Source organism: Xyrauchen texanus, chromosome 25, assembly GCF_025860055.1.
Source record: "Xyrauchen texanus isolate HMW12.3.18 chromosome 25, RBS_HiC_50CHRs, whole genome shotgun sequence".
NCBI classification, from domain to species: domain Eukaryota; kingdom Metazoa; phylum Chordata; class Actinopteri; order Cypriniformes; family Catostomidae; genus Xyrauchen; species Xyrauchen texanus.
Window position 1 is genome coordinate 35,167,781 of NC_068300.1, and position 72,089 is coordinate 35,239,869.

The following is a 72,089-nucleotide window of genomic DNA, read 5'->3' on the forward strand; positions in this document are numbered from 1 at the left end:
CATATAAGAAGTTAGGGCTTACAGTATGTTTTCTTTGTGTAGCTTTGCACTTGATAAAATGTGCTTAGCTACTGATATGTTAGTGTTGTTTTATATGATTAAGTACAATAAAATTCTGTAGGCTCACAAAATACTCTTAACAAAAACTGAATTTCACACATAGTATTTTTTTATTCTCTTTCATGGTAATTTAATGATACATAGCTAAACTGTGTTGCTTAGCAACTGCACAGTGTTTGTCTGCTGTGGGCATGTACTATTGTTTCTTTATGCAAAGCCAGCAAAAACACAGTGAAATCTCACCATAATGGCTTTTATAACAATGTTAAAACTTGCTATTCTGCATGCTGTCCAGAATCCACATTCATTTTCAACTGCTGGATGACTGTACTGATAAGCAGTTTAAAAATGATGCAGATTGTTTTGTTGCTTTTTTCTCTCACAAAGAAATAATAACGCTGTAGCATTAGTTTTGTTATAAAAGGTGCTTGCTTTGATTAGCAGCACCATTGGGTGATTCTCAGGAAAACTGTCAAGAATATGTACTGATCATATTTTAATCCAAAAGCAAACGAAACAAATAAGAAATTATATTTTGCATATTAAAAATGAAGGCAATTTTTAGGACTATTTCGATTTTTTAAATGGCAACTGTATTTTCATGGCAATTACGCACATTTTACCCCCAATTATTATTACAGAAACACAAATAAAGATGTTCATAGTGATATTCTCATTACTGCAACGTGAAAAAATTAAAGTATATTATTTAAAATGTTAAGTATTTGTACATCATAGTATCACTCCATTGGTACTGCGTTTTTTTTTTTTTTGCTGATTTAAAAAAACATATTTTTATAATTGTACAACAGCATTTTTTACTGTAATATTGTACAAAAATTAATGTGTCATGTAATTAGAATCATCGTTAACAACAACAGTAATCAGGGACAAAAAATCTATAATTTTTCCTTTTGGTTCGTTCTGAGAAAAAAAGGTATTTTTTCGTTCCGGTACAGAATTTCTGCAGCCTCCTTTCCAAATGGGTACCGGTTAGAACAATATAAAATAACAGTTAATAACGTTCCTTTTAAATTGACAGTACTTTTCACTAAGGGGTGGGTGAAATACCAAATTGCAGTGTTGCCAGATCTCACAAGAGAAACAAGCGACCTGGTTTGAAAAAACAAGCTCACTTGCCACACCAATATAAGCGAAAATAAGCAATACAAGTATACCGTGTGGTGAATTTATCAGCATTGAAATCATAAGCATACAGTTAATTAACAGTTAAGTATCATTTTTATTACAGAGCTGCTTCTAAGTCAAAATCTGGCAGCATCAAATCTGTATTAACTAAGAAATGTTTTCATTGTATCTGTATTACCAGTGCATGTATATGTGGTATTTATACAGGCATAGGTATGCTATTACTTTACAATCAGATTTACATACAGCAAAATGGGATTCACTGATGAGCCAAAACATTATGACCACTCACAGGTGATGCAAACATCTCCTAACAAGACCACATGTCAAGGTCTGAGTAGATTAGATGGTAAATGAACAATCAGTTCTCATGGTAAATGTGTTGAATGCAGGAAAATGGGCAGGAGTAAAAACCTGAGGGACTTTAATAAGGGCCAAATTGTTAAGGCCAAACGACTAGGTCAGAGCATCTCTGAAATGGCTAGGCTTGTAGGGTGCTCCCGGTCATCAGTGGTGAGTACCTACAGACAGTGAGGAGGGAAAACCACGAACCGGCAACAGGGTGTTGGCTGCCCAAGGCTCATCGATGTGTGAGGGCAACAAAGGCTATCCCATCTGGTCTGAACTGACAGAAGGTCACATGTCATAGAATATTTTAATGAAGGTTACGGGAGGAATGTGTCACAACACACAGTGCATCACACCCTACTGTCCGGTTAGAGCGCCCATGAAGACCCTTTCCACCATCGAAAGTACTTACAATGGGTATGCAAGCGTCAGAACTGGACCTTGGTGCAGTGGAAGAAGGTTGCCTGGTCCGATGAGTCCCGTTTTATTTTACATTGCGTGGACGGCTGTGTACGTGTGTGGAATTTACCTGGGGAAGTGATGGCACCAGGATACACTGTGGAAAGACGACAAGCCGGTGGAGGTAGTGTGATGCTCTGGGCAATGTTCTGCTGGGAAACACAAGGCCTGGCCATTCATGTGCCACCTACCTAAGCATTGTTGTAAACCAGGTACACCCCTTCATGGCAGTGGCCTCTTTCAGCAGGATAATGCTCCCTGCCACACTGCACACCTTGTTTGGGAATGGTTTGAGGAACATGATGAAGGTGTTGCCTTAGCCTCCAAATTCCATAGATCTCAATCCGATTTTGTATCTGTGGGATGTGCTGGGCCAACAAGTCCGATCCATGGAGGCCCCATCTTGCATCATAGAGGATTTGAAGGATCTGCTGCTAATGTCTTGGTGCCAGATACCACAGTACACATTCAGGGGTCTTGTAGAGTCTATGCCTCGGCAGGTCGACGCAGTTTTGGTGGCACAATGAGGACCAACAGCATATTAGGCAATCCCATATACTTACATTTCAGAAGGAGATAGTCAAAGCATATATAGAGACAAAAATATCAGAGAGACTTGGAGGTGGTCTTTTTTTCCTCTAAGCAACCACCTTGCAATGCCCTAGAAATCAACCAGGAAAGCCTAGCAATGCCTTGCAACAACCTTGCAATTCTCTAGCATTATGTAGCGAATTTTAAATGGGTTAAAGCACCACTCATTTCCTTAAGAAAATGTAAAAATATATTCCCACACTACCATTTTACCCTAGAACTACAAATATCGGACAGTTAATCAAGGACCTTCAAAACACAGGAAGATACATAACAGACTGGTAATATTATATTCATGTTTGGAAACGTTATGTTGTCAAATCAGAGCAAAAAGAATTTGAAGATTATAAGGGCTGCTATTTCCTTGCTTGGCAATGACCCAACAAGCAAATTCACCCAAGATGTCATAGTAATCTCTTTTTCCGAATGGTATTTCATTGTTGTTTCATGTTGCATTCATTGTTGAGGAAAGTGTTTCATGTTGTTGTTGATGCTATTCCTTTTCTTGTTGTTATTTATAAATAAGGAAAAACTAAGATCCTAAAGATTGCACTTTAAAAACAATGTCACAGATGGAACCATTTTAGTGCTTACATACTGGAAAATCCCATTTAATTTTGTTCTAAACTTTTGCCAACATTTTCTAAAGTACTTTGTTGGCTTATTTCCCAAATCGCTAAATCAAGACCCAAATTCTGTTAACTCTTACCAGTAATATTCCCTTTGTTAAGGGTTTATAAAGGGGTACATTAATGACTAATATGTCATTTACACATGCATTATAAATCATTTGTAAGCAGTTGTAGCAACATGCATAGAAAGGGAAACTTTCTTCTAACAATTACCATATAGTGAGCATTTTAACTAAACAACAACACATACTGTATACTTATGCATATTTATATTAATCAAAAACAAAAGACTGTTACAGTGAAATGAAAAGGAGCGATTATGTAATTTTTTTACAGCCTGCTTTGTATTTATATTCATCACTTGTGTTGTCACTTTCACTGTCATGTTTATTTCAAAAGAATGATTCTACCTAATCCTATTTACCTAAAGTCCCACTTTTCAAGTCTGCATGCTCATTCACATCATACATCATATAATAAGGCCCGATGACCATTAAACCTTAATTAACTTTTATGTACAGTACATGTTGGTAACTACTTAATAAATGCTTCACTTGTCCACTTTACATTAAGGTACATTTTTATAGGTTACTAATGTTAAATAAGTGTTATTAAGCATTTATAACATGTGAGTTATCATTGCTTACTCTTTGGCAGGTATTGCATGACAGTTACCTGTTTTATGAATGTTGTTATAACATCAATGATTTGTAATGCATCTATCTATCTATCTATCTATCTATCTATCTATCTATCTATCTATCTATCTATCTATCTATCTATCTATCTATCTATATCTATATATATATATATATATATATATATATAAATAAATTGATAGATATCCATCTATCTATCTATCCTTCCATCCATCCAGGTTCGGACTGGGCAGAGGGAGAACAGGGACTTTACCGGTGGGCCAGCCGCAATAACAATCTCTTTGCAATGCTTGCATTAAATGTTAGTGGTCATGTGCTCAAGTGTTTAAATGTATTTGTTTGTCTGACATCAGAAAGTTGTGGTAGTTCAGAGTCAAGCTGTTTTTCAGCTTAGTTTCAATAAATGGCTTTTTTGCACCTGGGATGAAGTTTTGAGTTCTGAAAGTTACAGTATGTTTTCATATTTTCAAATTTTGACACTTTTATCTCAAATTATCAAGGTAAAGGTGAATCCTTGTGATAACGCTGCTTTAAAAGAACATTGTTTCCATAAGGAGAAGATATTAGATAGCGGGTAAATCCATGTTAGCACCACCCACACAATGTGAATGAGAACTCCCTATATGCCCTCCAGGAGTTGTGGGTTGACTAGGCATTTGAGGAATGTACTTAATTGCTGTCACTTTGACTTGGCTTGTCTGTTCTGATGCAGTTAATAATGCAGAAAAATGAATTCTGTATGTGATGCATAGTTTTTCATTTAATAACACAGTAAAAAAAGAGAAAAACGTAAAATTCAACGCAATATGATGCAGTAAGATTTTGGGGTTCTCTCAATGACTATTTAATAATTTTCCTCAGTAACATTGCTTTGTTTAGTCAATGTGAATTTGTTTGATCACTAAATGTAAAAATGCTGAGAGAACTATTCATTTCTAGTTTAGCAACTAACAACTTGCAATATGAAAACTTTAATTTTGCCACCATTTTAATTACTTTTATAAGAAGTTACCAGCAATCTCTGCCTCTGAAGAGAGAGACATATCTTGCAAGGAAGTATGTCAACTAGTTTGACATAGACACACAATAGACCTCAACCCTATAACACACAAACTTTAATAACGGTGAAAATCAACAAACCTTATTAATTTAAAAGATGAGATCCTAACATCACCACACAACTATTAACTTACAGTGGCAACAAAAAACACCAAAAATAGCATAAATAAAGTCAGCACACAGCAACAAATTAGACTATAACACTAACCACATAATGAATTCATGTCGCAGTGCATGCTGGGATCAGTAACACATCAGTAACACTGTTCATTATGAAAGTGTTCATTCAGACAACTCTGTTTGACTACTTGAGACAACATTTGGGGAAATATTATTGGTCCAACATGTGTTTTTATATAGATGCAAAGTCATTTACATTTTGAGTTTCTGTCACTCAAAAACCCCCATAAGCTAGATAAAATGCTATTTCATTTTTACTGAATGATTCACACCTTGTAGGAAACATGAATGTGGGGGTGGGGATTGTGAGGATTTGTAATATTTGTGAAAACACATTACACAGTGCATAATAACAGTTCAAATGAATGCACAGATTAATTGAAAATTATATTCATTGCATACTCTGAAATATATCTACACTTTGTATTATATGAAACATTCAGAAAAAGTATTACATTTAACATTTCAGAAATAAAATGTACTCTTTCAGAGAATGACAATTCTTACCTGCTCATCTGAAATACTTGTCTGCTTTCCTCACCCTGAATAAAGCAACTGATCATTTCTATGCACACCTTCAATCTTCACTGTCTCCACATATGACTTGTGTGATAAATTCTTCCGAAACTTTTGTGTGGGTAGCAGACCTACATACCGAAATTGCACGTGTTGTCAGCCATTTAAGTTTTCTTCCTGCAGGGGGCGCTTGACGCTCTGAAAACCTAATCTCCCATGAATCCGCATTTAAATCTCTGAACGTTTTAGACCTGTTTAGAGACATGTTTCACTGGAAAGTTATTTTTAATAAAACCTGATAATTGCAAGGATTCATACCAAATCCTCCTCTGCCTTATCTACAAAAAGTATATGTAAAAATCCTTATCCAATTATAATACACATCTGTGATTGTCCCATACTAGCCAGCGCTGAGAAAAGTAACAGATGCCACATATCGATACTGTCAACGTGCTGTTTTGCATTTAAATATCAGAACATTTTATATTTCATTGGAGACATTTTTACATTTGCAATACCTAATCATATTTGGTATGTGAGTGACACCACATGTTTTGACCGTTCACTAGATACGAAAACGGAATGCTTCTAATTCATCAGAAATGTAAAAATACCTGATTAGAGTAGATATTTTTGCCTATATGTATTGTCCAGCTTTTAAGTTTTTAAACAACACCCATTTTATGTTGGTCAAGCAAGTAGTTATTAATTCATTTTATGCTTTGTCTTTTTGTTTTTTTTTATTCAGCAGGGAGCATCAAAAGTATGCCAAAATATGGATTTATTATTATTTAAGTGACTTAAGAGCAAGTATACAGTATATTCATTTTCTTTGCATGGCAGGCAACATGTTTAGTAAATAAAATGTAATCTCAATATGTTCACATACATCCACAAATGACATTGCATTTGTTTATTTCAGAAATGAAGGCATTTTCTCTCAATATATTAGCATTTTGGTTGTGTACTTGCAGAACGATGCAGACCCACCAACACAGAGCTAATAATGAAGAACCTACAGTGTAGGTTCAACACAGAAGTATAAACCAGCCTTTAAGGATAGTGTAGTTCTTCACCTGGAATTTTAATATTAAACTTGTTTTCTTAAAAATGAAGTTAAAATTACAACTAGTTTTAACATCAAATAACTTTGAAGCTAATGGTAGGTCTGTCTTATATATGCATTATCATTAATGTATAAATACATTATTTTATCTATGGAGAAAATGGATAGTTTTTTACCTCAATAACTCTTCTAGTGCACTATATTAAAATTATTTCAAATTTTTGGTTTTGTTATTGCTTCATCTTTAATACCACATGGCTCAATCTGCGTGCACTGGATAGCAATGCACATGGAGTACCAAAGCCATGACAAAACACTGCACTAAAGAGATTAACAAACAAATCAAACAATGTTTTCATCAATTTATTATCCAAATATAAATGCATATATTTGTGTTCTTTCGATTAGGCAGATGTCTCTTTGTAGTTGTTTATTTTAATTCATCCTCAGCGTCTGGAGAGCAGACAAAAGTTAAGAGCTGGTTGGGTTGTGTGGAGGGGGCTGTTTGTTCTTTCCAATCTGCCTTGGTGGGACAATAGCAGGCTTCTAAAGCGCAGAGTGGTGGGATGAAGAAGATGAGGAGTCAATGAGTGAAGAGGTGGCAGCGATATGTCAGCTCTTGACCCAGCCATGAGTGTAGGAGGCCTGGCTCAATTACACAATACTGCCCTGAGCTGAAATATGGGATAAATGTCCTGGTAACTGTTAGTTGGTATAAATTAACGTGGTATTGGAGTATTGTGCATTAACTGCTGTGACTTCAGTTTCCTGTTTGGCTATGTTGTCCTTATTTGATTTAAAGCTGAAGTGTGTAGCTTCTTTGGTACTAAAGTACTGTCTTCAATCCCATGGCAACTGCCACCCATTTGTCTGCAAAAAGCCATCCATGTAGCACATCATCATAGAGTAACAACATGAATGGTTGGACGGATGTCGGATAACTGGCAAAAGCCCAGTGGAATGGTGAGTCCCAGGGCTTTGTGGTACCTTAATATGGCCCTGTAGTCAACGTAGATATTGGGTATTGGGAAAGCCCCAGCTTATGGCTGGATATGCTAATAAAATCAGAGACAGCTGTCTAGCGCAAATTCATATAGAAAATAGGACTGGTAATATTTTATTTATTTTAAAGATATAAATTGCATGACATGCAGACTACTTAATTGCAGTTAATCGCATCTATACATTTTTGCAGAGAAAGTACAGTCTGCTCTGATTGGTCAGCTGGCCCAGTCTGTTATGATTGGTCAACCACTTAAAGCCTGTGTCGGAAATGTTACGCCCCTTACCATAATAAAGTTTCAGCTCCCGAGGCTTCCTGAGCAGCACATTCCTGAGTCGGACATTATGCAATTGTGTTACATAGTGACAAAGCTAAGTCTCGGTTCACCTGATGGACATCCCCAAAGTGCGTCGGCCCACTGGTAAAATGCCCGGTATGCCAGATTACAAGTCCAGCCCTGGTTTTGAGTGAGTCATTAAACCAGCGATTAAAAAAAACGAGTTAAAAAAAAAGTCTAATTATACTTTATATTTAAATGTGTGTTTACAAATCTACTAAGAGTCTTCAGCAGTGTTTAAGCATCATAACCATAGCTATCATTTTGTGAACTGCTGTGCATGACTATAAAAATGTCAACAATGTTAGCCTAAAAACAACATTCCTCATTTTCTTGTTCAGTTGGGCAACAGATCCTGATCCTCACTCCCTCATGAACGAGATAACTGAGTCATCCCGCTTAGACTCAAATCACAGTTTGGTTTAGTGAAGGGACGTATTCCTTCAGTGTGTAAAACCAATGATATGTTCGGACACAGCCCACACTTGAATGCTATTGGCTCATGCTATAATTAATCTTAACAGGACAGAAAAGTCACTTAAGCAATCTTGTGGGCTCACAATGGGCAATCACAGATTGGTGTTGATTGTAGAGTCACAGACTGAAGTCCCCCTAAATAGGGTCTAGCAACACCTACTGTATGTGTCAGACTGACGCTTTGGGCGTCTCACTGGATTCAGCATCAGAAACAGATTTCCATATGGGTCAGGAGGCATGATTAACTGTGTTAATTTTTTATTCCTTTTTTTATAACATAACATAATAATCACACTTAATAAATGTATTAAACCAACAGCCCTAATAGAAAAACTATTCCAAAACAGCACAAACAGATGCCATAACGCATCCTGTGTGAACAGACCATCAGCCAGGGCCACATATAATATGTGAATCTGCAGCTTTCGTCTGGGCATTGTTTAAAACTAAAACATTCTTTAGGATGACATCTTTCCATTGTAGTTCATTTATCCATAGAGACATTTCTTTCACACCCAATGAAGGTTCCAGAGTTGACATGAGAGCCAAGAAAGAGCTTCTGGAGATCTGATAGAGCATGAAAGATCCTCAACACGGAATTGTCTTTTCTCAGAATATTCCCTACATCGCCTCCAGCTCTCTGGGCAAGAAGCCAATGCATGGAAGCTATAAACATGAAAATACCTTGGGCCTCTCCCACTGTCCTGCTCCTTGAATCAGAGGGCTTGTGCCTCCACGCCCCATTGACGTTACAAACTGCACCAACCTCAGCCAGTGACTCCACCTTATGGATGCAAAATTATGTGGAGATACTGTATTCGACTACAATTGATGACTTGTAAATCCCCACAAAGAGCTCCAGGGCTGAAAGTAAAGATGATTGGCAGGCTGTCAAATTGGCATGCTTGACTACATAGCAAGAAAAGGGCGCATTAAGGTCTACATACACTAAAGTCTTTAATGTACATCGCCCATATTATTTCAGGCAATCCTGTCCAACCACTTTCTTTCTTTCACGTTCTTTTATATCATGGAACACAACGTGAAGAATGTGAGGGACTGGCTGACAAAACAATTGAACTTTAAAAAAAAAAAAAAAAAAAAAATTTAATCCCTTTTTCCCCAAATGGGCTTGCCCAATTCCATATACTTTCTAGTTTTTCTTGGAGGCCAGTAACTCGCCTCAGTCTGGGTGGCGGAGGAAAAATCTCAATTGCCTCTGCTTCTGAGACCTTCGTGGAAATGTTTCATGTGACTTGCTCAGAAAGTTACCACGTAGCGCATGTGGACACTCACTTATTCATCATGGCAAGCAAGCACAAGTCACCATGTTCCCCGCCAAGAACGAGAGCCAACACATAGTGACCACAAGGAAGGTTACCCATGTGACTGCACCCTCCCTAGCAACCAGGCCAGTTGGTTGCTTAGGAAGCCTGGCTGGAGTCACCCACCACACCCTGGATCTGAACTTGCGGTGGTAGAATATAAAAAAAAACTTTATATAAAAGTATATAAAAAAACTTTACCATCTCTGGTGCATTACCATGGAGATGGACCTCTTTCCGGGAATGTGGATAATGCTGGCAGGGCTTATCAAGATTTAGTACTACTGTATATCATTGCACATGATGTGAAAGCAATCTCACAGTAAAGTCTTCCACCACAGCTGGTGCAATTCACACATTTGTGGTTTTAGCTAAACTAAACTACAGGGACACTTGACCTATAGTGACTCCCCTGTCTAACACCCCCACGAACCAGTGGAAAGTGTCAAGGCGGTTGCACTGCTATGGGGTCACATTCCTACTCAACACCACTAAAACACAGGTCTTGTAAGACACATCCTTTGAGTGCTTTGGTCTATCACCCCCGAACAATAACAGTTCTCCTACATTGCAATGGACAATGCTGAGAGCAAATGGTGCGTGGCTATGCAGCTGCTGTACAATTTGAGTTTAAAAGCTTTTAGCAGTAGTGGGCTTGTATCAAAAGTGCCTGCTTTTGTATATTTGTTGCTAATTAACCCTACAGACCTTTCATTGGTGTCATATTTACATAAGTCTCAGCCTCAGATGGCACATACAAGGACTTCCCACAGACCCTTAAATGAGCATCTAATGGATTTTGCGCACAAAAATGGCAAGAGCTGGCTGAAATCATAGTTTTGTTCAGATTGGCTGCACTGAAAACAGAGTAATGGAGTACTTTCTCCAAGAAAATACTATGTCAGTCTTTCTACTTCAAAATGTAATGCTTAATTCAGTTTGTTACTTGGCTTTTCTCTGTAATTATTTGTTCTCAAATAAATACATACATTTGAATGGAAATGCCAAAGTTATATTTACAATGTGTCATCTTGTCAATTTATGCAACACAAATTAGAAATACAAGTAAAATATAGGCTACACAACCTGGTTAAAGCTGCTCAAGCGCTGTGACATCAGAATTGGTGCACAGAGACGGTTAGGCAGGCAAGTACAAGCTTTTCCAATCGAAAATGTTTCCCATCGACTTTATCTATTCACTTGAGGAAGGAGATTAAACTATGGTAAATAATTGCAAATTTGAGAAAAATACAAATTTGCTTACACAGCTATTTTGTAATGATTACTTATTTAACTTTCTTCAGTCCTGTTGGTACCTGCTGCTGGCTTCCTAGCATTATCCAGTTATTTTAAAGGATAATGTTTGCAAACGTGGTTTCATTTTATGCACATGGACCTTCTGATTAACAATTATGTGCTTTAGCCCACTACGCCACCACCACTCCGCCATTACGCCACCACCACAGAATATAAACAATACAATGTATTTATTGTGTAACTACATGTTCTGAAAAATTCTCACAAGATTCATACATTTTTAATGCTGCAGAGGTTGAGGTATGGGTAGGATTAGGGTCTATATTAGGATTATGGTTTAGGGTAAGGATTGGGTTAGGGGTAAATTTAACAGTGAAACTACAGATGTAATTAAATGCAGGTAATTTAAATGTAAGTACAATGCAACAAATTTGTCAAGTGCATTGTATCAAGTGCTTAAGTACATAGTAGTTAAAGACACCTAGTATAATGTGGGTCCAATTGGTCTAATGTGCTAGCAAAACAGTCAGAATCATTTGTTCAGTTGGCACTAAGGCCAGGGCTGAACTGGTAATTTGGCATTCGGGGCATTTTCCCGTGGGCCGATGCACTTTGGGCCGATCAGGGGCGGTATGGCCATCGGGAGAACCGAGAAGGCTGGTGGGTCAGCCGCATAATGGTCTGAATGAGCCGCGATAAGCTAAAATATGCTCTCTGTTGCTGATACCGAAAAACAAATTCATGTGTTCCTGACCTCAAGACAGGTTATTGTCATGCATTAATGGGAGGATGTCCAGCAAGATCAATAAATAAACTTCAATTGGTTCAATATGCAGCCAGAGTGCTGACGAAAACCAAGAAATATGATCATATTAGCCCCATTTTATCATCGTTACATTGGCTACCTGTAAAATGTTATATTAATTTTAAAATTCTGTTAACTACGTACAAAGATTTGAATGGTCTTGCTTCGCAGTACTCAAGTGACCTTCTACCATCACGTTCAGTATGATCACAAAATTCTGGCCTGTTAATAGTTCCTAGAATAATAATTTAAAATTTTTAAATAAATACTCATAATGATGTAGATCATTTTCCTATGGCTCCTAAACTATGGAATTGTCTCTCTAACACTGTTCGAGATGCAGACACACTCACTCAGTTTAAGTCTAGACCAGAGGTGGGACCAAGTCATTGTTTTCCAAGTCACAAGTAAGTCTCAAGTCATGGCATTAAAGTCCCGAGTCAAGGCAGGCAAGTCCCAAGTCAAGTCCTAAGTCAAGGCAGGCAAGTCCAAGTTAATTTACAAGTCCTCAACTTTTAGCTTCAAGTCTTAAACAAGTCATTAGTGCTCTTTGCCCGAATTAGTGTCAGAGTATTAATTACTATAGTAAATTATACTAATTTTATCTAGAAGTTTCTAATTTATAATCTAATTTTATTGTATTTTTTTATCGATATCTACCTGTAAAGACTAAATAGGGTAATAAAGATGATACATGGATCTTATCTTTGGACACACATTAAGACAAACCAAACTTTTACTCTAAACATGCAGACCTTTCACTGAACATGCTGAACTGGTGAATGAAATCTGAAATATTACCAGGCAGTGGCTAATTGCAGACATTTAAGTTGCATATACGAGTTATATACTTTAAAGGGCTGCGAACAGAGTAAATGATCGGTTTTGTGATTTTTAGAACCATAACCAATATAATTAAATAAATATAGCTAAATGCATGACAGAGGACCAGCACGTCCGCAAAAGAATGAGTGTGTTTACATGCACGTTCTAAGCAGTTATACTCAAAAAGCACCAACGTGTGTGGTCACAATAAATGCCGTTCCTTTATCGAGGTCATACAACAGTGTAATAAAACACTGGGTAGATTTTGTCCCTTACACCAATTGCTATAACATGTTAAATGCTACTGACCACAGTAAAAAAATAGTTTGCGGTTCGATATGCAGACTTTGTTAGTCTGTAAATCTGCTATGTGCTGCCATAGACATGTATGTTACTGAACCATAGCTGACGTAAATTAGTTAACAACTTACCTCTGTCTGTGGATTTTCAGATGCCTCACAAAATTGGACGTTGTCGACGAGGTGTCTAATTTTGGAACCACAGGTTCTACATGTTGCAATCCTTTTGTTGCCTTAAACGCTGTATTCAATATATCCCAATTATATCACCTTTGGTATAATTTTTGCTGTGTCCTTGTCCTTAAATGCGCACCGCAGTCTTCAAACTTGGTCCAGCTTTTGTGGAAGCTGATTGGTTGGTTGTCTGATTGGTTGAATATGGAGCTTTGAAATGCAGATTTGAAAATCAAATGAATCGTTTATTTGGGAAATTAATCGTTGATTTACTGCACATTTTTAATTGTACAACACTTATCTTTGGTTTTAAAAAGTATAAGTATTTCCAAGTCAGGCGGCTGAAGTCCAAGTCAAGTTGCAATTCATTGCTGTCAAAGTCTAAGTCAAATCGCAAGTCTTTTTTGATTCTATCGAGTCGAGTCGCGAGTCATCAAATTAGTGACTCGAGTCCGAGTCAAGTCCAAGTCACGCGACTCGAGTCCACACCTCTGCTAAAGACTCATCTATTTAGCCAGGCATACACCTAATTTATTAACTCACAGTTAGGCTGCTTTATTTAGGTCTGCCGGAACCAGAAACATTTATCAAGTCAAGTCAAGTGGTTTTTATTGTCGTTTCAACCATATACAGTTAGTACAGTACACAGCAAAACGAGACAACGTTCCTCCAGGACCATGGTGCTACATAAAAACAACAAAGGACCAACACAGGACCACATGAGACAACACAACGAAATAAAATACCTATATAAAAAAACCTACATATACCTAGGTTGCAAACATGTGCAAAAAGTACAGGACAGTACAACAAATTTCTGACAATGAACAGGACAACAGACAGTGCAGCGCCGACCAGTACTCAGTAGTGCAAAAAGATGACAGTTTCTAAAAATGTAAACATAACATACTATGAGATAATGTTCTATGCACATAGCAGTTATTGAGGTAGCAGACATCATTATCTATAACTCTGCAAAAGATTTTATGACACCTACGCTAATAGTATTCTATTTCTTTCCCTGTCTCAACCTCGGGAATCATATCCCAAGGTTACCAGAGTCAGCCATATCCAGCTCTGTCAAGGATGAGTTGAGGAGGATAATCACAATTTACCTGGAGCAAACCTTTTTGGGAAAACTGAACTTCTACACTCCAAAATTCCTGGTCACGTATGTGATGAATGGTTGTGAAGGGATTTAAAAAAAAAAAAACAAGGTTAAATGTGATATTTCAAAATGTAAAGTTCACATTTCCTATACACTGAAAAGACATATGAATGTTAGAGCCTGATTTCACTGAAGTCAGAGAACTAAACGAAGACCCCTCTGTTATGATATATGAGTGGATATGCCCAGTTCAAAGCTGGGTGTGTACTGGCTATTAAATTGCATCTTATATGCTTTTAAGATCAACATCCAACAGGGATGTGAATAAAACAATGGAAACAGCAGAAGAACTTTAATTTAAAGAGATGTATATTTGTGTGAGAACATCCAAACCAAAGTTATTAAAGCCAGGTTTTCATTCACTGTGAGAAAGTTTTTCATGTCATATCCACTTAATTCAATCGGTCAACTCACTTCCTGTAAGCATACTTTGTTTTTGAATTCAATGTATCAAGGGGCCTCTGAACTGTAGGGATAGACCCCATATCAAGGCGTTTTTATCTGCTGGGTTTGATTTTCTTTTGTAGCTTTTTTGTCTGTGGAGTAACTAAAAGAGAAAAAAGAAGAAACGTCACCCTCATTTTTGTCACAGATTTTTTCTGCTTCTCATTTTCAACATTTACAATACAACTGCCTAATTTTTTCTTGTGCAAATAACCGAGGAATTTGTATTTCTAGAGCAAAATGGATTGTGAATTAATGACTCAAGAAAGGAGTCTGAAACAACTATTGAGGCTAGTAATTTTGATGACTAACAAGACTAGCGACATGTCAAAATCTGAATGGGTGATATGGGCCAAGCAAATCATGACAGTGAATCATACCCCTCAGAAGTTCCTAAACAAAGCTCCACTTTCCACTGTTAATCTCAGCACCGTCCAAAGGATCGTGCAGCCTATAGATGCAAGGAGGGGCAGGAAGGGAGGGAAAGGGGAGGCACTAGGACCTGTTGGCTCCTGCAGTGGAGGTCAGGGGAGTAGCTGTGGGACTCCAACTTTTACAACAATCAATTTCCCTTAAGAGGGAGTGGGAGCAGAGCTGAAGTGGATGGCATAGGACCTGTATACTAACATTTTTAAACATTGAACAGCACTGGGCTTTGGGGATAAACCTTTGGAGTGTGAGAGCTGGAATACAACCAATGTTTTAGTTTGGGACAATTCACAGACTTGTGAGGAGAACAGCCTTGAGGTAAGTTTGGAATTATGAGTTTCGTGGAATGCTTGTGAATGGTCTCACAACCTGTCAACAAGCAAAAGAGAAGCTTTTTATCTGAAATGAGCCCGTATCCAATGACAGGAAGACTCAAGGTGCTGTTGACAAGAAGAGCAATGCATACTTTGAAAAGAAAAAAACAAACTTGACTGATATACTAGATAGTATCTAGAAGGGAGCGAGACAAACAAAAGTAGGGCTCACTTTATCAGATTGAAAAACTTGAGGGGAATTTGGAAAATTAGTGTTCGAAAAGCCGAAAGATAGAAAAAAAGAGACAAGAAGGGAAAAAATCCAAGTTGATTCTGTAAGTCTACAAATTTTGAGGTTTGGACAAGATTATAATGTGGTATCATGAGAACTCAAGTGTTTTTTGTAGTGGTGTGAGATGATATGTAGTAGAAATGGACAATATGAAGGTCTGCTAGGTGATGTGGATCTTCAGACTTATGAGAACTATTCTTCCCCTACATTTCCCAAGGTAGAGACCCCTAAAACATCAAACTATTTCTTTCCCTCTTTCTCATGACTTAGCTTTCCCCCTTTCTGTTTCTTTCCATCTATCTATCAAGCCACTCATGTTACACATCCAGTGTGGTCTCACTATCTTTGCCTCATTCCTCTTTGAGACATGGAATATGTTACACATTTTTATAATTTTCATCTGGGCAGAATAGGTGGTTAGCCTGTCGCCCGGATTCAGGAATGCAGTTCAAGCCAAAATGTGCAAACAGTAGGGTTAAATAAAAACCAGTGTGCTGCCAAGGGAGAAGGAAATTTACAAATGTATGAATATTTGTCAGAGTGATGTAACAGATTGGGACATATTTTTTTTCATGTGAATATTTAAAATACAGCATGTTTTTTAATACTCAAGGGACTCAAAACCATACCATGCAGAACGGACCAGGCAATTTTAGTCAACATCTACAAAAAATAAAGCTCCACAAGAAGAATGCACAGGGATACAAAACGTAAATCATAGGTGCGATTACATATCCTACATAATGCATCTTTGAAATTCCCCCAGATTTGTGTATATGTGCAAGGGTCTGCTTGTACCCAGGTTAACGGCCCCCTTGAAGTCCTCGGTTTGGATAGAACCCAAACTCTACATGATATTGAGTGAGTGAAGCCTTTCAAATTCCCAGATGCTCTTGTCCTAAAGCAGATGGACTGTGCTATTTTCCATCCATACAATGATGTTGGCTATTATTATTCATGAGCAGGGTCAGGTTACCCATTGAGCCTGAATTAAAGGTTCCTCTCTGTAGATCTGTGCTCACGTAGCGTAGCGTGCCGCTGTGGTAATGAGAGGTAATGAGGTCTTCTAATGAGGCAGGTGGGCCACTGCCAGCAACTCCCATGGGAGTTTAAGTTACCCAAACCGACAACTTAAGCCTATAGTGTTTATTACCTTTAAATGGCATATATAAAATGACTATATGCCCTGATCAGGGTGAGAAAACATTGGCCATCTGGCCAAACAAATTAATGGGGCAAGATGATTTGGATCTAATTATACTCACCCAAAATTCCATGTTCACAAACAGAATACATTTGCAGACCAATAGCTACTCAAGAACACAAGTGCTCAACCTGGAAACCTGAAACAAACATGGACACCAGGGTGCCGTTTCACTCCCCCTGGCACCCATCAGATGATCTGGAATATTTAGTATCATCTGATGGATTTCAGAGGTTGAACAGCTAGAGAGCTCTCGTGTGCACTGCCAAGACAGTTTTATGAGTATTTGAGCTTGATTTGGAGCGCTTCTGTTTAGGATAAACTTTGTTTGTTTGTTCAGAGAAGACCGACCTATGACAGAAGGGATAATTTAATGCCCCCTATGGCCACACAAGAGCTTAAATATCGTTCCCACGGTGATTCATGCAACATTTGAGTAGGGAAGTGAAAGTGATAAATTAATAGAATGCTGTAAAATGAGGTAGTGCTATGGAATCTGTCAATGTCAGTAAAACCCACGCAAAGACATGCTTACGGATAACTAAAACGTGTTTGTAACACATAAATGTTGGTAATCTAATGTTACAGTCTCTATGCTGTTAATGCAGAGTTTGCTGATTATTACCTATTATTGGCAATTGGAACTGTTTCTCAACTGGTGGGTTGCTACACAAAAATTGGTTGCAGTCCTGCTCTGATTGGGTTGTCGACAGCGGGTAAAATATAAATGTTAATGCAAATAGTAAAATGCTACTTACCATCTAATCTTGCATAGTTAGGATAGCAAAAATAAGGCTTGTAAACTAATAATAGAGGAGAAAATGACACAATTTTGACAAATTTACCTGGCACTAGGTAATATCGCTTATCAAATATTTGGATTAGTGTTTATTTCATGAGTTAGTCTGGTAATCACACTTCTGCTGTTGTTTACATAAATGTAAAATGTTTCACTCAGCTAACCATACAATATTTTGCATATTGTTGGGATTATTCAGTTCATGGTAATATTAATACATTTCGATTTTGTTTTCTACATTTTTGTTTACTTTTGTTTAATATATAATTTTGGTATTGTATTAGGGAGTGTACTCTGGATAAATGTGTCAGTTGGAGTAAATTAGATCATTCACTTATATCCATATATTAAAAAATCTGAAACAAATTCATGTCGTCTTGAAGGTAATGATTGTTTACAAACCCAAACAGATGCTTGGATGTATTAATTAATCTTTAAACCATTCGCAACCTTTTAGTCTGTCAACTTTAAATAATGGGGCCAATAAACCTATAAACACGCTCCAAAAATGTGTGTCTCGTTAAAAACCCAAGTGCAATTTCTTTCAAAATGTTTATAGGAAATTATTCCTCTTTTCCAAATGAACATCATAAAATTATGTATTACAACTTCGAATTTCAAAGCCATGAGTTTCAAATTAGACAGTTGAACGTTTGCAATTTTTTTGCAGGAATTACGCAAATCACAATGTTGCAGATTTGTTTTGTATCACATTTATATATTTAAGAAAACACCAAAGGTAAACTGGGTAATTTCTCTGCCACTAGAGCACCAAACGGAATGGCAAAAATATGTCTGTTTTAAGCAGGTTTCCCGAACACTCCCCCATCCACAGTGTTAATCTTGTCAAACAAATTACTGATGAAAAGTTTGTTGACAAATGTTTTTTTTTAGTTGTTGTTTTGGCTAAAATTATTTGGCTAGTACGGAACTTAAGTATATTCTATATAATATATTGTTTCAGGGATATTTTTCTCATTTTGTTTAATCTTACATATTAAACATATTATTCTTATATATGTTTAAACAATGCCGGCCCCCCATTAGTGTGTTCTTAACCCCCTAAATGTTATTTAGACTTTTTAAAAACTATAAACATTTTATAAATTGTATAGTCTATGAACTATAAGATCTAAAACATAAAACAGATACAAGATAATAAACATCTTTACATTCACAATACACGTTGTTTCAGAGCAACTTAACAGAACATTATGCTGTAATATCTGTAATTTCTTGAAGTACTCATTGAACAATTTTACTGAAAAAAACCTCATTGAAAATCATGCCAATTAAAACTGCCTTAAAAGGAGTAGATGGCTTTAATGGAGAGAGAAACAACAACAACCTCATCATGCTACATACTACCGCATATGTGTGTATATATAGGTTTACATAAAAACTTAGAATCATCCCGTTCGTCCCTACACCTATATGTTACATGAAACCCATCAATGTTATTTTATGTTATGTATCAAATTTTGTTCTGTTCACATGTTCTATCTGTACATCCGATGCTCCTACTGTAATCTAACTGTCATACATCAGCACAGTACTATGTGGTTTAAAGAAATGACTGATTAAAACACATGTTTTTATGTCAAAACTAACATTTCTTAGTTGGAATGTCAAAGACATTAACTCACAATTAAAAATAACTAAAGTTATAAATCACTTACATAAACTGAATGCAGATATGCCAACTAAAAGAAACTCATCTATCAGAATCAGAACACAGAAAACTACAGACAAGACAAAATGCCCAAGTATGCTCAGCCTCATATAACTGAAAGAAAAGAGGGGTCGCCATCTTGTTTCATATCTGTCATTGGATAAATCTACCTATTCATCTCATCAGAAAAAATGGCACTCTGTTGAAATCATCAAGCAATATATGTCGGAACTTGGACTGGCGATAACTGGAGACTTACCAATCCCACATCAAGAGAATACACGTTCTTCTCGCCTGTCCATCATTCTTATTCACGGATTGATTTCTTCCTAACTAAAGATATATCCAATACTGAAATTCATCCAATCATTATCTCAGATCATGCACCAATTACCTTTACCATTAATAATAACAATAACGTCAAACCTACTCATAGATTGCGGTTCAATACATCACTGTTGAAAGATAATGACTTTGATTAATATTTAAACAGAGAGTGGGCAACCTTCATGGAAATAAAGGACACACCGGGTATGTCTGCTTCTACACTTTGGGAAACAGACAAAGCTGCAGTAAGAGTGAAAATAATGTAATATTCCACACACAAACATAAGAAAGAACTACATCTACAAAATGACTTGGAATTTTTTTTAAATACTGCAAAATACTCATGCAAATAATGCAAATGAAAATACACTTCAAGAAACTAAATCTAACCTAAATACAACAAAAGACACAACTTTTAAAACAGCAGCTAAGATGTCTACATGTTGACTGCAATAACAAAGCTGAGAACTATTTAACAAACCAACGTAAAGGTAATAATGAAAAATCTCTTATATCATCCATTAGAAATTCAGATAGGGATATGGTTCATACTCCCCAAGCAATAAACAAAACTTTCCTCACATTTTACAAAGAATTATACACTAGCTTTCGCTAAGGTAAAGAGTAATGTAAAGCTCCCCAGATAAAATAAAACCCAAACAGAGACACTAGAAGAGCCACTGACAGCAGATGAATTCAGCAAATTAGTTAATTCATTATCAAATATTAAAGCCCCAGGAATGGAAGGATACCCATCAGAGTTCATCAAACATTTTTGGACAACTATTTCTCCTCTATTTATCAGAATGGCAATAAAATAGAACACACATCTGTTATCCCAAACTGCAGCTATAATTTCAGTCCTTCACAAACAAAATAAAGATCCTACTGAATGTTTCAACTATCGCCCACTATCTCTTCTTAACACAAACTTAAAAATAATTTGTAAAACACTTGCTAACTGATTAGAATCAGTCATCCCACATCTCATTCACCCAGACCAAACCAGCTTCATCAAAGGACGCCACTCTTCCAGTAATACTCAACACTTATTCAATAGTATATATTTGCAGCATCATATGTTGAGAAAGAATTTGACAAAGTAAACTGGAAATTCTTATTTGCAACATTGGAAAAATATGGCATTGGAAAATATTTAATTAATTGTATCAAAACACTACATAATCAACCTATGTTTCACGAATGGTGTGGAAGCAGGACAAGACAGACGAGAGGTGCGGATCCAAACGCGGTTTTATTAAATAATAAGAGGAACACACACTGGAACAAAAATAAATGGTCCACGATGGGAAAAGTAACTCAAACACAAACTAACACACGGGTGAAAAGAACACTAACACTGGAACAAATTAAAGGTCCACGATGGGAAAATGAAATAAACACACGAACACGAAACATCCACGAACGATCAAACAAGGGAACAAGAGCAGGCATAAAACATTGGAAACATGGAACATCACATACAACGGCCGACAAGGGAATGGAGGAACAAACAGGGTTTAAATACACAAGGACACAATAAAGACTAAACGAGACACAGGTAAGAACAATGATGAGTGCAGGCAGTGAGGGAGACCGGGAATTGTGGGAATTGTAGTTTTCTACAAGGACAGTGAGACTCGGGGCGGACAACAAGGAAAACATGACATGGAATGTGATCAGTGAAGGGTGAAACGGAAAACACGGGGCAGACAACAAGGAATTGTGACACTATGGCAGCAAATTTTACACCAAAATTTAGTGTGGAACCAGGCAAGAATACCCACTATCTCCTCTACTATTTGCATTGTTCACCGAACCACTAGCTGCCGCTATCAGACAAAATGAGAACATAACCAATATCTTGATTAATTATTTTTCTGTAGAACCCAAACATATCACTTCAAGAAACCTGCAAGCATATTAACCACTTTTAAAAGATATCTGACTACACTATAAATTGGTCTAAATCTACAGTATTACCCATAAATGTATTGTAATAATATGAAACAACCCCCCACCCCCCTTCAAAATTGGCAACATTACATACCTAGGAATACACAAAATAAAATTGCATACACTCCAAAACAGTAAAGAATAAGGAGGACTAACTGCACCTAACTTTCACTTTTACTATCTAGCCAGCTAAATACAATACCTATGTAAATGGGTCCAGGCCAACCATGACCATAACCCATGGCTTCAAATAGAACAAGTAGAATGCAAAGAAATTTCATTTTCCAATCTATCCATTATCTCCTTTTCTATTAAACATCACACTCTATATGAAAACTCTATAATTAAAACAACACTATTAGTATGGTGGAAAGTTAATAAGTTGGCAGGCCACACAACAACTCCAAACACAAACTCAACTTTATGGAATAATCCCGAATTCACTATTAACAAATTACCTCTCATTAGTTTAAAATGGAAAGAAAATGGTATCACACATTTACACAATCTATTCAGTGACAACACATTCATCAGCTTTTCGGAACTAAGAAATATAATATAGGTAAAGAGCAATATCTTAATCAAAAATTACTTGCAATATCACTAAATACTAAATAAAAAGTGTAATAAATTCCAAAATTAAAATACGGAATCCACCGAACCTACCTCCAATTGTTGCAAACATAAAAACATAAAAGGGTCATCAAAACCATGAATGGGAAAAGGACCTTAACATTAACCGAGACAGTAAATTCTGGGAAAGTATTTGCGAAAACACATTAGAATGACTAGAAACACGAACATACAATTAATCCAGTATAGATTCATAAAAAGATGTCATATCACAGAGCACAACTTGTTCAAAATGGAGTTTTCTAATTTAGACACATGTCCATACTGCACCCATAATACTACGGAAAATATTTCCATGCAGTTTGAGGATGTCCACCAGTTAAGCATTTCTTGGAGGAAGTCACTAAAACATTAAATACAATATTTTTGTTATGAAGTGCCACTCAACTCCACCCTCTGAATACTAGGTGATACATCATAAATAAATGTACCCCCCATCCCCCAAAAAAACAAACAATACTTCTGTCTCTAGCTATCGCCAAACAAAAAACATATTGAAAAATTGTAAAAACAAAAAATAGCTGGCTATTGCAAATTGGCTATCCCTTCTTTTAGACCACATTATGAATGAGAAACATGCGGAAATACTTAGAAAACAAAATAATGTATTTTCAAGAAAAATGTCTCCCCCTACTCAATGCCACTATCCGTAAGGTTGAGTTAATGCCTCACACCATATCATCATGCAACTCAAACTAAGCAACAACTATATAACAAATAATCTTTATATATAGACTATAAATTAAGAAAGAATTTTCTGCTTTTTCAGAACCTCCAAACTTTTTTGTTATTTATATAAAGATCTATGTAGGTACATTACTATTATCATCATTATTATTATTATTACTATTGTTATTATTTTTGTTGTTATTATTTTTCATTCTACAACTTCTCCTCAATATTATTTATCTCTATAATTTTCCATCTTATTATTAATATTAAGACTATGGTATAACTATTACTATAACTATGATTGTTATTGGTTTTATTGTTCTCTCCTCTCTCTCCCTCCACTTCCAGTGGGGGGTGGCACACCTCTGGGTTGGCTGTTGTGGTGGCCACGGGTTACATATTACGCTGTCTAGTTGTAAATGTCTTTGTCCTCATTTGGTTAAATGTTTTCTCTTTTTTTTCTTTTCTTTTTTTTTTTTTTTTTGTATTTGGTTAAATGTTTATTTTGTGAATTGTATTAGTTTTTGGTTAAATGTTATTTTGTGAGTTGTATATAGCAATACAATTACATTCCTTCATGCTCTCTCGTTTCACATTCCTAACACATATTTTTCCTTTATTCAGCTCGTATCAGACAGGTTGCTTCGCTTCAAATATATAGCCATGTCTACTTCTTTGTTATGTATCTTTACCTGGGCTATTTTATCTGGGGAGCATTTAGGCCCCCTGGCTTAGGCATAGGGACCAATCAGGTATGTTACAGTTTGATACATGTTTTTATTAATTTGCACATTATTGTCAACTAACATTTTATTTTGTCAACTAAATTATATGGCATTTTAGTCAGAGTAAAATTTACTAAAATTAATATTAACACTGGTCAGTATGCCGGGCTGTTGGTATGCTTAACAAACTTTTGTGGATTTGACGTAATTGTCCATTTTAATGAAGCTGGTAAAAATATGTCTATGAAATTTGTCTTTTTATATTTTAATATATACTTTAATATTTTACAAACACTGGTATTTTCTGCTAAAGGCCAAATCACACAGTATCTCTCATTAATTTCAACCAGCCAACACACATACTTGTTTCGTGTAATCACAGACCAAAGGCAATTCAGAAAGTCTTAAGTACACAAGTGAGGATGACTAATGACTCATTTTCGGGTCAGTAATCGCCACCGAAATAACAACTGGGAGACGTTTGTTTAGCAGATATTATATGTTCAACTAATTCCAGCTCAACCAAAGAGCATGATGCCATCACAGGTTCCCCACCCACAATATCGGTGCTTTCATTTCGTTGACAGATGACATGTTTTTGCAGTGCTTGTCTCTGCATGAGGTTGTCTCCAAAACATATATACAGAACAGACAGGAGAACAACACATACAATCACCTGACTTTGAACTTGCTGCTTTCCTCTTTTGGGCCCTGACTTTCGTTACTAGCTTGTCTGTTGCTACTGCAGGTGGGTGAGTCGACATGTAATTTCATGTTTGAGATTAACAGATGATTCAGACAGTTCTGAGAATATTTAACTGTTATTGTATGGCTTAATGTATGGCCCATTTGCAACGCAAACATGCAAATATTTCCAGTGATTACCAACATGTTCAAAACAGTTCTAGATGCAAATAATATCTATCTTTGGAACTGGATGAAATAAGATGATATCTATTTCCTATATAAAAACGGCCATTGTTTTTCGATATTGCGTATGACTCAGTTCATTCATAGACTGAAGATTAAGTAGATTTTGTTTTGAAGATTAAGCGTATACTTTCTGTGCTACTAGCATCACAAACCAGAATTGCAAAAATTATGTTTACTATAGCACGGCCATTGGTCTGACAAACAGATAGTCCCTCCACAAACTCACACCATTTTACGTGCCAACCGGGATGCTCAAACAAGCATAGGAATGCTTTGATAGCACTGACTACAAAGGTCTTATCTAGGCTTGTTAATCTTGGATAGAAGAAAGTATTTTAAAATCTAAAACTTTACCCACATACCATTAACAAACAATACTCAAAACATAAAGATTAACGTGACTGCTGACTAGAGCACTATTCATAAATGGGAACAATAGGGAAATAATTTATCAGTTAAAAGGCAGAAAACATTTTAGTTTGTACTGACGTAGCATGACTATGAAACCAGCAATAGCAGCCATTTTGATAAATGGAAACCGTGTGTCTGTCCATGCGCTGATATAAAACAATACGAGCGACATCTTAGAAACTTCTCAGAGAATAAATTCGACATAGGATTTACGACATTGTGATCTATGGGATCTGCTCCAACCCCCTCACATTTCCTCTGTGTGTGGCATCACGAGAATTATCACGCACCTTTAAAGAGTATGTCTGGCCAATCGTGTCTGCTTGAACCACATAGCCTGAGTCATGTTAATGGCACTCACAGCTGCTCAGCATGAATGGTTGTATGGCTATAGAGCCAATTTCCTGCAGTCATAAACGCTCACTAGCAGAGACCTGTAGACATTGGCATGTTGCCTTCTTGCCTACATTCAACTCTATACAATTCAGAGAAGAGTTGATGTTTGCTCTTATGAAAATACTGTAGATTCTGTAATGATGAGCTTGTGTTTTTTTTTAAATACCTGAATGAATGATGATAGTTCACTGCCTTGAACACCTTATTCCAAGAACCATTAGTCTGTGATGTCAGACAGTGACGTGATTTTCCTCTTAGATTAAATCATTTTTAAAACAGTGTTATCTAGGATTAGAAAATCATATAGTGCTTAGTCTTGTAGGGCAGGACTCTAATTTATGCTACTAATATATTACCGCAACCCAGAGGGATCATCCTTTGCTCTCTTTTTTCTTGACTTTAAGTGGCACTAAAGATCCCTGATTGGAGCCTTGAGCTTCAAAATCTACAAATGTTTGTTTATTACATGGCTCTCTGGAATATTTGATTCTGACTGGTCAATCACTACATTTTGTGGTGAAATAATGTTGTATAATGATCACTAAACTGTTTAATTGACCACTGTCCAAGGCGATTTCCTACTGTACATAGTGCCAATGCTAGTTTCATGTATCTTGTATCACTCTGTGGTCTCTGAAACTAAATCCAATACTTTGTTAAATAGTTTATTTGTTTGGTAAGTAGCCGAATAATGTGGGTAATAATCTCCATAATAAACGGAATAATTGCCTCCATTTTGCGTTTTGGTCCTGATCACACGTAATGACAGGCCCAGTTAAATTCTCAGTTATCCAGGATCCTGATCTTAATACATGCTGTATGAAGAGTTTAATTTAATTGTTTGAAGTTTTGGCACAATCTTGGATTGTTCTCTCCATTTGAAGCTCAATTTTGGTTTGCTGTCAAAGTAACAGGTCCATAAACTCAAACCTGCTCTGGGGCAGGATTATGTAGCATTTGTAGGATTAGATATTGGCTTTTCAATTATGTTCCACCCATTCTAAATGCTGCATTCTAATGATAACACCCTGTTGAAGTACATAATAATTTAGTAATATAATAATGTAAAGTAATACTTAAAAAATAAGTATATAACTAAGTGTGTTAATGTACACTCAGATCAGCAGTTACAGAAATACTCAAACCCGCCCATCTGGCACCAACAATGATGCCACGATCGAAACAACTGAGATCACATTTTTCCCCATTCTGGTGATTGATTTGAACATAAACTGAAGCTCCAGATCCGTATCTGCATGATTGTATGCATTGCACTGCTGCTACATGATTGGTTGATTAGGTAATCGCATAAATAAGTAGGTGTACAGGTGTTCCTAATACATTTTTCAGTGAGAAGTGTTGGGTAACATGGGTACTTTCAAAAAGTAACTCGTTAGAATATTGTGTTGCGCCTTAAAAAAGTAGCTTAAATAATTAAAAACTTATTTTTATGGAAAGTAAAGTGTTACATTACATTTGCATTACCTTTGCATTACTTTTTTCTCACAGCCACTTTCTCTTCTGCTATGCTATGTATTGCATATAAGAGACATTACAGGTAATGCTATCTATTGTACAACACTCATGACAAAACAACATAGTAAACAAACAGAGAAAGTAGGTCATCACATCATATTTTTAATAAAGGATCAATAACATGAATATGCATGATTTGTTTTTAATGAAGTATAACCACTGTCTTACCTAAAGCAGCAAAGTCCAACACTTGAACCTGCATCATATGTGTAATCATATGCTATGCCCAACGACATCGCCAGAGTCATTGTAGTTCAGTGGAGAATACCAACCTAACATGCTCAAGGAATAAGTCTGATGAATAAATAAATATTTTTCACTTAAGTCATCTCAGTGCACGCTTGTTTTGTGTTCATCCACTATGCGTACACAAACCATGTAAAACTTTGCTTGGCGTTGCTGATCCAGAGTCAGATTTTCTCATCCCATTCTCCCAGTTACAGGGAGCTCTTACACGGAGCAGTTTGGCTGAATGAGTCAGTGAATTGAGCGAATATTTCACCCTGTGTATCATGTCACGGCCAGTGTATGACTAGTCTTAAAATCCCAATGGATATCCTTTGCATAAACACGTTTACTGCTTTTTACTTTGTGTATCAACACGTGAATCAATTGCATTCACTCAACTGAATGTTGACCTCATATTACGCTAAAACATGAAATGCACATGCACGTTAGCAAGTTGATTGACAGGCGATGTCTGTATATAAAAGGTGATTGGCTTTTGCAATGTGGGACAATGTAAGCTATTGCAATGTGGGACATCCATTGACTGTTGGGTGCTAGAGCTTCTTGGTTGGGTGTTCCAATTTCTCCCTTTTATTTAAATATAAGCAAATCTTCTCTATCCGCTAAATAGTCTCTGGCCTCACACACTTGGTTTTTCGAATGTACAACCTGTTTATATCTCTGCTCCATATGGCATTGTCACGTGAGCCTAAAGTGTCATAGAAGCACCACAAAATGACTTGATTGTTTCAGCAATTGCCTTTTTCATGTGTAACTTTACTTTTTTACCTTCAACACCTTGTCTATTTGGGAGCAAATTTAACTCAGGTGCCACTTAGGTGGCATAATGAGCCACAAGTGGCCATCATTAGGACATTTTGTGGATCTCTTGGTTTCTATTTCTAAGGCATTATACATAGCTCATAACATCTCATTGGTCCAAAATCCTTGCCCACATAACTGTACATTAAACATCAAACCTGTTCTGATCAGCTGTGATTGTGCATCATAAAGCAGTTTTGATTTCAGTGCGGACAGATGAATTACTTGTCACTTGAAACTTGTCGCCTGCTTAGAATATAGTGCAATTCCACTTTTTAAATTATTTGTTTTTACCAAAAACAGGAATCTTTGTGTTAGCCTTCTAGCAGTGTGCTGTGCATTAATCCTTATGTATTTATTAGCTGTCAGCTATGTTAATTTATGTTATGATGAGTGCAGACACCAAAAGGTCATGTTTAAAGCAACTGTTTTGAATAGGAACAGCCACAATTGAAGATGTTAAACCCATTGAGACTCAGTAAAGAGGCACAAGCATAGCTCCCCTCCCAACAGCGTGATGACAATCATTTCTACTTGGCAACCCCGTCTCTAATTCCAGAGTGAACAATCAAATTCTCACCAACTGAGGGGAAATATAGCACAGCATTGACAAAAAATAGCTCTGTGTCATGCAGAAATTGTTGAATGTCAAGGCTGTAAAACTCTAGCATTGTGGAAAAGACGTTAGTCTGATGTTCAAGGTCTTCCCACCAACATTAATTCAGGAATAGAAAAAAGAAAAAACTGTGGAACATTTTGTATGATTGAGCAGTAAGCAAAGTGCACAGTGTTTCCTGGCCAACTTAGCTCTTGAGGCCTGACTGGCTGGCTTTTGCAATGACAGTTTGGGAGAGTTCATTAGAAAGACTTTAAACACCATTCAACTTCTGAAATTCACAGACCATTAAGCTTTTATGGGCTTCTTGGGACAAAAGAGTCAATCAAATGTATTCCCAAAGAACATGGACAAGGAACATACTGAAATCTTGAGTTAAGCTGATGGTTCAGGTACCTTTGTGCAGCTAAAGCCAGTATCATATTAGCAGACTCCAAACAACTTGATTTTTACCAAGGGTGTCACACATCAATTTTGTGGATTTATAATTTATTTATTTTTGTGAAGTATTTTTGTTTAATAGAGATGGGGGAGTGACTTCCTTGCATCAAAGATGTCACTTTACTCACATTTGATTGGTTCAGTATCTGTTAGCGATCAGTTACCCAGAACAAAACCTGCCACAGAGCAGGTTAGTATGGAGTTACTATGGCGATGAACACTGGTAAATAGCCGACCCACCTTCATGGTACCTACAACCAGGGCTCGAGTTAAGGGCGGATGTGAGGGAATGTGATCCCCCTCTGAGTTTAGTGATGGGTTGACATGTTCTTCCCAGTGTGTTCACATGAAACTTACAACACTGAAGGTAATGCAAGATTTCAGCTGTCCGACAGAACGATTATTTCTAACAATGTTGATGTGGTTTTCCAGGTGCTAGGACCATTAACTCGGCAGGTAGTCCTGTAGGTCAAGGGATTTACAACGTCCCATTGGTAGATGCTAATGCATGCTCTGTCTCTCACCTACTGGCTTCTTTTATTACATAATTGGTGGGTATACCTGCAAATCAATGGAAAAATCGGCTAGTGTTATGCCAGCTTCAATCGCTGACTACAGTGGATTTGCTTCAGGACCCAGACTTTACATTGGACCCAACCAATGTTGTTTGTTGTGCAACAGTAAAAAAAAATTATAATAATAAAATAAAATCAAACATTTTAAAGTATTATTATTACCATGAACTGCATATGCCCAACAATCTGCAAAAATTATAAACATGGCTGAGTAGGAAATTAGACATTTTTGGTTTCTAAATGCCTTCCATTTTGATGGTTTAATGCTTTTGGAAGGAAATTATTTATCTCACAAAACATTGTGGTTGGCATAAATCATGTTTATCCTTGCATGCAATCTCATATTCAATGTCATATTTTCTTTGATGTCGTTCATGTTTTTTGATGATGAGAGCATGTCACGCAACCTGTCCATGTTGTTATCCAAATCAAAGGTGTGCCAAATCAAATTTTAAATGAAAGAACAACATTCAATATCGACACATTTTTTACATTTTTTCCGGGTTTGTGTGCAAAGATCTGTATGCACTAAAGCAACTACTATAGAAATGACTGCCTCTCATTGAGAATTCAAAAGTGGTATTGCAACACACTATAACAGAAATCACGGTTGTTGATTTTCCTGAATGTGTATTCAGAAACGAACTGCCATGGCTCATTTGAGATTGAAGTGAATGTTATTAAGTTGAACAGTATGTCGTGAACAATGAGTACAGATGGGATAACACAGTTGTTTTCAACCGGTAGGCAAAGCACAGTAGTGGTTATAACCACCAAACAAATCACGCAATTGTGATTTACTTCCGCCCGGTAGGAAAGCTCCGCAAAAAATGATTGATGGGTGACATGTTGTTCTGGGTACACGCGTGAATACGCTGTTGTCAGCGCTCTTGGAGCGTTTCACGTAAGAAGCCGTTGAAAAACAGCTGAGTTATTTTTAAGTATGGTTCGGGTTTGTAATTTATGAAAACATATATAGGCCCGTCCGAAATTTTTTCGCGCACTCACTCACAGATACGTGCAAACGGATGAGTTAGGGGCTGTTCACACCGAACGTGTATTTGCCTGCTTCTGCTCTGTTTTGCCTGTGTAAACAGGCGCTGGACGAGTGTCCATACCAGCTGTACCTCGTCTCACTGTTTAATCAGTGTCTCACGGACGAATGCCACATTTTTAGACACTGTGTCAAGTTAATAAGAGCTTCAGGCTTCTTCAGCGTTCTGTTTCTGTCGTTGAACTGTGACTAGATTGTTGTTTTTTAGCGCAGGTGTTACAAAAATGTAACGTTCTGAACAAGTTCAGGTTGCAAAGAGAGGACTGTCACAATTATTCCAGATTGTTCTGCAACAAGCATATTTCAGTGCTTGATAAATGGCAATGTTGTCTTTCCTTCTGCTCTAGTGTGCTGAGGGGCTGCTGTGCTTTGTATGTTTGTTACGAATGTTGCTACAATGCTTACATAAAATACAGTCTCAGCATCAGAATATAAGTTCCTGGTGAAAGTAAAGTAAATAAGACAGGAATATATTACTATTGTAAACAATCCTCAAAGTAATTCATACTAATGTATCAAATTATAATGACAATCTGGACAACAATTAACTATTGGGTTATAAAATTAATAAATAACAATTGAATTCCAAAATGTTACTGGGTGAAGTAGTAGGTTTTGCACACCCTGTAAATTATTATTATTATTATTGTGTGTAAATTTATGTAGGCAAATATTGCTTTTTTATTACTGTATTGTGGAAAAACTGGAAAACATGCATTAATGATCTTTAACTAGATTTTTATTTCATTAAACATTGAACTTGGTTACAACGGTTGATAGAATTAATGTAAAATTATGATTTAAAATAAATTGTATGCCATTTTTGAAGCACAAATGTTCTAGTGCTACGTGCAAATGATAAATATGTAACTAGCAATGTAAACGTGCTGAACAAGGAGAGCAAAATAAATAGGTTTATAAATGTATAAACTATAAGATAATTTTTGGCACACTTCATCTGTCATTTGTTATAAGATGGCAAATTAGGGAGAGGCCAAGATAGACTGGTTGGGTGACATGTTTTCAGCCTTAAAAACCACAAACAAAACTGTGCAATGTACAAGAAAATACAACATTAACTTGCAGTAAATAATATGGGCTCTGTTTTCATCATGCACAATGACATTCCGCTTCATCTTATCCTATTTCTCGTGAGATATCTAATTCTAAGCACAATTTTGGTGCCGTGGAAGTGCTTGCGCTATCTGTGGGCATATGCACGCAAACTGTGTGTGCATTGTATGTTAAGTGCCGCAAATCGAATTTACAGAAATTCCACTTGATCAAACCCATTCATGCTTTGCGTCCACTATTTTGCCAACCATTAACCCATGGTTGTCTAAAATATCAAAACTTCATGGCCATGCCCACTGATTTTGCGCAAATGACGTATCGCATAGTACTGCGCTTAAAACATAGCAGTCTTAAAATAGGGCACAAAGATTGTTTGTGCTCACTTCAGCGTGTTTTATGCAGTGAATTATTGTATTGTATGAGTAAATCTGTATTGTTTAAAGTTTTCTTTTATTTATTTTACTATATATTCATATTAATACATAGAACACTTCTGTTTACCTTTGTCCGATAAATCATTTTGGTGCTGTGTTGGATGAAAACCGATTAGTTAACGCTCCGTCACAAACCGCAGGTTTCCCACGGTCATGAAAAACTTGGAAATATCAGTAAATTTGAAAACTGCGTTTTCCAGGACTGGAAAAAGTCATGCAAAACCTGAAAAGTCTTGAAAAAGTGGACATTTTAATATTGCTCTTGTATTTAATAAAACTAAAGGACATAAGGTCCGATTTGTGAATGAATTGTTCTTTTTGAGTTGGTTGTTTTGCAATGAATTCACAAATCAGTGAATTATTTGTTGGTGCATTGGCCTGAATCAAAAACAGTTTTAAATATCCAGTAATCACAAACTGAAAAGATCATGGAAATTCATTAGATGAAAAGGCTGGGAACCCTCATCAATGAAATCAAATTCTTTAGGCCACTGGAATAATCTCTTCAGTGGTGTAGTAGTCTGTTATCTCATCTTCTTTGCTTAATTTCGATGATATTTATTGAGATGTCTTTGAACAGTTATCCCTACTTCCTCATGCCACCATACAATCTTAACCTAACTCTTGCATCAATTTGCAATTTAATAGCCTCTTAACAAAACACGCCACAATTTCCTGAAACAGACTGATAAAACATTCGCCTTGGGCTTTAAATGTCTATCATTATGAATTTGAATCAGCTGCGACTGTTCACTCTCATAGTGTTTAATAATCTCAGCTTCCTCTCACAGCTATTTTGAATTGGAATCATAAGATGTGATCATTTAGAAGTCTATTGCTGAGAAAACAGGCCATTTTTCTTACCATTGACATCTTCTCATTCAAATCAGTTCAATAAAGACAAAATCGGCTACATTTAAACAGCATCATAAACTTGACAAAATAAATCACTAAATTGCGACTTCCTCATTTTATTTTCAAATGTCACTCGATTTTAAAGGCAACACATGTGTCACGAGCTCAGCACACAGGCATGTCAGAGCCTGAACTTTTATTTCCCCCACCAAATCAGTTGAAGTCTGCGATGTGGGAATACTTTAGGTACTATATGTTAAACACCCACGAGGCACCATAAATGTTTCTCAGTTACCCAGTTTGTAAGGTTTGCCAAAAAAATATCGACTCTTCAAAGACGTCAAACTAAAGCATCATATACGGGAACATCATCCCATTTGCAAAGAATAATGTAAATTAAAATACAGTATATACAGTAGTACTATAATAAATTACAAACTAAATTCATTAAAAATAGACCAGATACAGTACAATTTGACATGATTTGTAATGACAAATTAAATGTATAAGTACGGTAACATTATATTTGTGCTTACCGTCACACTCAAATATGAGAAAACCTGAATATGAGATATTTCATACTGTTACACTCCTAGTGTACACATACATGTTTCACATGTTTGTGTAGATACGGAATGTATGTATAATTTGAAAGATCTATGAAACCTCTAAAGACTGGTCGGAAATGAAAGCATAGTGGTAGTTCTCTCTTGAAGACTCATAGTAGTCTGGTCCATCATTCCCCCATTCATATTTTATTTAACCAATCAAATCGAACCTCTTGTTTTATAAGTCTGTAAACAGCCTACCATACTGCTGCCTACAGTGTGCCTTCGTGGCAACCTCCTCCACCCCTGCACCACTCTTCGAGTCCCTGTCCTTCTGTGGGGGGTATGCTCCTCGACCCTGCCGTCCTCCCTGCAGGTTTTTACTGTTTGCTCATAATTCTCTCATTGACTGTCAGACTAGGGATTAAGCCAAATAACCTTATTATCATTCTCTGTTTTATTCAATATAATAAACTACTTAAATGCAATGTTTTACCGAGTCTTTCTGGTAGAACTGGAATTGTCTGAACCTTTGAAAGGGTACAGCCACAGTGGACCGAGTTCAATGCTAAGACAGAATCTCACAGTGAAGCTCTCATTTATCTGTTAAAATTGGAGAAACTTTGTCCAGTAAAGGCAATGGCAGATTCACTTTCCGTATAAATGAAATCCAGATGGGACCAACAAAAGTTAAGCCATTTGCACTCTGTTTATGTGGCTGAAATTAATTAACATCAAAGCTCAGTTAGTATGAAATAAAGTGAAACACATCCAGCTAATTTACTGATTTGTGTTTGTGACTTTACAAAACACATAGAAGAGAATGAAATAATTATAATGTCAAATTAGTAAGATAAATGCATTCACTGTATTAAATATGATGGTGTTAAAAATATTTAATCTCATTCATTTTAATATCAATACAATGTACCTATGAATTCCATTAATTCATTATTCTATGAACCTCAAAATAGTAAACAATGATACATCTCTAAAGCTAATCCATATGTTGATGTTGTTCATTGATATTGTAGTGTAAGTTACTCAAATAAAAATAGTAATCCAGTACAAATGACTAATTACTGATCTAAAATTGTAATCATGTTGCTTTACTGATTGATTAATTGGAAGATTAATCACATTACAAATTTCTTTACTTTTCAGATACTCTATATAACAATTTTAAGAGAATCTTTTGTTTTTCAGCTCAATGATTTCAAAATAATGTCTATATTTCCTCCATTGCCACAGTTCCTTCAGCAGTCACAGAATCACAAACAGATATGCATTACACATACATTATATTCATACATAACATTTTATGTTTTAAATAATTTGATTTAAAAAATATGTGTAACCCAAGTAATGCACTTAAAAGTAATTAACCTTATTGAAAGACGGTAACTGAAATCTGATTACAATAATACAAAATATGATTTTACACTTCTTTTTGATTGCAAAATTAATTATATTAAAATTACTAATTACTTTGCGATTTGATTACACCCAACACTGTATACGTACAGTGATATTCTGTGTTGAAAGTAATGTTGAGAACTGGCAATAAAGGAATTAGTTGTTAATGCAATACAAAAAATCTGTTTCCTTTTGAAACACAGATGGTTTAGCTTTGGCACCAATCACTACATTTCCATTGAAGGCTACTAACTCTGTGGAATGCACAGTCAAAAAAGTCTATTTATTCTAAATGCAAACAAAAAGGTGATTCAGCCTTTGGTACACTGCTCCAGTAAGGACCATTTGTTAAAGTTGTTGCTTTTTGCATTAACATCAACATTTACTTAATTCAGTATGATGTCTTTTTTTGTTACTTAACATACACTTGCATGTCTCTTTAAATGTTCATTTTCCCTAACAACCAAAGCAAAATCCACAAGAAAAAAAAAACACAATGGGTCGATTTGGCTGCTGCACTAATATGAAAACAAATGAACTAATGTTCTCATTATTTTATGTTGGCACCAATCACATGGTACAAAGCCATACCAACTGTAGGGATTGAAAAAGTGGGATTGGCTCAAATCTAAACAGTGCTAATGTTTAGATTTAATCACGAAGTGGTTATGTCATTCTAAAGGCAGTACTCTCAATTCTGAACAAGACTTTAGGAACCAAGCATTGTTTATGGTTCAGATCTCCATCTGTTTAAATTGTCTGGACGAAAGCCTCTAGATGATCTTAGCTGTCCAGGAAGCTTTACGGTTTGCTTGGGAAACATTTGGCTGTCCACCGAGCTATTGGAAAACTCACCTCAAGTGATTTCTCATGCCCGAATGCTTTGACAAAGATAACAGCCTGTACAACCATCACAGTGAATGTGCCATGCCCAACATATATATATATATATATACACTCCAAAATGAATCAATTATTTTACTGAACAATATATCAAATTTAGTTCTACACTGCAAAAACATTTTTAAAATAGATAAATAAGTAAATAACATGTCAGACAAATTAATAAAGGATCATAGTGCAAAATTACACAAAGAAAATAACACATATAATATATGTGTTTCACATATAATATATGTGTTAGTTTCTATTTTTCCCCCACCCAAATCGACACCTGATGTGGCGAATTCCAGACAAGCGGCACCATCTAGCGAACGTTCATGCCCTAAAAAAATTTTGTGGCCTGCATTGACTTCAGTCTCTGCTGACTCCAGAGAAGGAGACGGCGGGCAAGTTGCGACATGCGACTCGAGCGCAAACTGCCTTGGCGCTGAGAACATGAACCATCCACGAGTGCTGCCTGAACGTGATTTTAGCCCAGACACGTGAGACAGCGATCATGGCCATCAGAGGCGGAGGGAAAATGACTGCATCCAGGAACTACACACAGATGGAAAGGCATATTTAAAAAGCTCTCCGTCAATGCGCACTCTTTTAGAGGAAAATATATAATTTTTTTACAAGAATATACACTCTCTTTGCTGTCGAAGCGCCCAGGGGCGTACTCTGCACTAGTAGTGCAGGAGGGGGAGAAAGCTGCTGAAATGCACCATATATACAACAGCATACACTTCTCGTTGTGAGGTGAATGGAATGGCAGTGGAACTCGCTGCTCAACACCGCTTGGCTCCGAAGAAAAGATCTGAATAAGTGGTTGCAATCCAGCTCCTTTTATACCCGTATGTCCGGGGGAGTGGCATGCAATTTTCTCTCGCCAATTCCCATTGTCCTTTTCTCAAAGATCAGAGGTGTTTGGGGCTCCTAAGAGTGACCCTTAGTGTCACTACATCGACACAACATCGAGTGAGTGACAGATAGGGAATTGCTGTTTTTGAAATTTAGAAAGCATAGACTGATATTAGAGACAAATTGCAGACAAATCATTCAAACTCCTGTCACCGATTTTCCCATGAAATCAAGACTTCATCTTTTTGTCAGTTAATGCATAGGCTGATTTCACTGAAGAAATTGGCCTGCATGTGTTTATTTTCAATAAATTCGAATTTTTGAGTAGAAGTGGCAGTATGTTGGCCAAAAATCTAACGAGTCTGTTTTCACCGAGATGCTCTCACATCCTAAACCAATTTCATGCTACTTCCTGTTCACCGATGTTCTTTCTACAAAGCAGCAGCTGTGTTTAAAATACGATTTCACAGCTCTCCCAATGGTAGGCTTTGTCTTCAACCTAATTTATGATGTACAGACAGCCATGTGTGTGTGTCTGTATATGGATACAGTATGTAATGTATCCATATGTGTTTGTGCAACTCATCATTACCATAATGATGTTGGTTTGCATCTGGAAGGTTTTATGCTGCTCAACTCTCCAAGAGAAAAAAATGCAATCGTTCCTCAGGCTGTATGTATCTTGTGGACATTTCCTTTCCTGAGTTCTGTGTGCCGAGGTCACATTTTCATGCATATTCCCCAAAGTTTACCATGAAAGATTTACTTTATGTAATCTTTGACTAACACAAGGACGTCTCAGATCATGGCGCAGACACAGGTCAGGGGTTTTTCTTTTAGGTATTTACACAGCTCCTTCTGCTTTAATAGTTATTACTATGTATTCAGTTTGATTTTTGGAGTTAAACCTGACCAAGTGAGAATTGTGGATGTTTACAGTTATGCGTTGACCTTTCTCTGTAAAACTATTGGCATTATTTGGAAAAGAGCTGTGTAAAGATCAAAAATTATTCTTTGCGTTTACAGAAAAAAGCAAAAAAAGCAAATGGTTTGAAACATCATGCGTGTGAGTAGATAAAGACAGAATACTTCTAAAATCATGAAATACTTTATTGGTTGTGTTCATGATCTGTCAGAGCTGTAGTGCTACTGTGGGGACACAGGTTTGATTTCTGATCTCTGTGTCATTGTAACATTGCTTAACATTGTAGACATGGAACATGTGACTATAAAACAGGAACAAAACTCCCAAAATATAAGACATTAACACAAAATATGAACAAAAACACATAAAACCATGACACTCATGTACTGATCTCGAAATGTAGTTGAAGTTTGGTATTCATTTCTAAAGTCTAGCTATATAAAGCAAAAAGGTAACATTAGTCAGGTTTTAATTCAAGGTGCATTTCAAATGTAAATCTAAGTACACGTGATGTAACATGAGTCGTGATAATCAGACTAATCAGACTAATTTAAATCAGATTAATGTTTGTAACATCACTACTAATCGCAGCATTTTACCTTTTTTACCATAATGGCATTGCGTCATCACACATTTGCATAATAATTAGTGATTTGTGTTACAGCAAAACGCCACAGACAATAAACAAATCATTGATATGAATGATTTCTCATTGGAGCAGTTTTAGAGCTTGTAATGGATATTTTTTTTTTCTTATTTTTGAAAGTATCTCTGCTGTGTGTGATGCTCTCAAGGTTTTTACTGGTTACCAGTATGTCATAATGACCTTTCGATATTTACAACAGAATTATTAATAACAGTTTTCAAATAACTATTAGCAATTCACAATTATTGTAATTTTAGTAACACTTAATAAAAGATTTTCATTTATTTAACCTTAATGCAAACAAAGAATAATATATTTTTACAGCATTTCTTAATTATAATGTTAGTTAATAAAATGACAATTGTTCATTGCTAGTTCATGTTAGTTCATAGTGCATTAATGTAACTAATACAACTTTTGATTTTAATAATGTATTAGTACATGTTGTAAGTAACATTAAGTTCATTAGTTCATGTTAACTACAGTAATGTTGTTAAATATTGTTAACAAATTAAACCTTTTTGTAAAGTGTTACTACTTTTTTCTGTTTGGGGCATAGACAGATAACTGCAGCATATAACTTGCAAAAGTGTAGCAAAGGGCACTTTTTATAAATCGGTATCGGCCGATCACAGCTTGGTATCAGCCTCAAATTTCCTGATCGGTGCACCAGCAAAAACGAATTGCAATTAAAACTTTTTTTCATTCAATGTGTTTCAGAGGACAAAATCATCACATCCATGGAAATTGATGCAAAATGGAAATGAAAGTGGTAGCCACTGGGACTATTTTATTTACTGCGCTTATAATGTGTAGGAAAACCTAACCCTAGGGTTACCCTAGCCCTAACCTAAACCTAACCCTAATCTGAACTCGGCTCATGTTATGAGTGAATTATTCAGTCACATTTCTTTTTGACGCGCATCTGTATTTATTCGGTAAATGTGTTTCCATAGTAGTTTATTCGCATGAGTGTTTTTAGGCACATTTTGGAAATTATACATAATAAAATGTACATAATAATACAGATAATTAAAATGCATTCCATTATTTTGGCACACTTGAGCATTAAAAAGGCCAATACAAAAGTGGCTTTAGAATGCAATATATTGTTTATTTCTATATTATTGAACATACTGTAAGCCAATTATTGGCCTACAGTTCACAGCAATCCATTTTGAAATTGAATTCGTTATTAAAAGTGCTTGTTTAAGGACGTGTCAATCTTCGTCAGATGGACACTTTTGGATCCTCTCGGTTGTGTTTCATCATAAACATACTGTTTTTAAGGCTCTGCGTCAAGTTAAACAAAGTTTGAAACTTAGAAAAACACGTTTTGAGATCCCTTTCTTTGGATTAGTGATCCATCAAGCTGTGTTTGTACGCAAGAACATGTTCTCGTCTTGTTTTGTCTGCTGTCGGTAAGTGCGGTTTGTTCTTTGTCTGTTTGAGCTGTGCGTTGCCTACACAGCTGAAGTTTCGCTTACTGCCCCTGGAGAAAACAGGTACTCCATGCTTGAGATGCTTATATTTAAGGAATATTCCTTATTATGGTCCACATAATTTTTTTAAACGCCTTATTTTATATATAATTAATCACACACGTTAAATTGACAGCCCTAGTTAAAACACATGTTTATTTATTATCCACAGCAGCATGTCAGGACTGTTGCTACTAGTACATGTGCAACATTTATTACAAATCAATCTTAAAATCATTTCATGTTTCAAGCAAGTATGGTGTGCATCAGTCTCTGTTCATGGTTATAACTGTCCAATACAGCTGCGAAACACTCTTACAGTGATTATAAAAGATGAAAAGAGTAAGATGTGGAAAAACTGAGTAATCAGATGTATTTATGTTCATTTAGATGAGTGTAGTTTAGTAAGAGTATCCCAACTTCGACAGTGTGTTTAGATGCATTATTTCATCTAAGAGAGTAATTTCATTGGGTTTTATTTGTTTATTTATTTTTAATTAAGGACCATAGACAACAGGCAGTTGTGAAATTCCATGTGCAATCAGTGACTGATTTAGCACACACATTTGATGGATACTTGGATGGATAACCAATTACTCTATTTAATTTCTTAGTGTCATTAGAGAGTACATTTATAATTTGGTGCCAACAGCAGCAGCTCCAAAATGTTGCTGGTTTTGTTAGAGACCAACTATGTGTATGTCAGACAAATGCTTAATTTAGTTTTTTCTCTCTCATTCTCCCTGCCTCACTCTATCTCTCGCCCGCTCTCTTCTTGTCATTTGTTGATAAAAAGAGGCCATCTGTCTTTAGCACTGCTTCATTATCTGTTGTCAACACCTCACAAGAGCTTTATGCTTTTCATAAAAGACACTGTTGACACTCACAACCAAATCTTTTAACAGGCCGCTAAACGTACTGACATGTGTTGCATTCAGTAAAGAAATGAAATTGGATGTGCCTGTTGTAACCTTGATTGATGTTAAATCATCAATCAGCTTTCCACCATTTTGATTTTCTTTACAAAGTGGCGTATCTGTTAAATGCTTTGTTTGATGTGAAAGAAAACTGGTATGTGTCTTCGACATCATGTCCTGAGGTTACCTGAGCAGTTTGGAGAGAGTGCAACATAGTGATTATAATGCTTAGTCAATTTAAACAAAACTTTTTTGGATCAATGCTTTCTAAACATTCTATTCTATGTCTTCCAAAAATGGCAATTATTTTGAATTATTATTATTCAAAACCTGTCTGAACAACAGTAATATCTCAGCAACAATTTTGTGTGCTGACACTTGGTATGTCTACTTAGCAACTGTCAAACTTGTGGCAGTATGATGCAGAGATAGGTTTGCGTATCTGTGTGACATGCAGATCAAAAGGACACCAGTTTAAGCCCAGCTTCAGGCAACTTGTGAATTATTGAGAATTTGTAATGTGCATAATATCTACTCTATGCTTTCTGTTAGAGTTGGACCCATCCAGCCTCTATAAAACGATTTACCAAGCATATCTTAACAGGAATACTCCGTGTTCAATACAAGTTAAGCTAAATCGAAAGCATGTTTGGCATAATGTTGAGTACCACAAAAAAATTTATATAGTGTATGGGGACAATAAAAGTGAACTTGGCCAATTTTGGGTGGTTTAAACGCAGAAACGTGAAGCTTCTAATTTTATAAATGGTAAATGGTCTGCACTTATATAGTGCCTTTTTAACCTTAGCGCACTTTACACTGCATCTCATTCACCCATTCACACACACATGATGGCAGAGCTGCAATGCAAGGTGCTAGACTGCCATTGGGAGCAACTTGGGGTTCAGTGTCTTGCCCAAGGACACTTCAGCATGTGGAGTTGTGTGGGCCGGGAATCGAACCACCAACCCTGCGATTAGTGGCCGACCCACTCTACCACCTGAGCCACAGCCAGTTATTTGAGCTGTAAATAGTCATTTTTATAGTCGTTTTATGGATTGGTGATATTACATCATCATGGTAAAGTTGTAAAATTGGCTATAACTACGCAGAAAAGGTTAGTAAGTGATTTTGTCGCACTAAAATCATGTTTACACACATATCCTTTATGTCTTGTGGCTATACTTTTGAAAAAGTCAGCATTTTAATGTTAATCAATTGGCCCCATTCACTTGCATTGTAAGTGCCTCACTAGAACCAAGATTTTTGCTTTTTTTTGTGCTAATCAACATTATGCCACACATGCTTTGATTGAGCTAAACTTGTATTGAACCCGGAACATTCCTTTAACAAAGTCAGACTAATGAATTCAGCTCAAATATCCTTCAGCCATTTCACTGGCCCACTACACCACAGGATCTTTATTAAATAGGATGATGTCGGCTAAAGTGGGTAAATCATCTAGAACAGAATTTAATTGTCTATGCACATTTATCACGCTGCTCATATTTTGTTAATTCGGATCTCTTTTATGCTGTGTTTAGGTAAAGTGGCCCATGCGCTCAGCTAAAATGGGCCTGTGAATCTGCACAGCAAAACCATCAATATAAACAAAGAAATGTGCTCTGTAAATGAAATTAATATTAAACTCATTCAGCCTCTATAAAATGATTTGCCCTGCCTCCTTTAGCACTTGTATCAGCTCATTTTCTCTTTAATTCCCTTTTTCTTGTAACTTTTGAACCCTCTCATCTCTAAACTATAGCCCGAAGTCATGGCCCCTACATAGTTGCTTGCAGATATATTCATAATAATAGTCATTAAACTAGTCGTTCTTTGGCTCATATTTCAAGTTAATCTCTCATATTCTATTACTTAAGTCGTACATGTAAACAATGTCAGATGAAATGGAGTAATGCAGATTAAACTGAGTGTTGCTAAAACAAACAATCGCATTATTGGAGGGGTATGATGTAAAAATGCCCGAAACACTAATTTAGGTATAAACTTTACGCTCGTAAAAGAGAATGAAGTGAACAACGTCTGCTTCAGTGTTGGGGTTATTAAAGGATATAAATTGCTCATAGTAGAAGGAAGAGTCTTGTTTTATGAGGCTCATTTGTGGCTTTCCCCATGCTATTAATCATAAATTAAACCTCGTACAAAAACACACTGTTATTGTAGTTCAGTGGGAGGGAGCATTTAACTTGTCCAAATTCATGTCAGGAATTCCTATTAAAGGGAAGTTAATATGTCAATAGCATTTTGTTTAATTAACATCAAGACTTTAGGTTCAAATGTATTTATATATTTATAAGGAAAGGTCTATATCTTAGGTCCTGTAACTAGGCACCAATTCTTTGAAGTCTTTCATCATTTTTATTCCCCTTCTTTGAATATGTGAGATGGCGACATTTTTGCAAAATGTGGTGTAGTCAACGCTGTTTTTTTTCTCCCAAACTGATGAGGTTTTTTTAATGAGTAATGTTCTATCAACAAAACCGACCTCCCTAATCTAAACCTTAAACCTAAACCTAACCATTCACATCATAAAGAGCAAATGAAAGATTAAAAACAAAATTGCTAAAGCAATCACCTCATTTTGTGGTGCTTCTACGACTCTTTTGGCTCACGTGTCGACTCATTTGCATCACAAATGACACTCATTTCAGACACTTCGTAACTTGATTGCATCTGAACAAGCTTGTAAATGTAGTTGGTAATGTAATGCAAAGGTACATGAAGCAGCAGCTCACTTTTGAAACGTATTTTGAAATAAGCATCATAACCAATTTTTTTTCCCAAGAAAACAACATTTGCACAGATAATCAGGGAAACCAAGTAAAAACTACAGTTTAGGTCAGTGTCAAAACCTTTGTTGCAGTATGTTTCTTCAAACAGTTACAAGAGCATTATGGGAGAAGTTGGCAATATTTTCAGCTCTTTTAAAGAAATGTTCCAATAAAAAAAACACATACGATAATTTTAACTCGATTCTTCAATTTGTAAAATCAAACCATAATCATGTTTATAGCAATGCACTTACAATGGAAGTCCACGGGATAAGAACACTCTTTTAAGTACTGTAAAACTGTAAGGTTGTTGTTTTTTAGAGCTGTAAGAGTACTGTTCTAGGTGGAAGAACTTGTGGTTGTCCATTGCCAATGTAATTCCTATTTTATCCTTGCATGCATTGTGTAAAGTTACAGGGATTCCCTGCTTTACATGGTCATGACAGGAGTTGAAAGATTGAATATATATATATATATATATATACACTCACCTAAAGGATTATTAGGAACACCTGTTCAATTTCTCATTAATGCAATTATCTAATCAACCAATCACATGGCAGTTGCTTCAATGCATTTAGGGGTGTGGTCCTGGTCAAGACAATCTCCTGAACTCCAAACTGAATGTCAGAATGGGAAAGAAAGGTGATTTAAGCAATTTTGAGCGTGGCATGGTTGTTGGTGCCAGACGGGACGGTCTGAGTATTTCACAATCTGCTCAGTTACTGGGATTTTCACGCACAACCATTTCTAGGGTTTACAAAGAATGGTGTGAAAAGGAAAAACATCCAGTATGCGGCAGTCCTGTGGGTGAAAATGCCTTGTTGATGCTAGAGGTCAGAGGAGAATGGGCCGACTGATTCAAGCTGATAGAAGAGCAACTTTGCCTGAAATAACCACTCGTTACAACCGAGGTATGCAGCAAAGCATTTGTGAAGCCACAACACGCACAACCTTGAGGCGGATGGGCTACAACAGCAGAAGACCCCACCGGGTACCACTCATCTCCACTACAAATAGGAAAAAGAGGCTACAATTTGCAAGAGCTCACCAAATTTGGACAGTTGAAGACTGGAAAAATGTTGCCTGGTCTGATGAGTCTCAATTTCTGTTGAGACATTCAGATGGTAGAGTCAGAATTTGGCATAAACAGAATGAGAACATGGATCCATCATGCCTTGTTACCACTGTGCAGGCTGGTGGTGGTGGTGTAATGGTGTGGAGGATGTTTTCTTGGCACACTTTAGGCCCCTTAGTGCCAATTGGGCATCGTTTAAATGCCACGGCCTACCTGAGCATTGATTCTGACCATGTCCATCCCTTTATGGCCACCATGTACCCATCCTCTGATGGCTACTTCCAGCAGGATAATGCACCATGTCACAAAGCTCGAATCATTTCAAATTGGTTTCTTGAACATGACAATGAGTTCACTGTACTAAAATGGCCCCCACAGTCACCAGATCTCAACCCAATAGAGCATCTTTGGGATGTGGTGGAACGGGAGCTCCGTGCCCTGGATGTGCATCCCACAAATCTCCATCAACTGCAAGATGCTATCCTATCAATATGGGCCAACATTTCTAAAGAATGCTTTCAACACCTTGTTGAATCAATGAATGAATCAATCAATTTTATATATATAAAAACTTAATAACGTTGTCTGTCCAAACACCAACCTGGTCTCTTAAAATCACATTACTATACCAAAAATGTTCTCACACATTGCGAAATAATTTACATGCCACATTGTACATATCATGGCGGTTTCCTGGTGAAATGAACACTAAAGGTGCTACAACACAATTATTTTAACTCACTTTCACACAAATCACAAGTAAAAGGGCATCAGTTCATAAACACTCACTTTTCGCCATGCTGTCTTCAATGACATCTAAACACTTACGTGCGTGACTCGAAAGGCATTTGAACATTTACATTATAGACTCATCAATATTTACACGCTTGTTCGTGTAAAGCACCAGTGAGTTGAAGCGCACGAGTTGAAACGTAAATGGTTTGTACTTATATAGAGCTTTTTTAACAAAGCACTTTACACTGTGAACTAATTCACCCATTCACACACACACACACACACTCTCACACACACCAATGATGGCAGAGCTGCCATGCAAGGTGCCAGCCTACCATTTGGAGCAACTTGGGCAGCATGTGTAGTCGTGTGGGCCAGGAATTGAACCACCAACCCTGTGATTACTGGCTAACCTGCTCTACCACCTGAGCCACAGCCTCCCCATAAATGTGAGCCGAAAGTGTCATAGAAGCTACACAAAATGACGCATTCACATATTTTTTATCTCACATTTGCTTTTAGTGACACTATCGGTTAGGTTTAGGTATAAGGTTTAGGGTAAGGAGGTCAGTATTGTTGATTTAAAATTCAACAGAGCATCATTTAAAGGATTAACCTTAAAAACCACAAAATCCGTGGTTACCAACATAGTTCAACGATTTGCTGTTTCCTGAAACTGTAGTTATAAGAAATCTGTGCAAACTGCATCGAAAAGTTTGCTGTGTGGACATTATTTGACTTTGCTGAGGCTTCTATATCTTTTATTCCATACATATATCTTTCATTCAGTCAAGACCTAGGTCACGTTTACATGCAATTAAGAAAACAACTTATACTGGGGTTTTACAGAAAGCGTTGTTCTGAAACGTAACATGAACATGAATGCAGTTGTTTAAGGGATTTAAGGCTTTTAAGAGAAAGCACTTTCATACATGATTTTGGTTGGAGAATACGCCTTCTGTGACCATGTTAACCAACGTGTAGCGTTTTGTCTGTGTTCCAAATAGGATAAATCAGCCTCCAAAGGGCACTTCAATGGAAGAATAATCCTAATAGGTATGTTGTGAGATAACTTCAAACTGAAATTTCAATAAAATGGCTTAAAATGTCAGTTCCAAATTTCTGTTATTTTGGAGCACACAAAACAGTGAATGGTAAAGACTTTGAAAGGAATAGGGCATAGGGATGATCACTTCTGAATACAATGCACGCATTTTAAGAGTGTGCATGTGCGTATGTGCTTAAGTGCATCGGGGGAACCCCAGAGTCTAATGTAGAGGAAAACCCCATTAAGGCGCATGGCATCTGTCTCATTAAGGTGCACGGCGATTTCGTGTCTTCAGCAGCTTTTTCACATTAAACATTATACGAAAGTAATGACAGTTCTATGATGTTGAACCAATGTGGTTCGAACGATGAATGTGTGAAATAGCTACTATGGTTTCGGGAAACATCCGTGACTAGCTTGTTAATTTCTCCAATGATGCATCATACTATAGTGGTGTAAAGGGATCAATGGAAAGGAGGAGGTGAGAACCGGCTTGACAATATAAATAATAGTTTAATTTTAAACTCAAACAAAAGACAAACACACATACATGACCGACATCTCTCTCTCTCGCACGATCCTCTGCAGTCGACCTTTATCCCTCTCGGGAGGCTTGATTAGCCTAATAAGGGTTAGGATGTGTAGGATCACGACCTGGCCCCGCCCTTCGCCCTGCCACATTCCTCCCTCGTTCTCTCAGGCTGGGGAGCCCCCAGCATGACGTACAACCCCCCCCCCCTTTCCCTGGGGGAGCCCCGTCTGCCGGCAGGTCATCCCCGTCTACCTGGATGAGGGAGAGGACAAGGGGAGGGAAACAGAAATAATTAAACTGGGGGGGTACTTCCTGTAACAGTATAGTACCCCCCCAAAAAACACTGTAAATTTTAAAAGAGCGGCAGAGAGAGAGGGGAGAGAGAGAGATGAAAAAAAAAACCTACTCGCCGGTTCTCCGATACACCGTCGCATGGTCCTCGATCACTACTCCACCTTCTCAGGCAGATGACAGCCACTTTTCCCGGGCAGACCGGAGTCAGACTCACGGCGGAAAGAACACCCCTCCGCGTTCTCGGCGACTCGTGGGGACACTACTCCGCCCCTGGTAGCGGCCCTACCGCTCCAGGCAGTCGGGGAGTCCAGTCCCCACTGGCCTCGCGGACGGAGGCCGTTCAACACGTCCGGGCGGTCGGTCTAATCCCTCCCCCAGTGGATGGCAGCGGCGCTCCCCTGGATGGACGGCAGTGTCGAGGACTCCGCTACCGGCATCCCTCCTCCTTCCCGGGCTTCGGCACCAGTGTAAAGGGATCAATGGAAAGGAGGAGGTGAGAACTGGCTTGTCAATATAAATAATAGTTTAATATAAAACTTGTGTGACAAAAACACACATGACGGACATGTCCGTAAACTAACTATCTCTCTCTCTCTCTCTCTCTCTCTCTCTCTCTCTCTCTCTCTCTCTCGCACGATCCTCTGCAGTCAACCTTTATCCCTCACGGAGGCTTGATTAGCCTAATACGGGACCGGGTGTGTAGGATCATGACCCGGCCCTGCCTTTCGCCCTGCTACAAGTGGTTAAGCAGTTATTGTATGTGATAAGTACCCCTGATAAGGGAAAATTAAATTTTAACTTGGTTGTAGCGCCACACAGTGGACATTTCACCTTGTAACTGCCCTCATACTTGTAATGAACCTTGTAATACCTTGTAGTCATGCAATTTTCATTCGATCAGGCTGCTTAACACTTATACTTGTGGCTATACTTCCTCATTTAATTTGGAGCACAAATAATGTAACAATTTATTTAGCAAAAGCAAAAGTTGAACTAAACCCTAAACATTCCTTTAAAGGTTGCGTGGTAGATCAGGGTGAAAATGCCTGTTTGTTAGTTTACAGAAATGTAGTAACCAATTTTCAAACAGAGAGATCAGCCAACTCATTATGTTTACCTAATTTTATCACATCAAGATTTTTTTTCTTTTTCTGAGCTAGTGTTGATATTATTTTGGCACTGTTCAAACTACATTAAACAGATATTTTCTATTATTGAAAACACCACCAAATAATCAGTGCAATCCAATGCCAGACATAAAGGAGTATTGGCAGTGGTCTCCTCTCCTTGTGTGTCAAACTTCAACCTGAAAGCAAAACTTTAGGTGACATCTGGGCAATATCATACAAGTAAGATCTACCCCAGATGCAAACTAAGGGTGTGGCCTTTAGTTTGAGAGCTAGATTCAGCAGCTGCAATATCCACAGAGCAAAAGAGATTCAGTATGTGTGGCTGTATTGTATTTTAGTGCTTGTTCCATCTCATTCTGTTTGTTTGCTTGAGAGTTTACTTGATGTCTTGCTGCCATGTCCAGGCAGACCTGTAGTAACCATGCAACCTCTATTTATTCCAGATGTATGTATGTACACTGTTGCTCTCTAGTGGTGGCTGTGAAACAAACTCTTTCCAAGGCTGAGGTCATACTACACTTCTACACAGTATACTACCTAGTTCAAAAAAAAAAAAAAATATGGGCAGTATAATTTCTTTTAAAATTGTAAGTAAAACAGTAGGCATTATTCTGCAATAAACGCTTAAAATAGAAGTGTGCTACATTGTGGTCACAAGACCTCATTACATAGCGAGTGGAGTTCAGTTATATATTAAAATGGGTATTTTAATTTTCTTCACGTGATAAGTCTTAACTTATCTAAATAAAGCATTAACCAGTTCAAGTAAAAAAGATGCATTTTTGATGCAAACATATGGGAGGACCTGAAAAGCCCCTTTCTTCTGATTGGTCAACCTGTACGTCATCTTCCTCAATGCTGTGAGACAGAATAAAAGTTCTCTGCAGTTTATTTGGTCAGATGAATTCGTCTCAGTTAATATTATATTCTTTACCATTTATTCTCCAAAACTTATTACGTTTATTGTAGCTGAGCTATCTCTCTCATCAAATAGCCAGACCCAGTGGCGCTGTGTCTGAAACCGCCCCCTATCCACGATATTTTGCACTATTCTGGGTGTCCACCATTTTGTAGGAGCATCTGAATTCTGAGTGAGCCACTCGTTACCTACTTTTGTTTACTCATTCTTACCCACAATGCACTCTAATTTCAAGTGTACATTTGATGTACACTTGAAATTGTCCATAATCCAATGCGGGGTAGACATACAAGCTGGGAGTTTACTGTTTCCTTCACTCACTCCTGCAAAGTTACTTTTTGACAAATCATTACTGGATTCAAATAACATAATAACATACAGAGCGAACATGGGCTTGGGATAACTTTAGTAAACCTTTGTTTGTCAACACCACTCGCTGCTGCATCCACAGATGCAAGTTAATACTTTACTATGCAAAGCAGAAGCCATACGTCAACACTGTCCAGAAGTGCTGCCGACTTCTCTGGGCTCTGTCTCATCTTAGATGGTAAGAAGAAGAGTGAAACCATGTTTTTTGGTCTGAAGAGTCCACATTTTGTGTTCACTTGTGTTCTCTGGGACAAAGAGGAAAAGGACCATCCAAGCAGTTATTAGCATCAGGTCCAAAAGCCAGTGTCTGTATGGGCCAGGGGTGAGTCAGTGCTCATGGCATGGGTAATACGCACATCTGTGAGAACTCCATGAATGCAGCTTTAGTGTTTCAATATTAAATATAAATGTTAGATTCCCAAACATTACTTTTGCAAATAGAAAAGATTAGAATAGAAGAACAGGGAGCCCTGCAACATATGTCATGGCCCCCAAAAAGCCCCCTACTGAACATAGAGTCTGCCTGAGATTGCATAAAGAGACAGAAGCAATTGAGACAGCCAAAATAGATAGAAGAACAGTGGTGAATTCTCCAAGAATATGTGTGTTTGTATTGATGGCAACACAGTTTGTCAGTAATTGAGCTTTTTAAATGAATGCCTTGTGTATTCATTAAATCAAAAGTCTTAAAAGTCTCCATGTGTGCCAGTTTTTACTTTTAAACCAACAATTCATAAACCATAAGGTCTCCACTAATGGAACATGTCTAATGAAACACTCTCTGGTGTGTGCTTTTAGATGGGGCAGAGGTCTCATAATGAAGTGTAGAATATCACACGTTTAGTGGAATTACACAAATGACACTTTGGGTGGTGAAATATTACAGCCAGATGAAGTGACTTTTGCTCTGGGTGAAAATGTTGCATGTGATTAAATTGCATACTTTAAGTTAAAGGAAGTAAGTACATCCATGACAATAATAGAGACAGACAAATAGGCCTTTTTATGCAGCTTTTGTAAGCTCTGCAGGATATATATTACTAACTTGTCATTAATTATATTGCCTTTATTGACATTTCCATTATATTTATTAATATGCAGAATTGAAGGAATATATTTAGCCCAAGGAACTTACAGTATTCACTCAGATGTTGATGTACTAAAAGAGGCATGTGTTTTCCAGAAAAAGAAGAAACACAAGCCAGTCCTGATGGCAGGCTCTTGGGGGTCAGCCTGCACTGGACTCTGGCTCTAGCAGCCCACTGGGCCCTCACTTCAACTAGGAACATTGCACAGGTCAGTGAGTCAAGATATCAGGCATTGCCTGCACCACAGCACACACACACACACACACACACACACACACACACACACACACACACACACACACACATGTTGTGTTTCCATGTTTTATGGGGACTTTCCATAGACATAATGGTTTTTATACTGTACAAACTTTATATTCTATCCCCTAAACCTAACCCTACCCCTAAACCTAACCCTCACAGAAAACTTTCTACATTTTTACATTTTCAAAAAACATAATTTAGTATGATTTATAAGCTGTTTTCCTCATGGGGACCGACAAAATGTCCCCACAAGGTAAAAAATTTCGGGTTTTACTATCCTTATGGGGACATTTGGTCCCCACAAAGTGATAAATACACGCTCACACGTACGCGCACACACACACACACACACACACACACACACACACATAGGTTTATTGGTATGGAATGCATCTAATGTTCAATAGTAATTTTGTGATTCACAATTCAAAAAAAAATGCATATGGATGGATCTCACAAAGAATACATTTAAGAAATTATATTTTGAATAAACTACCATTAAGATTTTTGGCTTTTGTGACATCATTTTCATGACAATTAAGCACAATTTTCATATTTGCATAACAAAATCAACTACTGTTGACCAATGCATTGCATTTGTGATGCATAGGACCAGGGTATCCTGAGTTAGCTTTTTCAGATGCTATCGGTTAAATTTAGGATTCAGGTTTAGAGTAGGGAGGTCGGTTTTGTTGATTTAAAACTCGACAGAGAATTAACCTTAAAAACCTCATCTGTTTTGGAAAACATTTAAATTGCTTGTAGATCTTGTAACTGCTGTGATACATGTAATGAATCACGTAATGTCAATTACTATGTAATCTCAACAAAAACACTTTGAATTGCTTTCAACTTGACACACCATCTTAAAACGGAACACACAATGTGCGAGAAAAAGCAGCAAGACACGATGCAGCGACCAAAGATGGATGCAATAGGCAAACAGAGTGCAAGAACGCATCTCGAGACCCTTGCCTTCACTATTCTGTTGTGTTCATCTTGCTGTTTTGGGCACAAGAACATGTTATGTGAATGGCCACACAATAAAGGAGATTATGGGGTGATAGGAACAAGCCCAAAGTAAAATTGTATTGCATCATTTCAATAACATAAAAGTTTTTCTTATTTCTTTACAAACATTTTGCATCAATTATAGTCTTATAACTGCTTGTACTAACTTAATTTGATATTTTCCACTGGAATTCTGAGAATTCATTATAATTACCATCTAACGTTTCGGTTATGGAGGGAACGAGAAGTTGTGTTGATGTAGTGACACAAGGGGTTGCTCTTGGGAGCCCCTAAACACCTGAGGCGAGTGGAATTTTGCCTAGGCCTGGTAGGCCCTTTCCGCTGTTCACCCCATGCAGACAAAGAGCTGCTCAGAGCATCTAAAGCTCTGCGTGCAATCCAAGTAGATGCGCAAAGCACACACCGGACACAGCAACGTTAAGGCTGGGTCTGCCTCCTCCCGGCGCAGCGCTTGCAGGCTCACCACCTGATCCCTAAAAGGGGTTGTGGGAACCTTGTGCACATAGCCTGGTCGGGGTCTCAGGATGACGTGAGAGTCTTCCGGACCGAACTCCAGGCACACTTTGCTAACAGTGAATGCTTGCAGGTCCCCGACCCTCTTGTTGGAAGTGAGCGCGGTCAGGAGAGCGGTCTTTAATGAGACAGCCTTTAACTCGACTGACTCTAGGTGCTCGAACGGGGCTCTCCGAAGGCCCAGCAGGACCATGGAGAGGTCCCATGAGGAAAAAAGGTGCAGCCTAGGAGGGTTCAGCCTCTCAGGAACCTGACGATCAAGTCATGCTTACCAAGGGACTTACCTTCAACTGCATCGTGGTGCAATGCTATAGCAGCTACATACACCTTCAGCTTCTCCTGCAGGAAGGAAAGCACTGACCCAACTGCACATCTCTGGAGGTCTTCACTACGGGAAGAGCACCAGTTCGCGAACACATGCCAATTCAGGGTATACAGCTGCCTTGTGGAAGGAGCCCTGGCCTGAGCAATCGTGTTTACAACTGCGGGCTGGTAGACCACTTAAGTCTTCCGCGTCCCTTTCAGGGACCCAACGTGGAGGTTCCAGAGGTCCAGGCATGGGTTCCAGATGGTGACTCGTCCCTGAGAAAAAAGATCCTTCCTCAGGGGAATTTTGCAGGGAGGTGCTGTCACGAGGAGTGTGAGGTCCGAGAACCAAGACTGGGTGGGCCAATACGGTGCCACGAGGGTGACTTGTTCCTCGTCCTCCCTGACCTTGCACATGTTCTGTGAAAGTAGGCTCACTGGGATAACGTGTATTTGCGTAGCCCAGAGCGCATCAGAGTGGGCAGTGGGAGCACGTCCGCTGTGGCGTTGAGGTTGCCGGGGATGTGAGTGACCCACAGCGACTTGAGTCGCCGCTGGCTCCAGAGGAGGAGATAATGGGTGAATTGCGACATGTGACGAGAGCGTAAGGTGCCTTGGTGGTTTATATACACTAATACTGTCGCCGTGTTGTCCGTCCAGACCAACATGTGCTTGCCCTGGATCAACGGCAATAGCCTCCACAGGGCGAGTTGTACTGCCAGCAACTCGAGGCAGTTGATGTGCCAATGCAGGCGTTGTCCTTTCCAGGGGCTGGCAGCTGCGTGCCCATTGCACACGGTGCCACAGCCTGGCTTGGAGGCATCTGTCATAACCACGACATGCCTGGACACTTACTGCACGAGAGCCATGGCTTGCAGGGCAGAGGCGGCCTGAACAGCGGCACTGTAGGCTTTGGCCACCAGAGACAAAGGGAGTGCCAGGCGACTCTGCCAGGTGGTGGCACTCAGCGGGCATAGGTGTGACACAATCGCCTCATCCACCTGGGGTATCGCGGCATAACTCTCGTCCACCCCGCTATCAAGGGTAGTGAGAGCAGATGAGCTGAAGGATTGGGTTCGGACAGTGAAAGGAGTCCCCCACGACCTTGTCAGCTCATCATGCACCTTCGGAAAAAAATGGACCGGGGGCGTGGCCGTGAGCGGTGCTAGACCAGTCAAGTCAATGGCATCTGATTTCACCAAGGCGCTCTCCGATGCAGCGATCAACATCTCATCCATCCGCAAGCTCCAAAAAAGGCATTAGGCTGGCACTGAGGCGTGCTGCCTGTCTCATCCCAGAACTGGACGGGAGCAAACGAGCGTTCTGGGGAATGAGCGGTCCGTGGGGGATTGCCCGGCAGAACCGAACCCATTGAAGCCACTGAACCGCATTCAGTGTCAACCGGGTCGGTAGAAGGACCGGCGGAGGGGACAGATGAAGTGGCTTTCTCCCTGAAGAAGGAAAGCCGCGATTGCAATGTTGCCATGGTCATGTTCTCTCAGTGTGAACACATAAATAACATTTAATTTTAACATATTTTGAGTCCCCCCTGCCCAGTTTCAGCAAAAAGTATTCATGTAGTCCCAACCCAAATGGATTAAGTAAATTTCTGTTTTACAAATTTAAATGGATGAAGTTCTAGAATTGTGTTGCTATAGTAGTAAACTGAACAAGCAGCAAAAATATTTGTGTGTGTGTGTGGGTGGGTGGGTGGGTGTGTGTGGGTATTTATCACTTTGTGGGGACCAAATGTCCCCATAAGGATAGTGAATCCAGACATTTTTGACATTGTGGGGACAATTTGTCAGTCCCCATGAGGAAAACAGCTTATAAATCATACTAAATTATGTTTTTGAAAATGTAATAAATCAGAAAGTTTTCTGTGAGGGTTAGGTTTAGGGGTAGGGTTAGGGTTAGGGGATAGAATATAAAGTTGGTACAGTTTAAAAATCATTATGTCTATGGAAATCCCCATAAAAGATGGAAACTCAGCATGTGTGTGTGTGTGTGTGTGTGTGTGTGTGTGTGTGTGTTGGCTCACGTAACTACATTGCTGAATGTCCTAAATTATAATTCTGATTTCACTGTCTCTTTGTCAGCAGGACGAGTGCCCATGAGGTCGTTGACGCTGGTCCTGCTCTTCCTGATCAGCGTCCAAGCTGCACTCAACATGGAAGGCTACACCCACGCACAGGGGCCAGCCAATGAGCATGCAGCATCGGAACACTCATACAGGCCTCATGGCCAAACAAAGCAGAACTCACACTACAATGACCTAATCCCAAACGTGGACCCAAAACTCTTCAACAAGCGCCGTTACCACTCACCTCGTGTGCTTTTTAGCGACGTGATCCCTACGGAAAGTGAAACGGGAGGTTCCAGGCACCCGCGTGTTCGACGGAGAGCTAACGAGTTTTTGCATCGTGGCGAGTACTCAGTTTGCGACAGCGAGGAGCGCTGGGTTGTCAACATGACCCATGCCACAGACCTAGCAGGCAATGAAGTCACAGTGCTGCCACACGTTCGCATCAACAACGTCGAAAAGAAGCAGCTCTTCTACGAGACAACTTGCCGTGTGGCTAAGCCCAACATCTCCTCCAAGCCCGGTCAGGGAGCCAGTGGGATTAAAGCTGGAACCTCTAACTGTCACGGCATCGATAAAAAGCACTGGAACTCTTACTGCACCAGCACGCACACGTTTGTGCGGGCGCTAACATCCTACAAAAACCAGATCGCCTGGAGGCTCATCCGAATCAATGCTGCATGTGTGTGCGTGCTTAGCCGCAAGTCATGGAGGAGTGGAAAGTATTGACTGGTATCTCTGCCAATCTGGTGCAGCCTCCTGTCTTAAGTCCCTTCCATCTGTCAATGATAACAACAACCTTACTGCCAACACCAGTGTCCGAGAACCCACCCCTTAACTGTTACACTATATGTCGAAACCCAATTTCCTTCCTACCCTACCTCACTCTGTAAATTGTTGGTCGTTTAAGTTATGAGGACTGCATGACATATTTATATAGTTTATAAAGTCAGAATATAAATATATATATGTGTGTGTATATACAGTATACATAAAGAAAGTTTTGTTGTGTTGTTGATGCTCTTATTTATTAAACACCTCACTTCAGTATATAAATGCATGACTGCTTTCTCTTTTAATTCTTTATTTCTCTTTTAATAATTGCAGTGATATCTATTTTTTGTAACAATTTAGACATTTTACAAATTTGACATTAAAAATTGAGAAACTCCCATTGACTGAAGGTTACCCACTTACACACAGATCAGATGGAGCATTTGCATAAGATGCTGAATCAGTTTGAACTCAAGCATGAGTATATTGGCAAATTGGGTTTCTGAAAGCTATTCCACTTCTCTGAAATTCAACGCATGTCCATGTCAGAGTTTATCGCAGCAAAATGGCGCATCTCTTGTGAGACACCATCCCCATTGAAATCAGTGGTTCTTTCTCGGTTCTGTTAACTGTTCCGTTTTGTACCCTTAGTACCTATAAAAGTACCGTTTTTTTGACTGCGAGCCCATACGGATGCATTTGAAGCATGCACACAGTGACTGCTTTATGATAATCCACTACAACGACAGGCACATGTGACGAAAAACGGATTGCAGATGCGGATTGTCCGAGTGTCTTGAAAACTAAGCTGGACATGCCCTAACAAAAATCTAGAGCTCTGGCAAACTACTTGCCACAAATTTGCCACTCATTATTTTTACATGCAAATGTGATTTGCCACAAATTTTTGCCAGAGGTTTGCAGCTCTTCACCAGTAGTGGTGAACCTGCAGCCAAACTTTGGCAACAATGGACCATTTCCCAGAAACTTTTGTCAAATTCGCAATGAAATCTCGATTTTTGCAAGGGTGGACACTCCCCGCATACTGTGCTGAGGACGTATTCACAAAAACACATATAGGAGCTCCATGTAAAAGTAGCGCAAGGCCTATTTTGCTATTTTTGTGAGAAATAAGTAATTGCCCCTAGGACTTCTAGTGAACCATACCTATTCTTAGCGCAAAGTCTAAACTCAGTCAGGTGTTATCAAAGAGCATGTATTTGGGATGTATGTGTTGAATATGAAATATTTGCAATTTTTATGTTGCCTGCAGAAACAATATTATTTTATCAAACTCATGGCAATTTTTATTGGCAGCTAATGTAAAAATATGATTTTTGCCCCCATAATGCTGCAGAAACAACTAGAGGCCTGTGCGAGAAATTGGCCCAAATGATACCGTCAGATTTGAAGCCCGAATACAACCTGAACCCGAAACCTCTGACTGTGTTTCTAATTTCTTCTAGTACTGTTGCAAAAGCCTGTTTTTTGTGTTAGCATCATAGGCAACATTCGTAACAGTACTGTAACTGTAAACACATTTTAAAAAGGCATTGCAGACCCTAAGTACACTAGAGCAGTGGTGGAAAAAAATTGCCTTACCGTTTATCAAGCGCTGAGACTTTGCTTGGTGAAGAACAATCTGGAGTAATGTTAAACAATGTAACAGTCCCCTCTTTTCAGCCTGAACTTGTTCAGAAAGTTCAATCTTTGTGACACCTGCGCTAAAAACCATCTAGATGCAGCACAACGTTTTTTAAATTTAAGTTCATTTTAACTTGGCACAGTGTTTAAAATGTGCCGGTCCTTGGAGAGACGCTGAAGAAACAGCGAGACGCGATGCAACAGTCAAAGACATTCATCCAGCATGTGTTTACAAAGGGAAATTATGGTAAAACAGAGCAGACATGTATTTGCTGTGAATGGCTCCTAACTCATCCATTTGGGCATATCTGTGGGTGAGAGCGCAAAACAATTTCGGTAGGTCTGTTTATTTATTTCATTAAATAAAAACCCAAACTGAACCTGACCCAAATCCTAAGTCCTACTTGAAAAACTGACCCAAATCTGGCCCAAAACCCAACGGGTTCTCGGGTCCCGTCGGGCCCAGGTCGGGTAAGAGACCTCTATTTACAGCATCTACAATCAGGGGCTAACTATACCATGCTTACCAGCCAAAACCTGAGCCCTTAAATATAATTTTTGCTAATCAAAATATAACCATTAACCAGTGGTTCTCAATTGTTTTTGGCTTCCTCTTTGAAACAAGAAAAAATTCTGCACTAATTTTCAAATCTTATGAAGTCATATGATAGCTTTGCTTGAGGAACAGACCAAAATTTGTGTCTAAATTCACAAAAAATCTTCCCTTTCACACATTTGCATCTGGCATTCACACAATAGAATCTTTGTTAGCATACTGTAAGTGTAGTGCAGTGAGCACAACTACCACCAGATATGGAGAAGGCAGTGGAGAAAAAGAAATTGTTCACAAACTTCAGTTTCTTTATAGCTGTATTGGCATCATTTGAATGAGTGGAAATGAACAAAATTTGAGAATGACGGCGGTCTTCTTGCTTCCTGCTATACCACCGCTAGGAGGTGCACCCCACACTTTGAGAATCACTGCCGTTAGGGACATTTTATTGTAATGTTGTAATATTTGCAAACTAATTTGCATATTTTGTTTAACATTGCATTCCTTGCATAATGAGTTAACGTTCCCTTGCTGCCTTGCAAGCCTGGTATTTCCTTGAAAAATGCAACCCTATTATTGGACAATCTATTACAGATGCCTTGCAACACATTCTGACCTTTGGCAATGTTCTTTTTTAAAGCTGCCAAATAAAGATGAACATCTGCATAGACATCTCATGTATTTTAATGTTTGATCCCAGCAAAAACTGACATGAGTCCTTGTTTACAATGCATAGCAACAACTGTTTTTCTATTACAATGCAGACAGATGTGCAAGTGTGTTTCATAACTTCATCCACTGACGTAGAGTTGGCACACAAAAAAGCATTTTCCTATGAGTTTTCAGCTCAGAGATGAATATATTGTCTGGGATAAGCTGCTTAGGGACTAGCTGGGATCCCTCATATTCTTTCCTTTACGGTTTATGTTGGATCATTGCAAAAGAGAGATCTCAAATGATTGAGTCAAATCGTTCACTCATAGCACGCTCAGCCTTCCAAGGCGACCTGGAATGTCTAGCAGACTAAGTTCAGGCTAGAATCTCGCTCTGGGTCCTTGGGTCACCTCGAGAAAATATACAATGGGAAAGACAGAGTGCCATTAGTGAGTGCTACTCCAGCCACTGAGGAAATGATGTGTGAACCCAAAGCAGCTGTCTTGCTGGTGGTGATGTGTGCCACGTGGCATCTGGATTTGAGAGCGGGTATTGTGAATTATTGAATGTCTTACTGGCAGTTCTCCATAGACTGTTCGAGATGTTTATGTATTCTAATTACAAGGTTCAGGAAGGGAGAGGAAACAGCAAAAGAGTGTGTGGTTAGTATGTGCCTACATCATGGGGACTAGTGTTGCATGGTATACTGGTACTAACAAAATATCGCAATACCAAAACTGTCAAATTATGCGATATTATCTTGTTTTTAATTTCGGTACCATACTACAATGTGTTGCTATTAGCAACATTGTATGTGATATTACATTTTTAGGTTGAAATCAATGACAATTGATCAAATTAAAATATTGATATGGCCAAGTGTGATCGTTAAAGAGCAGAAGGATGTAATTTAATTCAGTAATATGCAGTCTACACATGCTAAATGTTTCAGAATGAATGAGAGGTGGTGCTCTGCTGACTGTCACACTTCACAAACAGATTGCTCCTGAAGCACACTAAGCAGTGTGCTTAGTTGAGCGGCTGTGAACACTCACACAAACTTCTCCGGTTCTGCTCTGAGCTCACAAGTATTTAAGCATTTCATTTAGAATGCGGACCTTATTAAAACTACCACAGAGGAGAAACTCAAAGGTCCGTCAAAATAAAAGTTCCACCAAAATAAAAGCTCTGGATGAGTGGAATCAAAGACATTATAATATAAAAATATTAGTAATGTATAGAAATATAATATTCATAGTATTAGCCATCATATGTTAGGGATGCTGACTCTGTACATGTTTTTAAAGTACAACTTAAGACATATCTGTTTGCCATGGCTTATTCGTCTTAAATGTTTATATTTTTATTTTTTATTCTATTACTATTGTAGTATGTTTCTCTTTCTATTTTTCAGTGAGAATGTAAAGCACATTGGTCAACTTGTGTTGTTTTAATAGTGCTATATAAATAAAGGTGACATTGACATTGACATTGACATTAGCAATAATACTTCTAATTACAATTATTTAATAATAAATGGTTTTATTATTGTTATTACATGTAAGCAATAATGTTCTCATTTATAATGTGAAGCTCTGTTGTGCAACATTTTATTTGACCAAAAAACAAAACACAAAAAAACACTATTTTTGGTTGAAAATGTTTTATATTTTATTTGACTACAGCTTTATGTATTAATTTGATTTAAAACACTGTTTTGATGTTTTGTTTTAGATTTTCATTGAAAATGCAGAATTTGCAACTGCAAGACTTTATACAGTTCTTTAAATCAAGTCATTTTCTGTGTAATTTCATCAGTAATCTGAGTCTATTTATTTGTTAGTGTTAGTAAGTGTTGTTGCCACAATGATAGTAAATCTTGAAATCTCCTACACTGTGGACTAAGGGTAAGGTTTTGGTGTGGGTCTAGGGTTAAGGTATAGAAAATAATTAGCATTATAAAACAATAATACAAGTGAATTGGAAGTCCCAAACGTGTGTATAAAAGTCCATAATGTATTGGTTAAATGCTTAACACAGCACCCAGCATTACTTGTTGACAATTAAATGTGTTTTCTTACAATCGCACCATTCAAAGAAATGAAGAACTACATGTATATAATAGGGATAAACATACACTACCGGTTAAACGTTTTGAAACACTTGACTGAAATGTTTCTCATGATCTTAAAGATCTATTGATCTATGCTTAAATGTTTGAAATTATTTTTGTAGACAGAAATATAATTGTGCCACCATATTAATTTATTTCATTATAAAACTAAAATTGAATAATAAAAAAAGTTTTTGAAATTGATGACTTGCACCAAATAATAAAAAAAAGAAGCCAATAAGTGCCCAACATAGATGGGAACTCATTCAATACTGTTTAAAAAGCATCCCATGGTGATACCTCAAGAAGTTGGTTGAGAAAATGTCAAGAGTACATGTCTGCAAATTCTAGGCAAAGGGTGTCTACTTTGAAGATGCTTGAATATTTTTCAAAAATGGGGGTGGAGGGGCATATTATGGCTGACAAACAATTTAAATTGTTAATCAAATGAATTCTATGACTTACCAAATAAATTATAGAATTTATCTATTGCTATAAAACATAAATTATTTAAACTACTAAAATAATTTAAAATAATTATAAATGTTAAAATAATGTTATTTAGAATATGGAAAGGGATGCTTCACGGTTTGATTGACATCATCGACTTCTATCCAAACTATCAGCTTTAGCTTTGCTGCCAATGACAACTGAGAGTCATGGCAAACTGAGTAATTAAACATGCTTAGGGCACCTGCCTGATACAATGTTCCAAGCAAAGAGAACACTTTCTTTGTCGGTGTCAAAATAAGAGTTTCCAAAGAAATCTAAAGAAAGAAACTGGTGCCATCCATGTTTTCTCTCCGACAACAAAACACTTGAACATGAGTTAAATACTTGTAGGATTTTTCCCACAGCACATCCGCTATGCAGCATCACTCCACGATTGCTCGGAGCAAATTACTACCACACTACAGCTGAGGAATAGAGTTAAACTAACAGCTTCAGCAACAGCATTCATCACTGCTTGGAAGTCGCGACAGAAGCAGGTAATAACACGCTCAGTCTCTCTCTCTCTCTCTCTCTCTCTCTCTCTCTCTCTCTCACTCACTCAATTAAATAAATTCCAATTAGCATTATTGGCATGGCCGTATACAATGTATAATGTTGACAAAGCATTCATTAACAAAAATAAATAAATATTAAAAAACATGTATTCAGAAGAACTACATAAAAGAGGCAAATATAATAATAATAATAATAATAATAATAATAACCATGCAAGTGCACAAAATGTAAAGAAAAGTAACTACAGAGAAAAATGAGTAACAGTAAATTAAACTGACACTTTCAGTATATAGTGAGGGGTCACCCACTCTCCCTCAGATCATGACAAGAGAACACATGCTCTGCTGCTAAATCTATACATTCAGCCTTCTCTCCTAAACATTTGAAAGTTTCTCTTCTACTCTGCGGAATTCAGGCCTATCTCTCCTATGAGTTTAAAATATGTGTGTCTGATGGTCTCATATTTACTGCACTCAGTGGGGAAGTGTAGTTCATCCTCCATGAACCCTTGAGTGCAGTGTGAACACAGTCTGTCCTTTCTGGGTCTCAATTCTTCATTTTCGTCAGATATGACCAATATATTCGTGTCCGGCATCAAGATTGGTTTGTGGCGATAGACCTGAAGGACGCATACTTCCATGTCTCAATATTGCCTCGACATCGACCCTTTCTACGGTTCGCGTTCGGCAACCAGGCGTATCAGTACAAGTTCCCCCCCGTCGGCATGTCCCTGTCCCCTCGCATCTTTACGAAGGTCACAGTGGCAGCACTTGCCCCGCTCCGAGAAGCCAGCATCTGCATACTCAACTACATCGACGACTGGCTCATCCTGGCCCACTCCCGAGAGTTACTATGCGCCCACAGGGACCAGGTAAAGAGCAAGCTCTCCCTGGTTCAGACCATCTCCTTTCTCGGCATGGAGTTAGACTCAGTCTCAGTGTCAGCACGCCTCACCAACCGGCACGCAGTCAGTGCTGGAATGCCTCGCCGCCTTCAGGCCAGGCACTGCGGTCCCTTTAAAACATTTCCAGAGGCTCCTGGGGCATATGGCATTCTCCGCGGCGGTCACGCCGCTGGGGTTGATGCATATGAGACCGCTTCAGCACTGGCTCCAGACTCGAGTCCCGAGACGAGCATGGCACCATGGCATGCATCGTGTAATGGTCACCCCCGCCTGCCGCCAAACATTCAAACCCTGGACAGACCTCTGCTTTCTGCGGGCAGGAGTCCCCTTGCAGCAGGTGTCCCAATGCATCTTGGTCATGATTGATGCCTCAAATTGGGTTGGGGCACCGTGTGCAATGGGCATGCAGCTGCGGGCCGTTGAAATGGGGCCCTGCTGCGCTGGCACATCAACTGCCTAGAGTTGTTGACTGTATTCTTTACCCTGTGGAGGTTTCTCTCGCTGGTTCAGGGCAAACACGTCTTGATCAGATTAGACAGCACCACCGCGGTAGCGTACATAAATCGTCAAGGTGCCGTACACTCCCGCCACATGTCACAACTCGCCGTCATCTCCTCCTTTGGAACCAGCAGTGACTCAAGTCGCACTGGCACACAGCTGGCCCACGGGGCTGTGCAAGTACGTATTTCCCCCAGTGAGCCTTCTTGCACAGGTGCAAGGAACAGGGAGGACGAGGAACAAGTCACTCTAGTGGCTCCCTATTGGCCCACCCGGGCTTGGTTCTCGGACCTCATATTCCTCGCGACAGCCCCTCGCTGAAAGACCTTCTTTCTCCAAGTCTGTCACCTGGACGGGACACAGAAGATCTAGCTGATCTACCACCTGCCATCGTAGACACGATCAACCAAGCCAGAGCCCCTTCTACCAGGCAACTTTACGCCCTAAAGTGGCGCTTGTTCGTGAATTGGTGTTCTTCTCCGTCCAAAGACCCACAAAAGTGCGCAGTCAGGTCAGTGCTCTCATTTCTGCAGGAGAGGTTGGAGGGGAAGCTGTCCCCATCCACGTTGAAGGTGTATGTAGCTGCTATCACAGCCCACCACGACGCAGTAGACGGCAAGTCTTTGGGTAAGCACGACTTGATTGTCAGGTTCCTGGTCCGGAGCGGCCAGGCTACGTGCCCAAGTTTCCTACCACGCCCTTCAGAAACTAGGTAGTGAACCTGCAAGCGCTGCCCCGGGAGGTGCTTTGCATACCTATTTGGACCGCACGCAGAGCTTTAGACGTTCTGAGCAGCTCTTTGTCTGCTTTGGTGGACAGCGGAAAGGGAACGCTGTCTCCAAACAGAGGCTCTCCCACTGGGTGATGGACGCCATTTCATTGGCCTATCGCACCCAGGCCGTGCCCCCACCTTGCAGGTCTGAGCACACTCAACAAGGAGTGTTGCGTCCTCATGGGCACTGGCCAGAGGCACCTCCCTGGCAGACATATGCAGAGCAGCAGGTTGGGCAACACCTAATACCTTTGCAAGATTTTGCAATCTCAGGGTAGAGTCAGTTTCGTCCCATGTTTTCTCAGGTCCGAGCCAGTAGAACTCGGTAACACAATGACGGACTGACCGGGTGGATCGCTTGCACCTAGCGCCCTTTCTCTCGGTTGAGGTAAAACCATGTGCTTTTTCTCCCAAGTGATCCCAATCACTCGGCTCCCTGGATGACTCCTCCCTAGCCCTCTGGGTCCACAATTCAGCGGAGGAATTCGCCGACACAATCCACTGCGGGTACTCAGATCTACCCTGTACAGAAATAGGTGCTCCACAGGACGTGGACTTCCCCCCCGTGTGTATTTTCTGTGGTACGGTCCCCTTATGAGCGGACTCGCGTCTCCCTTGGGCAGTTCCCACTGCCCCCCGGTCGCCGTGTCTGTAGCAACTCCTCCCTCCGAAGAGGCGGTATCTACATCGCACCACTTCCCACATGTGACCTAAAAGCCCATGTGGTGTATGTCACCACTCTTACCTCCCCCTCTCTGGGCAGGTGTAGTCTCCGCAGGGTCTTTTCCCCCTGAAAGAATAGGAAACTGGGTAAGACCCCCTTCCCCGATGTGTTTAAGGGCCCTAGCCGTTGACACTATGCGAGAAACATAGAGAGAAAAGAGGCCCGGTTAGGCTCAGCCCGTTCCCAGGTTGGCAAGCGTTGCCTTGTTCCCCTGTCTAGGGTAACTATAAGATTCCGACGACTTTATGGGTCATTGGGGGAAGGGTACGTGCAGTCTGATACAGCTGTACGTGCCTGCTCCTGTGACAGCAGTACACATACATGGCTCAGCGCATGGTGTGATTTAAATTGTACCCCTAGTGTCGCTTCTTCAACACAACGTCGAAGTGAGCGACAGACGGGGAACGTCTAGGTTACAGATGTAACCTCCGTTCCCTGACGATACGTTGTGTCCTCCCGGCCATGTCCCTGAGCCGAGCCACTGTTGTGGCCGGACCATTTCCAGCTCCTCAGAGAAATCCTGAATGAAACAGACATATTTCCCCGCCTTTATACCCATATGTCCGGGGGCGGGACATGCAAATTCTGTCTGCCAACTTCTCATTGGCCTTTTTTCATAGATCAGAGGTATATTCAGCCCTCAAGAGAGACCACTAGTGTCACTTCTTCGACACAACGTCTCGTTCCCTCCATCAGGGAACGGAGGTTACAGCCGTAACCTAGACGTTACATGTACTTGAAGCTTAAATTGTGCCAATGATAGGACTAAACACTTGTGAAACAAAACACAATTTAATCCTCATGTATTGTTTGGGTCATTTTTATCCCATTTTAAATTTGTTTCTTTAAGAAAATGGTATCCGTCATCTAAGTGGTCCGAGGCGTGGTTACTTTTCCTACATTTTCATGTGAACACACAAAAAAAATATTTTTACTGGATACGAAGATTTGAAGTTTTGTGACAAAAATAAATACTTGTGTTGTTCCGGGTCAACATAGGAAATGAATGGGCAGGACTATAACACAGAGATGTTTTATTTATTTATTTAAAGCCACAATGCAGAACACACACACAGGGAAATTAACAGGTGAGACCATAACACACCCACAATGCAGAACACATACGCCCACACACACACAAAGGAATGAATTGGTGATATAATACAGATCTTTTTTTGTGTGTGGAATTTGTCAAATTAATCAATAAATTATCCGCAGTGCAGAACACACACACACACACACACAGAGGAATGAAGATGTGAGACCATAACACATCCAGAATGCAGAAAACACACACACTCACACATTTCAGTATTTAAACTTTTGTGAAATTAGTGTTATTATATATATATATATATATATATATATATATATATATATATATATATATATATATATATATATATATTACATACACACACACACATATATACAGGTGAAACTCGAAAAATTAGAATATCGTGCAAAAGTTCATTCATTTCAGTAATTCAACTTAAAAGGTGAAACTAATATATTATATAGACTCATTACAAGCAAATTAAGATATTTCAAGCCTTTATTTGATATAATTTTTATGATTATGGCTTACAGCTTATGAAAACCCCAAATTCAGAATCAGAAATGTCGGCCCTCTGAAAAGTATAATCATGCATATGTACTCAGTACTTGGTTTGGGCCCCTTTTGCATTAATTACTGCCTTAATGCGGCGTGGCATGGATGCTATCAGCCTGTGGCACTGCTGAGGTGTTATGGAAGACCAAGATGCTTCAATAGCGGCCTTCAGCTCTTCTGCATTGTTTGGTCTCATATCTCTCATCTTTCTCTTGGCAATGCCAAGAGAAAGATGCCGGAGAACCAGATTCTCTATGGGGTTCAGGTCAGGCGAGTTTGCTGGCCAATCAAGTACAGTAATACCATGGTCATTGAACCAGGTTTTGGTACTTTTGGCAGTGTGGGCAGGTGCCAAGTCCTGCTGGAATATGAAGTCAGCATCTCCATAAAGCTTGTCTGCTGAAGGAAGCATGAAGTGCTCTAAAATGTCCCGGTAGACGGCTGCGTTGACTCTGGACTTAATAAAGCACAGTGGACCAACACCAGCCGATGACATGGCTCCCCAAACCAACACAGACTGTGGAAACTTCACACTGGACTTCAATCATCTTGGATTGTGTGCCTCTCCATTCTTCCTCCAGACTCTGGGACCTTGGTTTCCAAATGAGATGCAAGATTTGCTCTCATCAGAAAAGAGGACTTTGGACCACTGAGCAACAGACCAGTTCTTTTTTTCTTTAGCCCAGGTAAGACGCTTCTGACGTTGTTTGTTGTTCAGGAGCGGCTTGACAAGAGGAATACGACATTTGAAGCCTCAGTCCACTCCTTGTGAAGCTCCCCCACACATTTGAATGGCCTTTTCCTGACAATCCTCTCCAGGCTCCCTTGGACTCAAGATGGCGCCGAGTATGGCTGCTGCGTTGCGAGCTCCCTTACAACACTGCGGTTTATTGTTTGTTTTGTTTACAGTTCTTTGTTTTTTTTGTCTTGGATGTTGTCTGCCTTATTGTTTACGACAGCCAAACGCTTTTGGACATTGGTTCTACAATTTCACATCGAAAACCGGACTTCAAATTCCTTAATGCTGACCCGCTGTTTACAAACACGCCGGCGGAGCCCTTTGTCTGGGCTGCCCAGCCGCGGAAACGCAGAAGGAAAAGAGGAAAACGAGCCGGCGTTCTCATCAGAGTAAGACGTGCAAATCGACCCCCCCTACCCAGTATACTACTGGCAAATGTTCAGTCTCTGGACAACAAGCTCTGCGAGCTGAGAGCGCGGATCTCTTTCCAACGAGAGACGAGAGATTGCTGTGTTATCTGCCTTAAGAGAAACCTGGCTGGCTGCGGAGATTCCAGACTCGGCCATCGAAATCACGGGCTTTTCCGTGCACCGAGCGGACAGAGCGAAAGACCTCTCCGGTAAAAGCAGAGGTGGTGGTGTATGTTTTATGATCAACAAATCATGGTGTGATCAGAGGAACGTACATTTCATCAAGTCTTTCTGCTCTCTTGATCTGGAATATCTCATGCTTCTTTGTCAACCATTCTGGCTGCCGAGGGAATTCACAGCGGTCATCATCACTGCTGTGTACATCTCCCCACAAGCCGACACAGACCGGGCACTCAGGGAACTGTATGGGAGTATAAGTGAGCAGGAAACCGCGCACCCTGAGGCTGCATTCATTGTTGCCGGGGACTTTAACAAAGCCAACTTCAAAACAATCGCTCCAAAATACCACCAACACATAAAGTTCAACACACGAGGGGACCGGGTTTTAGATCATTGTTACTCTCCTTTCCGGGATGGCTACAAATCCCTCCCCCGCCCCCCATTTGGCAAATTGGACCACTCTTCCGTTCTGCTTTTGCCCGCTTACAAGCAGAAGCTGAAACGGGAAGCACCCACCCTCAGAACGATCCAGTGCTGGTCGGACCAATCAGGCACTCAATGCGCGGTCCTCCGCTTTTAATTCTTCTAACACGGAGGAGCATAAACAAGCCAGTTATGCCCTCCGTAACACCATCAGTGAAGCCAAACGCCAGTACAGGCACAAACTTGAAGGTCAGTTCAGCACCACTGACTCTAGAAGCATGTGGCAGGGAATTAATACCATCACGGACTACAAACGGAATAAAGACTCCGCTGTGAACACCGCTGCATCTCTCCCGGACGAACTTAATACATTTTATGCTCGTTTTGAGGACAGTAACACCGCCCTCGCGGAGAGAGCACTCGCTGCTGACGCTACAGAGGTTGATTCACTCTCCGTCTCTGTTGTGGATGTAACCCGATCCTTCCGACGGGTGAACATCCGTAAAGCCGCGGGTCCAGACGGCATTCCGGGCAGCGTCATCAGAGCGTCGCGCGAATCAACTGGCTGGTGTTTTTACGGACATTTTCAATCTGTCCCTCTCCCTGTCTGTAGTCCCCACATGCTTCAAAACATCAACCATTGTGCCTGTACCGAAGCAAGCCACAATCACTTGCTTAAATGACTGGCGTCCTATTGCTCTGACCCCCATCATCAGCAAATGCTTTGAAAGGTTAATCAGAGATTACATCTGCTCTGTTCTGCCCCCCTCTTTGGACCCATTGCAGTTTGCCTACCGCAACAACCGCTCCACTGATGATGCCATTGCATCTACACTACACACTGCTCTCTCCCATCTGGAAAAAAGGAACACATATGTGAGAATGCTGTTTGTAGACTACAGCTCAGCATTCAACACCATAGTGCCCTCCAAGCTTGATGAGAAACTCCGGGCTCTGGGCTTAAACGGCTCGCTGTGCAGCTGGATCCTGGATTTCCTGTCAGGCAGACATCAGGTGGTTAGAATGGGCAGCAACATCTCCTCATCACTGACCCTCAACACTGGAGCCCCGCAGGGCTGTGTTCTCAGCCCACTCCTGTATTCCCTATACACGCATGACTGTGTGGCAACACATAGCTCCAATGCCATCATTAAGTTTGCTGACGATACGACGGTGGTAGGTCTGATCACTGACAATGATGAAAGAGCCTACAGAGAGGAGGTGCACACTCTGACACGCTGGTGTCAGGAGCACAACCTCTCCCTCAACGTCAGTAAAACCATGGAGCTTGTGGTGGACTTCAGGAGGAAAGATGGAGAACACAGCCTCATCACCATCAATGGAGCACCGGTGGAGAGAGTCAGCAGTTTCAAGTTCCTCGGTGTCCACATCACTGAAGAACTCACATGGTCCGTCCACACTGAGGCCGTTGTGAAGAAGGCTCACCAGCGCCTCTTCTTCCTGAGACGGCTGAGGAAGTTTGGAATGAACCACCACATCCTCACACGGTTCTACACCAGTACTGTAGAGAGCATCCTGACTGGCTGCATCGCTGCCTAGTACGGCAATAGCACCACCCACAACCGCAAAGCACTGCAAAGGGTGGTGCAAACTGCCAGAAACATCATCGGAGGTGAGCTTCCCTCCCTCCAGGACATATACACTAGGCGGTGTGTGAAAAAAGCTCGGAGGATCATCAGAGACTCCAGCCACCCGAGTCATGGGTTGCTCTCACTGCTACCATCAGGCAGGCGGTATCGCAGCATCAGGACCTGCACCAGCCGACTACATGACAGCTTCTTTCCCCAAGCAGTCAGACTGTTGAACACTTGATCTATCACGATCAATAATTAGCACTGCACTTTATTCATCTTATATCTCACACTGGACTGTCAACATATTCTATTCAATATACTACTTCATATATATATATATATATATATATATATATATATATATATATATATTCATATACTCCTTATTGTATTGTATATTGTGTGTATTGTATATAATTATTGTGTTGTGTAAGTATGTGTACATTTTATTTGTAAATTGTTTTGTGTAAGTATGTTGTTTATTGTAATTGGTATATGTCTCGTCACTGTCATGACTGCTATGTTGCTCGGAACTGCACACAAGAATTTCACCTACTGTTGCACTTGTGTACATGGTAGTGTGACAATAAAGTGATTTGATTTGATTTGATTTGAGGCTACGGTCATCCCTGCTGCTTGTGCACCTTTTTCTTCCACACTTTTCCCTTCCACTTAACTTTCTATTAATGTGCTTTGATACAGCACTTTGAGAACATCCAACTTCTTTTGCAATTACGTTTTTAGGCTTTCCCTTCTTGTGGAGGGTGTCAATGATGGTTTTCTGCACAACTGTCAGGTCAGCAGTCTTCCCCATGATTGTGAATTCAACTGAACCAGACTGAGAGACCATTTAAAGGCTCAGGAACCCTTTGCAGGTGTTTAGCTGATTAGAGTGTGACACTTTGAGCCTACAATACTGAACCTTTTCATAATATTCTAATTTTCTGAGATTCTGAATTTGGGGTTTTCATAAGCTGTAAGCCATAATCATCAAAATTATATCAAATAAAGGCTTGAAATATCTTACTTTGCTTGTAATGAGTCTATATAATATATTAGTTTCACCTTTTAAGTTGAATTACTGAAATTAATGAACTTTTGCACGATATTCTAATTTTTCGAGTTTCACCTGTATATTGTGTGTGTGTGTGTGTGTGTGTGTGTGTGTGTGTGTGTGTGTGTGTGTGTGTGTGTGTGTGTGTGTGTGTGTGTAAAAATCGTAACATAAAATAATATCTAACCATTGCTTCGGCCAGTAAATATTGTAATTAATACATTTTATGAATTTATATCATTTAAAACACATGTGACAAATTGACCCAACCAGACATTTATGAATAATACCCTTGTTCTGAGGACACAGTTCAACTTTTTGGTTGAAATCTACCTGATATTTCAATTTTATTCTGGAGGACAGATTTTGAGGTGTTTAAATCCAACATAAAAACAGTGGCCAAAAAATTATAATAATAATTAAAAAATAATAATAACATTTGTGAAATTGGACTTTTGAAAGAAAACAATATAATTACTGAGATTAATAAATGTATCAATTGATAAATGTGTGTGTAACAGAATGCAGGGTATTACAATAGCTAAAATTGCTTGACCCATCCTAATTATTATATTCATTCATGTGGGTCTGTGAGATCGAAGAATAGCTCTACTCATGGGAATGGCATATTGGCACAGTATCCTCTGGCACACAGTTACTAAGTACTCAAGTAAGTACAAAGCACCTTCAACAGATTATTATGTTGTAATTATAGTCTCAGTGTCGCTCAAATATTAAAGGCAACAAACTAAAGTGCACCTGAGACATACTGTTAACCTGTGAGTTGAAAATAAAATGAAAGGTACAAAAAACACGGGGGGTGGAAGAACTGGAAAGACTTGTTGCAGCTACACTAGCAGCTAAGAGTTTCAATGTCAGCCTCAACAATAGCAGGTATTAAATAACATAAAGGCTGTCAAAAACAAATGTGCTCTCTCTCTCTCTCTCTCTCTCTCTCTCTCTCTCTTTTCTATGAATATTCTGAGAGCAAAATAATGCCATGCCAAGACTTGTCTCTGATAAAAGAAAAAAAAAATCTGATAGACATTCCATGATATGTCTCAAGACTTACAAGATGTGTGCACTCTTAAACTGAATTGGTTACATGTTTTTGTAACGCAATCAGTCATTTCTTTACTTTTTCTTCACATTTAGAATGTTTTACTTTCAATTAAATGAATTGTTATTTTGAAACATATGTATAAAATCATGATCACTAATGTGAGATAAAGAGTTCAGTCATATCAGTAACTTTATAAAAGCTCTTTTATTCTACATGGAGAAGGGGCGCCTCATAGGGGCATTCATTGTATGAACACATGTCCAGCTGAATCCGACTCAC

General features: G+C 38.9%; 1 protein-coding gene across 3 annotated transcripts; it reads left to right on the forward strand.

Moving 5' to 3' along the window:
- The first annotated feature begins 15,411 nt into the window (after window positions 1-15,411).
- On the forward strand, window positions 15,412-56,141 carry LOC127618470 (neurotrophin-7-like). Of its 3 annotated transcripts, none has more exons than XM_052090933.1 (3): window positions 15,412-15,580; window positions 50,991-51,103; window positions 55,107-56,141. In XM_052090933.1, the coding sequence occupies exon 3, from the start codon at window positions 55,121-55,123 to the stop codon at window positions 55,817-55,819; it is 699 nt and encodes a 232-aa protein (XP_051946893.1). In that variant the 5' UTR covers window positions 15,412-15,580; window positions 50,991-51,103; window positions 55,107-55,120; the 3' UTR covers window positions 55,820-56,141. The 3 variants fall into 3 exon arrangements, with proteins under 3 accessions (XP_051946893.1, XP_051946892.1, XP_051946894.1); XM_052090932.1 differs by having other exon boundaries at window positions 55,110-56,141; XM_052090934.1 differs by lacking the exon at window positions 15,412-15,580 and adding an exon at window positions 24,512-24,604 and having other exon boundaries at window positions 55,110-56,141.
- The last annotated feature ends 15,948 nt before the right edge of the window (window positions 56,142-72,089 follow it).

Excerpts from the sequence above, each read along its gene's own strand:
- LOC127618470 (XM_052090933.1), top strand. The coding sequence starts at position 55,121 with ATGAGGTCGTTGACGCTGGTCCTGCTCTTCCTGATCAGCGTCCAAGCT.